Source organism: Carcharhinus amblyrhynchos, chromosome 13 (assembly GCF_965287045.1).
Source record: "Carcharhinus amblyrhynchos chromosome 13, sCarAmb.v2.hapA, whole genome shotgun sequence".
In the NCBI taxonomy this organism is placed as follows: domain Eukaryota; kingdom Metazoa; phylum Chordata; class Chondrichthyes; order Carcharhiniformes; family Carcharhinidae; genus Carcharhinus; species Carcharhinus amblyrhynchos.
Genome location: NC_137336.1, coordinates 15,695,285 through 15,767,373, shown reverse-complemented (window position 1 = coordinate 15,767,373; position 72,089 = coordinate 15,695,285). Strand labels below are relative to the sequence as shown.

Below are 72,089 nucleotides of genomic sequence, written 5' to 3'. Positions count from 1 at the left end.
ACTTTACCAACATTAAGCTGCTGTGTAAGCTGCCAGTTACTGTTGCCGTTGACAAGTAGTGTCCAGCTGAGCAGAGTCCAATGTTTCTGGCCTCAAAAGGTCACACCAGAAGAGGATCGATGAGAGAAGCAGGCAGGCCATATTTGAAACAAGAGAAAGAGGTAATGAATTGGGCAAGAGAAGATAGAAAAATATAAGCTTCCCTGGGAAAGGGCTGTTTGGCAAGAAAAGTGGCTGGGGAATAAAAACAGAATGCATGGGGGAATAGAAATCAAGTGAATCATTCCTAACTTCTAAGTTGAACAGTTTCCCCACTGTTCATTTCAGGTTTATAGGGCTAGAAATATGCAAATGAAACGGCTCTTGGCACTGAGCTGTTTTTTTACTGAGACATTAAGCTTTGTTTTGGCTAAAGTTTCTCCTTAAGCTTCTGGAATTCCACAAGTTAAAGCTATCAGACTGCTTCTTAGAAGAGCCCATTTCTGATGCTGATCGAATATTAAAGCATAAATATCTATCAAACAAACTGAATGTCTGTCAGAACAGAATGCTTTGGCTTTGATCACATGCCATCTAGTGGAGGGAAATCTTCACCAGCAGGGATTGCAGCATTTATTATGCAGAAACTTCCTGATTACCTACAGAAATTCTGGTGTTTACTGAATTTACTTTACGGAGCTGCTAGTCTTTAACGTATCCGGTCGCTGGCAGCTGTCAGAGTTTATTTTACTGAGTGGTGACGATCTCTGATGCCTGTTGTGTTGTTTACATGATCATTTTTCCTTCAACTAATCCAGTTATTAACGGCCAGCCAAAACCAGTGACACTTATGTTGTATCCAGACACAGGAACATAACAATTAGGAGCATAAGTAGGTAAATTCAGCTCTTCGAGCCTGCTCCACCATTCAATTAAATCATGGCTGATCTCTCCCTGGTCTCAAATCCACCTCCCTTCCTGTTCTCCATTTCCCTCTTTCTCTTTTTTTTATTAGAAATATGTCTATCTCTCCCTTGAAACCATCCAACAATTCAGACTCCACCACAAGTTCCACAAATTCATCACCCTCTGTGAGAAGTAATTCCTCCTCATCTCAGTTTTAAATCTACTGCCTATACCTGTGACCTCTTGTCCTCGACTCTTTTGTCCCGTCCATAACCTACCACTCCTATATCAAGTTGTGTAGTTTGGCTTGGATATCTTCCAGAAAGACAGTGGACTTAAATGCTACTTTTTTAAAATTCATTTGTGGGACATGGGCGTTGCTGGCAGGCTGGCCGGCATTTAGTGAACATCCCTAGTTACCTTGTTCAGAGAAAGGCAGTTGAGAGTCAACCACATTGTTGTGGCTATGGAGTCACATGTAGGCCAGGCCAGGTAAGAACAGCAGATTTCCTTCCATAAAATGCATTAGTGAGCTAGATGGGTTTTTCCGACAATGATTTCATGGTCATCATTAGATTAATGATTCCTGATTTATAATTCAAATTCCACCGTCTGCTGTGGCAGGATTCGAACCTGGGTCCCCAGAGCATTAACTGAGTTTCTGAATTGGGAGTCTAGAGATAATACCACTAGGCAATCACCTCCCCACTTCAAACCAACACTACATTGGAGTCTAGATACCATCAGAGGTGAGGTATAAGAAGAGGGAGGAGCTCAGCAAAGGATCAGAACCAGAGGAACCGAGAATTCTTGTGTGGAGGTGATGCCGCTGGGGGAGGTTAGAGTTCAGAAGGGGTGAGGCCATTGAGAAATTTATTCACACAGATGACAATCATAAATTTCAGGTGTTGGAGAACTAAAGACTGAGGTAGACGAGCAAAAAGGCCAATTGATTAGACAAATCATGGAGGTGACAACAGCACAGATGAAGAGTTTAGTGATAAATGGACTAAACTTATCACAGGCAATTGATGTTAGAGATGTGGCGTCAGATGGTTCTTGCAATGGAGAAGATCTGGTGTTGGAAGCTCAGCTCAGTGACAGGTGGGACACCAAGTTCAGAGACAGTTTGTTCAGCTTGAGATGATGAGCAACATGGTGGCATATGGGCAGCACAATGGCACAGTGGTTAGCACTGAGACCTCACAGCGCCAGAGACCCGGGTTCGATTCTTAGCTTGGGTCATTGTCTGTGCAGAGTTTGCATGTTTTCCTCGAACAGGTGCCGGAGTGTGGCAACCAGGAGAACTTCACAGTAACTTCATTGCAGCGTTAATGTAAACCTTACTTGTGACTAAAAAATAAACTTTAGACTTTAGCGATGTGGGGGATGAAATTCATGGCGAGAGTACTGAGTTTGTGAGGGGTGGCCTGAAAGAATTGATTCCACCGCGGCGTTAATGTAAACCTACTTGTGACAATTTAATAAACTTTACCAGTTTGCGTACATTTCGATATAAGTACACATATAAAACTGCACAAGATCATAGTAAACTTGTGACTCTTATTAGACAAATTGTGGACTTCAAAACTGCTCCAAAACTCCATGTGTGGTGCAGCTGTTAACAAGTAGTTGTGATTTAAACACTCAGCCGATTGGTGTTAATTCTTCAACTCACCCCTGGTATTTCAACTAAAATCAGTGATTTGTGAAAAATGTGACTGGAAAGATGCAATAGCAATCTGTAAAATAAATCAGAAGTGGATAGTCGAAGACTGGTGTCAGCTAACACCAGTAGGAATCAAAGGACCAGACATTTGGTTGCAACATAATTTTACAGAGGAAACAAGAAAGGAAAATAACGGTAGGGGAGAAACTTCATAGACGTTGAGTCATGGAGAGCTAAGGTCGTTGGCAAGAATATGTGCTTTCATTATTGCCTAAGGTACATGAAGCGTTTCCTTTCACTCAATTACTACCTACCTCTTTTATCAAGATTTTGGACATCTGCCCTTATGGTGTCTTAAGTGACTCCGAGTTATGTTTCTCTATAACGCTGCTGTAAAGCATCTTGAAATGTTTTATTATGCTGTTCAGATTTGGTGAGGAGTGATGTAATGGTTCCCCTCTTTTCCCACCCCTCACGGGCGGCACGGTAGCACAGTGGTTAGCACTGCTGCTTCACAGCTCCAGGGACCTGTGGAGTTTGCACATTCTCCTCGTGTCTACGTGGGTTTCCTCCAGGTGCTCCGGTTTCCTCCCACAGTCCAAAGATGTGCAGGTTAGGTTGATTGGCCATGCTAAAATTACCCCTTAGTGTCCTGAAATGTGTAGATTAGAGGGATTTGTGGGTAAACTACGTAGGGATATGGGATAGTGGTCAGTGCAGACTTGACGTGTTTCTATGATTCTATGATTTGACTGCACTAGATTTTTGTCAATTCAGTGACTGTTTAAATGATGTGCCTGTAAAGGACACACACAGACAGGTTTCCTGGACTATTTCAAAAACGGGGATGGCATTTATTGTACTTAACCTGGTCTTATAATAAAAATGCTCCGATTTTCAAGAACACACACACTGTTAAGTTAGAGTGTGAAGATGGCTTACATAGATTTTTTTTAACAGTCCAATAAAAGTTATAGACATGTGGATCTTATATATTGATAACTTGGATGGTTTTAGGTTGAATGGTGGCACAGTGGTTAACAGTGCTGCCTCACAGCACCCGGGATCTGGGTTCAATTCCCAGCTTAGATCACTGTCTGTGTGGAGTCTGCACATTCTCTCCGTGTCTGCGTGGGTTTCCTCCAGGTGCTCTGGTTTCCTCCTACAGTCTGAAAGACATAGTTAGGTGCATTGGCCATGCTAAATTTGCCCTCAGTGTACCCAAACATGCGCCAGAGTATGGCGACTAGGGGATTTTCACAGTAACTTCATTGCAGTGTTAATGTAATCCTACTTGTGACACTAAGGGATAAACTTTAAACCTTTGTCGCCAGAATTCTACTGTCCCGCCTGCCATGGGAATCAGAGCGGGCGAGGGGTGGACAATGGGACCTCAGGCGGTATTTTCTGGTCTCAGATCGAGTGAGGCTGTAAAATTCCACGCTGTATCTGGCATCAAGATGATTCAAATGTGTTTTAAAATTTTAAGTTTATTTATTAGTGTCACAAGTAGGCTTACATTAACATTGCAATGAAGTTACTGTGAAAATATTGATGCATTCTTTGTATTTTCCTCCAGAGATAACAACTGCTGGTTGATTTTTTTTTAAAAAGACCTTTGCCTGCCATGCATTGATAATCAAAAATAGACAAGGCTCAAATTTGCAAGTTGGATGGGGACAAAGAGACGGGGGGAGGTTGGGGGGGGGGGGGGGGTGGGGGGTGGGGGCGCTGTATAGGAGTCTTGCATTCTGGCACCTTTTCTGCATCTGTCATATGATGTCTCTTTGAACTGCCCAATGAGCCAAATATGGGCTGGAATTTTATCATTCTGCCCATCACAGGAATCGGAGCAGATGACGGCTGGATGATAGAAAGATCCATTGAACTTGGTGGGGATTTTATGGTTTTGGGGCAAGCAAGGCCCTATAATCCCGCCCATGTGGTGGCAATTGGATTTAAAATGCATGGCTTCGATTTGATTCAATTATCGCTGAGTGCATTCCTCTCTCAGCCAGGGTCTTGTGTCTGAATTAAGGGCACCTAATAGCTTATCCTTCAATTTAATTTGATTTATTTGATTTATTATTGTCACACGTTTCGACATACAGTAAAAAGCATTGTTTCTTGAGCGCTATACAGACAAAACATACTGTTCATAGAGTAGGAAACAAGAAAGTGGAGAATGTAGTGTTACAGTAATAGCTAGGATGTAGAGAAAGATCAACTTAATATGAGGTAGGTCCATTCAAAAGTCTGACAGCAGCAGGGAAGAAGCTGTTCTTGAATCGGTTAGTAAGTCACCTCAGGCTTTTGTATTTTTTTCCCGACAGAAGATGGTGGAAGAGAGAATGTCCGGGGTGCGTGGGGTCCTTAATTTTGCTGGTCGCTTTGCCAAGGCAGCGGGAGGTGTACACAGAGTCAATAGATGGGAGGCTGGTTTGCATGATGGATTGGGCTACATTCATGACCTTTTGTAGTTTCTTGCGGTCTCGGGCAGGGCAGAAGGCATACCAAGCTGTGATACAGCCACAAAGAATGCTTTCCATGGTGCATCTATAAAGGTTAGTGCGAGTCGCCAAATTTCCTTAGTCCTCTGAGGAAATAGAGGTGTTGGTGGGCTTTCTTAACTATAGTGTCGGCATGGAAGGACCGGGATAGGTTGTTGAAAACTTGAAGCTCTCGACCCTTCTAACTTTGTCCTCGTTGTTGTAGACAGGGACATGTTCTCCTTTATGCTACCTGAAGTTGATGACAATCTCCTTCATTTTGTTGACATTGAGGGAGAGATTATTGTTGCCGTACCCGGCCATCCCCAGGCCATCGAGTCTGAAAGTCCTGTGTAGGGCTCAGGAATTGTCCATTCAAATGTCTTCAGGGTAATTATCTCTGATGGAGTTTTACTGGGCTACACTTAATGGTTTTAGACATTGTCATGTGCAGTTATGCAAATGTTCAGCTATCTTCAAACCATGTTTCCTGGCCACTGGAACGTTGCTTTAGTCTCTCAATGTGATTTTCCATCATTTTCCATAAAGCACAGCTTTGCAACAATGTGAAGGTGCCACATAAACACAAGTTAACTTCAACTGCACAGCTGAATCAGTGAAGTTGGGGACCGTTCTCCTTGGAGAAGATTGGAAGATGCATTCAAAATCGTGAAGGATCTGGACAGAGACGGAGAAACCTTTTGCATTGGCAGAAGGATGGAGAACCATAAAGCAAAGATTTAAAGTGATTGGCAAAGGAACCAGAGGTGACAAAAGGGAACACTTTTTTATGCAAGTAGTGGTTAGGATTTAAATAACCTACCCTGGAGCGTGGTGGGAGCAGATTCAATTGGGGCTCGCAAAAAAGTATCGAAAAATTACCTGAAGAGTAAAGTTTTGCTGGACAATGGAGAAGCTGCAGAAGAGTGGAATGAGTTGAGTTGTTCTCACAAAGTGCCAGCACTGATAGGGCTGAATGGCCTCCTTGTGTGCTGTAAGCACTGTATGATTCCTTTCACACCATTTTACGTTCAAGTGATTAATGCTTGCTCTCCTGGTCTTCTGTTTCCTACTGAAGGATACGTGTACAGACACCCCATTTTCATTTAATGGCACACACTATTGAGGCATTTAAATATCAAATTCTATTTATTCTGTTGATTTAATTTGATTTATTATTGTCACGTGTATTAGCATATAGTGAAAAGTATTGTTTCTTGCATGCTATACTGACAAAGCATACCATTCCTAGAGAAGGAAATGAGAGAATGCAGTATTCTGGATAATGAATTTTAAAACAACATGAAAGCGAGTTTAGCCAAAGCTCGGCTGAGAGTCTCAGCTGTTAATTTTCGTTTTTTCAAACTTGAAGTTAGATTTCTAAGGTTGTCTGTAAAGGATTCCTTTGTGACAAACTGATGCATGAGAAACAGTAAAAGTGCAGTGTCTCTGAAGGATGCTATTTGTAAATGTAATACAGCTTCAAATGATAGCTGAAGGTGATTCTAATTAGTTTGAACAGAAGAGGTCAGTCAGCATTCACATTGTGCACAAGCATGATTCCCTGATAATGTTAATGTCAGCATTTCATTAACAGGATTCAAATTAAACTTTGCTGCAAGTAAAGCTTTTAAGCAGCATGTTAACAGATAGGACAAAATATACATTATTTTATTAAATTTCACCTTGAGTCAGTGTAAATACATTCATTAAAGAACTTAAAAATAGAACAGTAATTATTGCATGTACAGAATAGATTATAAGCTAATGTCTATAATATGAAGTAATACGGAGCATGCTGATTAGCAACAGAATTCATGTACACACAAAGTATCAAGCTGGATATAACAAAATGATAAACCAATAATTACCTGATAATTGAGCGGCTCTGACAAAGGCTCCATCCCCAAGAATTTCTTAGCCTCTGAAAGAACCATTATTCCACAAGGCACTGCCTATTTAAATCTAAGTACAACATCTAAAAGAAAACACCAATATGCTCACCACTCACTGTGAGTTCAATAATCCCAAATCAATCAAGAGATATAGATTTTAATCCCAGAAAAGCCCCCAGCTATTATGGTTCAGGTCAGAAACTCCAAGTATTTTGTGGAGTTCATCCAGATCATAAGTTTTGCATCTTGAATTTGTCTCGGATAAGCATGATAGGCTTCACGTCAGGTATGATTCAAATGACCCACTAGGGAGCCTTTATCAATCAAAGTTTATTTAAGAATATGGTCAATATGCACAGTAAGAAAATTATCAAGAACTTTTATCAATTACAAACAAGAAACACAAACAACCATGATAATGTATAACCCTTGACAAAGATATATAATGTATTCCAAGCAACCAACCTCCTTCTACAACCTTTAAACAGGTTGTCTACAGCAAAGTCTACAGCTCACGTGATAATGGAAATTGAGTCCTTTGGCTGAAGTTTACAGTTTTCTGGATTCACTCTGAACAGTTTGAAGACAAGACAGCTTCCCAAAACACAACAGCAACTCTAGTCCAGCCCCCAACAACAGCAGATTTTCACCCTTCAGGAAAAGAACAGAATTTCCAAAGGGAAAAAAACAGGCAGAGACAGAAAGACTTCTCTTCCAGCTTGATGCTGCTAACACACCGACTCCCAAAACTGAAACTGAAAATGAACTCCTGTCTCCTGACCTGCCCACAGTTTTTTTTTCTCCTCCCAACAATGACATCACCAAAGACTGTGAGCATGAGTTAAAAGAAAACACTCTTAAAGGTACACTAACAACACAACTCCTCCCTTAAAGAACAAAATGAACCATCAATTTTCAAAGATGGTTTCATTTTTCAAACCTTTCAGTTTCACAGTACTAGGACTCTACAATAAATATACTTACATCGTTACAAAATCAAAACATGCAAATACTAATATAGACCTTTTCAGTACTTGTCTTCCACCATCAAACACTCCTTTTATCACATTTGTGACAAACTGCCTTCTCTTCAATACTGCAATAATTCTCCAAGACCGCAAGAAAATACAAAAGGTCATGAATGAAGCCCAGTCCTTCATGCAATCCAACCTCACAGCTGCCTCAGAAAAGCAGCCAACATAATTAAGGATGCCACACACCCGGACATTCTTTCTTCCACTTTCTGGTCACCTCACTATAAAAATGATGTGGAAGCACTGGAGAGAGTGCATAAGAGATTTTTCAGGATGCTGCCTGGTTCGGAACATAAGAACATAAGAAGTAGAAGCAGGAGTAGGCCATCTAGCCCTTCGAGCCTGCCCCGCCATTCAATAAGATCATGGCTGATCTGAAGTGGTTCAGTTCCACCTTTCCACTTTCTCCCCATAAACCTTAATTCCCTTGCCTACCAAAAACCTATCTACCCATGACTTAAATATATTTAGCGAGGTAGCCTCCACCACTTCAACGGGCAGAGAATTCCAAAGATTCACCACCCTTTGACTGAAGAAGTTCCTCCTCAACTCCGTTCTAAACAGCATCCCCCCCCCCCTTATCTTGACACTGTGCCCTCTAGTCCTGCTGTCCTTTCTGAGTGGGAAGAATCTCTCCAACTCTACCCTATCCATCCCCTTCATTATCTTATACGTCTCTATAAGATCCCCCCTCATCCTTCTAAACTCCAACGAGTACAGACCCAGTCTATTTAGTCTCTCTTCATAGTCCAACCCCCTCATCTCCGGTATCAGCCTAGTGAACCTCCTCTGCACTCCCTCCAAGGCCAAAATATCCTTGTGCAAGTGGAGGGTAGGTTTTATAAGGAAAGGTTGAGGGAGCTAGGGCTTTTCCCTTTAGAGTGAAAGAGGATGAGAGGTAACTTAATAGAAGTTTATAAGATGATGAGGGGGTTAGATAGAGTGGACATTCAGAGACTATTTCCTCGGGTGGATGTAGCTGTAACTAGGGGCATAACTAAAAGGTTCATGGTGGGAGATATAGGAGGGATGTCCTATATCATCAGAGAGTGGTTGGGGTGTGGAATGGACTGCCTACTGTGATAGTGGAGTTAGACACTTTAGGAACTTTCAAGCGGTTACTGGATAGGCACATGAAGCACACCAGAATGATAGGGAGTGGGATAGCTCGATCTTGGTTTTGGACAAAGCTTGGCACAACATCGAGGACCAAAGGGCCCGTACTATGCTGTACTGTTCAATGTTCTACCGTCGGGAAAACGACACAAAAATCTGAGGTCACGTACCAAATGACTCAAGAACAGCTTCTTCCCTGTTACCATCAGACTTTTGAATGGACCTATCTCACACTAAGTTGATCTTTCTCTACACCCTAACAATGACTGTAACACTACAATCTGCACTCTCTCATTTCTTTCTCTATGAATGGTATGCGTTGTCTGTACAGCGTGCAAGAAGCAATACTTCTCACTGTATCCCAATACATGTGACAATAAATCAAATCAAATTAAATCAAATTAAAATATTCTCCTTCAGTCTTTAATCCTGTTTTGATGCCAAATCCAAACTCAGTTCATTGTAAGTTAGCTCTGTCAATGTCCTCAGAGAACGTATCAGAATTAGCAGGATAATACATTACATGTGTGTAGTCAGGGCCGTTCAGAAAGGTCATTTTATCTTGCTGTTTTCTTGTTCATTGGCCTTAGCGCCTCCTCTGCTAAACAATTTGACTCCTTTATTTGCTCTCGAACTTCACCATCAATTTCTGCACGCTCTTTGGCAAAGACATATAGCAGATTGACTTTCTTGGTGTCGGAACCCATTTCGACCATGGTTACAAATAACACTATGTCAGATACATTGTTGCAAAAACTATCATAATTTATTCAAACACCAGCTGCGTACAGTGCTTTTTCATTGGGCACCCACTTCTTTGTACACTATACAGAATCATTATGTCAGAAGTTCATTTTAGATGATGGTACAATTTTGGCAGTCAGATCTCATGTTGTCCTTTCCTTTGATACACATTAGTACGATACTTCCACTCCTCAAACTCCTTTTTGAGATCACATATGACCATTGCTTCATCCACACTTCGCTTTGCATAGATGATGGTCTGTTTTTGACAGTCCTGCAATTTATGTTCAGGTAATTTGAACAACACGGGAACATGTGCCAAACCAGTCAACTTGACTTGTGTCTGTCTCCACACCTCCTCACTTTCTTTGTTCACATCATTGTCCAGTTACTGGTTTCCCTCTCCACCAGTTTTGTGTGATTGACTGAGACTTTTGGCCGCTGCGTCTCAGACTGAATAAACATCAATTTTTCCACCCGAATCTGTGCCAACTTGAAAAGGGATTATTTGCCAGGATGTTGTTTAATTAGAACAGCATTCTCTGCAACTATCTCACTCCCGATTACCTTAGTATTTCCCAGTGTATTCCCACATGCTTGTCCATGTGGTATTAATAACTCTATCGGGTCAGTTTGATTTTCCTCTGGAAGGTAACTCAGTAATTTATCCCAATTTTTAATAATGCCCTTGTTATCTAATTTAATTTGAAGAATGTCAAGTTCAGTCATCTGAATTTGGTTCTATACTTTGAGGTATTACCACAAAAACATCCTTTCTTTGCTTTCCTTCCCTATCAAAATACCTTTTAAGCATATTCACACATCACACTTTGTGAATTTTCTTTCCATTTGGCATTTTTATCAAATAATTCACCTCACTCAATTTCCTTTCAATTTGGCTGAATAAGCCTTGCTTTTAAAGGTTGCAGTACTAAGATTTTGTCCCCACTGGCAAAACTACAATTTTTTGATTTCTTATCTGCTTTCTGTTTCATCATGTGCTATATTTTTCAATGTTGCCCAGCCAATTCAACTGCCCTATTCAATCTTTCCCTAAACTTTGACACAATCCAATAATGCGGTCTCAGAACGCTCGCTCTCCAATTTCTCCCTCTTACCTCATGACCAAAAATCAATTCAAATAGACTGGATTTGGTTGACTCATTTGGTGCATCCCTAATTGCAAAGGGTAAAAATGGAATTCCTTTATCCCAATTCTCTGGATAATCATGACAATAAGCCCTCAACATTGTCTTTAAAGTTTGATGCCACCGTTCTAAAGCTCCCTGTGATTCTGGATGGTCATGATGTGGAGATGCTGGCGTTGGTCTGGGCTAAACACAGTAAGAAGTTTCACAGCACCAGGTTAAAGTCCAACAAGTTTATTTGGTAGCAAAAGCCACTAGCTTTTGAAGCGCTGCTTCTTCATCAGACTCACCTCTGGAAATTGAGTAGATGCACACAATATATTCAACAGATATTGATTCCCACTTTTTGTTTTAGAGAGGGGTAATACACGAGCAATTAAGAGCCTTGTAAAAGGTTTTTCAAATGTTGGAAGGGGTAATATGATGCTGGTTTTATCACCACTTGAGGTTTTCCTACCACTTGTTACATGTGACATGATCGACAAAATTTAACCACATCATAATGCAGTCCAGGCCAATAAAAATATTACTGTATTTTAGCTTGAGTTTTCCTTACTCCCAAATGATCTTCCATTGGTACTTCATGTCTTACTTACAACCTCCTTTCTACACCCGACCAGCAATACCACTTAGACCACAATACACTCAGGTTCCTCTTCCATGTATGCTTTCTAATACTTTTGTTTTATTTCTATATCTTTCTGTTGTAACTCTGCCAACCTTGCCGAACTAAAAGTATCCACCTCATCTTCCACCTGATCTTGTTCTTTTCCAACCGATCAAAAATCAGATTGCTTCTTGCTTGTAATTAATAAAAATTTGTGCTAATTTTCATACTATACATGTTAACTATACTCTTAAATAAACTTTGTTTGATGAAAGTTCTCTGGTGAGTCACTTGAATCATACCTGAAATGAAACATCTGATGCTTATCCTAGCCAAATTCAAGATACACAAATTATGTTTCAGACAGGCTTCGTAAAACACTTGAGTTTCTGACTGAACCATAACACTGTACATTTTAACTGCTGCTCCCATTTTATGGCCAGTTTCCAAAATCCAAGCTCTCTGAATGTTTCTCTTTCCTTTCTTTTTATTCTGCTAGGCTATCCTTTCTTTCTCTTTTTGTTTTGCTAGGGCTATCCTTTTTTCCCTTCTGATCTGTAGTTCAAGCAGTCGCAGTTCTTTTTTCTCATTGTAATTCAAACCATTTCAATTTATAATTGAATTCTAACCATTTCTAATGATTCTGTGTTTCTAGCTATTTTAAATGCTGAGCTATCACCACAAATATCTTCCCTTTCCATACACAGTCAGGCAATGTCACCTTCACTTTTTGCCAATTCCAGAATCTTTGTTTTGGTCACCTTTTGTAAACTACCTTGCGTGATCTCTTCCACCTCCCAAGAACATCTTAGACTCTGAAAGAACTATTATTCCACAAGGCGCTCCCTACTTACATCTCAATACAACACCTGAAAAGAAAACACCAATATGCTCACTGTCTGAGTTCAATAATCCCAAATCAATCAATAAAAATAGATTTCAATCCTGGAAAAGCCCCCAGTTACTATGGTTCAGGTCAAAAATTCCGAAGTATTTTATGGAGCCCACCCAGATCATAAGTTTTGCATCTTGAATTTGGCTAGGATAAGCATGATAGGCTTCACTTCAGGTATGATTCAAATGACCCACTAGGGAGCTTTTATCAAAGTTTATTTAAGAGTATAGTCAACATGTTTAATAAGTAAGAAAATTAACATGAACTTTTATTAATTACAAACAAGAAATGAAACAACCACCATAATATATAACCCTTAACAAAGATATCTAATGTGTTCCAATTAAACCAACCTCCATAAACAACCCTTTGAACAGATTATCTACAGCAAAGACTACTGCTCACATGATAATAGAAATTGAGTCCTTTGGATGAAGTCTCCAATTCCTGGATTCACTCCAAACAGCTTGAAGGTAGGACAGCCTCCCAAAATACAAGAGAAACTCTGGTCCAGCCCCCAACAGAAGCAGATTTTTACTCTTCAGGAAAAGAACAGAATTTCCAAAGGCAGAAAAAAATCAGGGAGATTTCTCTTCCAGCTCGATGCTAACACACCAACTCCCAAAACTGAAACTGAACTCCTGTCACTTGACCTGCCCAGTATTTTTCTCCTCCCAACAATGACATCACCTAAGGTTGAGAGCATAAACTTAAAAACTCAAAGGTACAGTAACGTCACACTTAAACAGGGTAAACGTTGGACATTTCCACTCATGGGAGAGTGTAGGACCAGAGGACATAGTCACGTAATAAGGACATGCTCACTTAAGATGGATTTGAGTAAGAGTGGTGAATCTTTGGAATTCTTTCCTCCAAGAAGTTTTGGAGACTGAATCTTTTAATATTTCTAATGTTGAGATCAACAAGTTTTTAATCAGTAGGGGAATTAAGGATTATGGAGATAAGGCAGAAAAGTGGACATGGTGTTAGGTCACTAATACTCAGCGTGATCTTATTGAATGCTGGAACAGCCTCAAAGACTATTCCTGTTCCTATTTCTTACGGTCAGTAGAAACCATTCGAAGTTTTCAACTTAAATCATACTTTTGGAAGGTTCCGACTGCACTGGCAACCCTTAACCCGCAGACACTCTAGGTGTGTGCCTCAGGGCATCATTGGGGTTCACCAGATACAACCTGCGGAAGCTTGAAATTTGTAGGCTGTTACATTTCTACAAATTAAGTTATAAAACAGCATTTCTGTATTTGAAACAGCTGCAACAATGTATTTCCATGAGAATGTTTTGAGAAACTCAACCTTCAAGTTTTTAAAGGGATTGCTATTAGCTAAAAAGCCTCACCGGCTGGCATGCTGTAGCTTCCAGAAGAGACTAATTTAATTTTGTTATGGACAGCAAAACTGACCATTCACGAGCATGCCATGAATTGGCTGCTTACAGTCTCAACCGAAATTTACCCAAAACGTAAAAAAATTATTTTGTGAAAAGAATCAGGACAAGGTGAAGCACTTTTCTTTCAGCCAACTTCAAAAGCAAGCGTCTGCCCCTACGACCACAATCTGCAAGTAAAATGATTCAATACAGCTGAAAAGAATAGTGTGTAAAGACACACCAGTAGTGGTCGGACTTGTGGCACCTCAACTCTGATCTGTCACCATTCAATAGATCATATCTGATCTGTTTTAAATCAAATCTTCCATCCAATGATTCTGTTAGTGACCATCAAGCTTAGCCCTCTGGCAGAAAATTCCAAAGAGACACAAGTTGAAGAAGAAATTTTTGACTTGAGTCCTAAATGACTGATCCCTTATTCTGAGACTATGATCCTGGATTCCAGGCTCTCCAATGAAGGGGAAATAGAAACAGCCTTTCTACATGTATCCTGTTAAGCCCTCTAAGCAAGTTATACATTTCAGTGAGATTACCTCACATTCTTCCAAACTCCAGAGAACACAGGCCCATTCTTCTCAAGACTCGGTGGCAATTACTCAAAAGTGGTTCTTCTTATTCTTGCGTATTTTAAATAATATGCTGGCTGCATTTATCTTTTTAAAACACAAATACCAAGAGCATCATAAACTATCACATTCTAGAAAGATTGCTCACATTTGCAGGGATATTCTTAAGAGAGCTGAATTTAAACATTATACTTTTGGTAACTATTACTACAAAAGTATTTGGTAGAGGGAAAATGATGCAAACTATAATTCTTTTCTGATGTTTTATATATTTTTTGATCTTAATCATAAAAACCCACACTATAAACAGTTGGAGAATTACAGTAGTTATTCCTCCACATTACACACAGATTTTACATAATTATACAAGCATGGTCTGCAAGGAAAGCAATTTAGGTTAAAGGAGCCGAGGGCTCAAGAGAGGTTAGTAAAGTTTCCAGACCATGTAATAGAACAGAGTATAGAAGGTGGCAGGGATCTAACCATAAGCAGAACAAAAAAGGTGACAAATATGCAAAGGGAGGTGGCCAATGGAGGACTGAGGGTGTTGTACCTAAATGCGCACAGTATACAGAACAAGGTAAATGAGCTTGTTGCGCACATTGAAATTGGCCAGTGAGATGTGGGCATCACAGAGACATGACTGCAAGGGGATCAGGGCTGGGATCTAAATATCCAAGGATATGTGTCCTGTTAAAAGGACACACAGATTGGCAAAGAGGGTGGGGTTGCATTGTTAGTAAGAAATGAAATTAACTCAATAGCAAGCGATATAGGGTCAGAAGGCATAGAATCTTTGTGGGTAGAGTTGAGAAATTGCAAAGGTAAAAAAATCCTAATGGGATTTTAGCAGTAGTCAGGATGTGGAGCAGAAAAAAATCATGAGATAGAAAAGCACATTAAAAAAGGCAATAATCAGGGAGGACTTCAATATGCAGGTGGACTGGGAAAATAAAGTAGGTAGTGAAAAGGAATTTGTGGAATGTCTGAGATATATTTTTTTGGAGCAGTTTGTGACAGAGCCTACTGGTAGGGAACAAGCAATTCTGGATTGTGATGTATAATGAAGCAGGCTTGATTAGGGAATTTAAGGTGAAGGAACCCTTAGGGAGCAGTGACCACAACATGATATTTACCCTGCAGTTTGAGAGGAAGCTGGAATCAGATGTAACAGTATTACAATTGAATAAAGGTAACTACAAAGACATGAGGGAGGAACTGGCCAGAGTTGATTGGAATGGGAGCCTAGCAGGGAAGAGAGTGGAACAGCAATGGCAAGAGTTTTTGGGAATTATTCAGCAGGCACACCAGAAATTCATCCTAAGGAGGAAACATGCTGAGGGGAGGATGAGACATCCATGGGTGACAAGGGAAGTCAAGGACAGCATAAAAGCAAAAGCATACAAACTGCTGAGGATTAGTGGGAAGCCTTTAAAAGCAAGCAGAGGACAACTATAAAAGCAATAAGGGGAAAGATGAAATATGAGTGTAAGCTAACTAGTAATATTAAAGAAGATAGGAAGTTTTTTTTCAATATACAGAAGGTAAGAGAGACAAAAATAAACATTGGACCACTAGAGAGGCTGGAGAATTAATAATAGGAAACAAAGAAACGGCAGAGGAACTAAATAGTTACTGCAGTCGCTGCTGCTGGTTGTATGAGGAACGGTTGAGGACTCTGGGTCTGTACTCGTTGGAGTTAGAAGGATGAGGAGAGATCTTACAGAAACTTACAGAATACTACGAGGGCCTGGATAGAGTGGACTTGGAGACGATATTTCCACTAGTAGGAAAAACTAGAACCAGAGGGCACAACCTCAGGCTAAAGGGACAATCATTTAAAACAAAGATGAGGAGGAATTTCTTCAGCCGGAGTGTGGTGAATCTGTGGAATTCTTTGCCACAGAAGACTGTGGAGGCCAGGTCACTGAGCATCTTTAAGACAGGGATAGATAGGTTCTTGAGTAATAAGAGGATCAGAGGTGTGGGGAAAAGAATGAGGATGAGAAAAATATCAGCCATGATTGAATGGTGGAGCAGACTCAATGGGCTGAGTGGCCTAATTCTGCCCCGATGTCATACGGTCAATTTATCAGCATGAGGTAAAATATAATGGGGTAGAGAATTCACCAAAATTGTCTAAACCAGACACAACTCAAAGAAGTTGAAGTGCAAGGAATGTTTAATGCAAACTGAGAGAATTTTAGGTACAAAAGTTATGCACACAACTTTCTCTTCCCCAATTTTTTACATCACCATTTGATTGTATCCAGTTTACATGTGCATCTGTGTGCAATTGCAGGGGAAGCTCCAGTTCCCATCGTCTGCAGGAGTGCAGTTTGTGATGACTACATCATCCCAAATACCACACGAGTGCACTCTGTGATCCTTACCCCACCCAGTACAGTTAATAACTCTCCATCAAAGTGAATACACATTTATTCGTTCTCTGCTTCAGCAGTGCTGTTTAGTCAACCCAGAGGATTCTAGTGAGTTTTCTAGGCATTATCAAATTTGTAGTGTACACTATCCTAGTCAATTTTAAAACAAAAATAGAAAATTTATCTGAAACCAAAATACACAGTTCAGTCAGCATCCGTAAAGAGTTTTACAGGTCATCAAAACCAATTTCAAGTATAAACTTGTTAATCAGGTCATCGGGTGGGCAACACAATCAACACATTGCCATGTCTCTAGTTACAGAGCACTCAGAACTGCAGCAATGTTACTAATTAAATATATAACTAATGCAAGGAGGGAAGGGCTGAAAGCAACTGCTGACGAAGTTATTAAGACAGACATTTATTTATTGTGTAAATGCATATAATTATAGATACACTCTAAACATTTATAAATGAAGGCATTTGCATGGAGGCAGCCATCCAAACAATGACATGAAAAGCACTTGTGCTCCCCATTCAAAGAGTGGTTAATAATTATTGGAGTTAAAAGTTTTCATTATCTTCACAAAAAAATCCAGCTGTTAGTGCTCTGTAATTTGGTTCCATTGATTCGAATGTCAAAATAGCTCTTTGAATTCACCCATCAGGTTGCTGATTCTGAAAGGGAAGGAAATTTCATTGGTATTACAAAGTATATTTAAACACTGCGATTTAAAACGACTAAGAAAGCAGCAAGTGAGCAGAAGCACCTTACTGTTGTGCAGTCAGGCACCTTGATCTGAAAAGGGATCCAGATGGCATTACTGTCCTTTAACGTGGGGCTGAATTCAGCAGAATTTCAGCACGGGAGATGCTTCAGCCAGTTCTGCCAAGCCCATTGCAAATTCACACATAGCTATTTGTCCTGATTCAAATCTTTGCTTTTCATAGAATCCCTACAGTGCAGAAAGAGACCATATTTCCCATTGAGACTTCACATTTCCACCCAGTCCTTATCCCCATAACCCCAAATATTTACCCTGCTAGTCCTCTTGACAATAAGGGGCAATTTAGCATGGCCAATCCATCTAACCTGCACATCTTTGCAGTGTGGGAGGAAACTGGGGCAGCTGGATGAAACCTACACAGACACATGTGTAAACTGCATACAGACAGTGACCCAAGGCTGAAACTGAACCTGGCTCCCTGGCATTGTGAGGCAGCTGTGCTCACCATTGTGCTACTTCTGCTCCACCTCTTGTAATATTTTTCTTTAATTACTCATCTAACTCCCTCTGAAATGTTATGTTTGAGTTGCTTTCAATAGCATGTGTGGCACTGCAGCGAGTTAGCATCTAAGTTACAAGCTCAAACTTTGCCAAGGGAAACCGTGAAACTAAATTTATGAAATCCAGTAAATAGGCAGACTAACAACAAAAACAAAAGAGAACATTAAAGTTGCCAGAGTGCCTTCAAAAATACCTCGCTGGTTAATTATTACCCTTCAGGAAGGAAACCCAACCAGTCCTGCTCACACTATGCAACCTAGCAAGATTTTCAGGCATCCAACAAATCACAATGATGGCCTATTGCTTTCCCATGGCAACAGGGAATAAACAAAAAGTGCTCTACCTAGCACTGTGCATCCAGCTGATTAATTAAAAAATACCATACTCTTGTATGAAATAATTACCCACACATGATGATAGCTAGCTCCACCACACCACAACCACTCCTGATCAATTCAACATCTCAGATTTGTCATGCTGCTTTTCTCACATTTGCTCTAACTAAATACTGAAGCCACTGTCCTCAGTCCCTGTTACCAACTCTGCCACTGACTTGGCAACGTTGGGACTATTTTCCGAGGAGAGGTGGTTTGATGGAGAAATTCAAAACCATGAGGGGTTGGGACAGAGTAGTCAGCGAAAGAAGTGGTGGAAGGATTGAGAACGAGAGGACACAGATTTAAGATAATTGGCAAAAGAAGCAATGAAGTCAAGAGAATGAATTGTTTCACGCAAAGAATGATTAGAATCTGGAATGCGCTGCCAGAGTGTATGGAGAAAGCAAAGTCAATTGAGGCATTCGAGGTGAAGTTGGATTATTATTTGAAAATGTTTATGGAGAGAAAGGCAGTAGATGGGTTGCTCATCTGAAAACCAGGGCAGACACAACAGGTTGAAACAATTCTGTGGTCCCTCTCTCTTGCAACTGTCTGAAATTGAACAAAGCCATTTGCAACTTTGGCTGCTTAAGCTCAAAACTCTGGAACTCCCTCCCCAAGCCTCTCTCTTTGTTTCTTATGATGGTCATTAAAAACTAGCACTGGCCAAGCTTTGGTCACTTGTCTTGATTAATGCTTATGTGTTTTAGTGTCAAATTGTATTTGGTAACAGTATGAAGTGCATTGGACATTTTGCTGTGGCAGAGATGCTATATAAATGCAAGTTATTGTTGTTTCTTGGAATTCACCAATGAAAATAATCTTTCACCACTTACATTTGCGAACGCTTTCACCTTGGATGTCAGCTTCTGATGGGTGTTTGAGAGTGTGGTGGTGGGGGGGCTGCAGGAATGGATTGTGGGGAACAAAGATGGTGCACTCTATCTGAGGCTGCAATTAAATACCTTGCCACAGCAATGCAGAAGCTGTATTTGACCTGGAAACATCAACATTGAGTTCAAAATTTAGCTTCCTATATGGCATTCTCAAGCACAAACAGTTTGTGATCTATCCAATGCCTGACAAAGTTGCATAACTTGATGTTACAGGGTTAGATGTCCTCATGGTGTCCCACCTCTATAACTTCCAAAAGAATGAGAAATTGAGAAATTCTCAATGTAACACGCAGTATAACGTGTCTTAATCTTTCTGAAAGAGAGAGATAAATCTGCAGGGGAACCAGACCTTTAAAACCTCAATTATGTTTACATGATTTGCAACAATATTTCCTGCCCTTATCTTTCAAAAAACCTTATTTAGCAGGAGCTCATTTCGTGGCACAGATTTCCTTACCAGGTAACAGTAATGAAGGCCCAGAGGCAAAAGAAAATCAGAAATGGACTTTCAGTTCTTCATTCTGCTGTGCCTCCTGGCAGTGAATTTAAGCCTGCAATGGCTTTTTGGTTGGAGAATGGTTTGGGAGTGCAGAGTTAATGGGTGGAAGGAAATTAAAGCGAGAAGAATAATGCGATGAATTGGGGAAGGAGCAGTCATAGCCACAGACTGGTTGGGTTCCATAGTATTCTATTCCCCTCCTGCACTACAAGGACCATTTATTTTTCCAAGACTGGTGCCTAATATAAGAAATACTTGTGCAAGAAAACACGTACAAGTCAAAAACATACACCGGCAATAATTAGCAAAAGTTTGCATAAGGCGAAGCACTTAACATTTCTCGGTTTGTTGGGCTAAAAGTATCAGTTGTGGCCTTCTGACTACATGCAATGCCTTGCCTGATAATATCTTTATATCATTTGATTTCACGAACCAGATACAGCTCCTTATCAAAGAACACATTAATTGACACTCTGCTAAATGTCATGGGCTCAGTCATCATGGAACGTGGTAGTGCTATCTACGATTAAGTGATTTAGTTTAGTTCAGCTGTTTTGAATTTGACATACAGTGTCAGGCACGTGATCACCCGCAGGGTCTTTCCACAGAAGGGAAGCCTCCATTTGTTCACTCCTTCTGAGCGCCCAAGTAGAACTGCACTGTGACAGATTGTCCTGAACTTCATCCCTAAAGTCAAACACAATGTGTAACAGATCCAAGACAAATAAACAAAAAACTCCAGGCTATTAACGTAATGCAACAATTTATAGCAATTAATAAACTTGGAATTAGCCACTTGTGATAAGAGTCTGTCTTAAGCACTTACTGGGGAAAAAAGATTCTTATAATCTCTAACCTTGCTTTAGCTAAGCTAATTTAGCAACAAGCCCTCCCTTCACTACCAGTTAAATAACCAGGTAACATCCACATTACACTGGCCTTGAACAACCACAAGCTTGAGTTTTAAAATGAAAAGAAGTAGAAATCTCAACTCTTTTCACATTTAAAAAAAATCACTTGCTGCTAAGTTAGGGGAGCAGTACAAAATTAGGGGAGCAGTATTCTCCCTAGCCCTAGGCTAGGGAGAATAAGAAATGATAAACACCACGGACAAGACTGAGCTGAGCCGGGAAACTGCACAATATTAAACAAGCTTCTAAACTTCACCAACAAGATTGACTCTTAAACAATAGTTACCTTTATGCAGAATGGTAGGCTAAAAAAAAAGAGCGAAAGCAGTCATCAGCAACAGCAGCACTATCATTCGAAATGTGGCCTACAGTTTACATAAGCAAGTCGAGATAACAGAGGCTTTTGTGAGTGAACATTACCTGAAAACATTACATGATGTATGCCCTTGATAGTGATGCTGATTTGAGCAAGTGTCTCACCTCACAAAGTTCTACCCTTGAGTTAATCATACAAGATAAATAACTCCTTATAGATGCTTGAAAGCTAGAAACTCACACTGCTTTAAGCCTCCTTCTACCTTCTTTTAAAATGTTATTCCTTTCTCAGAATTACAAAACCAATGCAGAATGGACAGGGCAAGCTCTTGAATTCATATTCAAATTGAATCCAATTCACAGTCCCTGCAAGAAACATACTAGATCCCAGCTGACAAAAGCTAGTATTACACCTGATCCAAGTCACTTTTATTTTGCAAAGGTATACATCATTTTATTTACTTATCAATGAATCCAATTCTGCTTTCCCCACTTCTGATGCTTCACTGAAGAACTCCTATAAGAGGCATGGAATTATAATTATAAGGTTTGTAAGATTATATTTTGGGACTGTAACTTTAAGTTTAGGTTAAATGAAGGTTTAATGTTACCGGTTCTGAAGTATGCCTGACAGAAAGGCTGGGTGGTTTGATTGTAAACGATCAAAGGAAGGATTAGATTGTTTTACTGAGATGATGATGCAAGGTATTTATGCTTGGAGAAAATGACAGCAGTCCGATTTTGCAATGAGTCTTCCAAAGTCCAAGAAAAATGTTATAGGTCAGGCTGTAAATCATCCATTTACTTCCAAGATAAGAGGGAGTTTGGGGGTCAAAGACAGCTAATTACCATTTTACCTAGATATAAGCAAAGTTAATGTGTTTCACGTTGCCATGGGGTGGGTGGCCATTTTTGAGATCAGTTTACTGGCTACCCTACAAATTAATGAATATCATAGACAGAGAAAGACTGCTTGGCTTTGCGAGCTACCACAGCTGAATGTGGTAGGGAGCTGTCCCTAGTTGAAGAGATGTATCCTTCAGCTTTCTAAAGATTCCCTAAGATTTGTTCTAGCATGATTGAGAGAGGAAGAATCATTGGACCAGGTTTTATGCTGGAGGTGGATTTAAGAAAAACTGAAAACTGAGAGAAGTGCCTGGAGACTGTCACTTTAAGCTACTACTCAACAAAACCACAGGAACCCATTGGAAGCTCAGGGGAACTGTGGGCTGCTTGCTTTAAGGATTGTAATTTGGTTGAGTGTGTGATGCGTGAAACATATAAAATGGAATTGCTCTGCTCTGTTGTTTAAAGCATAAATAATGTTTAGTTGATAGCGCTTTTAATCATTTGTTTTACTGGAAGTTCTGATTTATTTTTAAATCTTATCGATCTCTTCTTGGAGATTGTAGCTTTTAAAGACACAGATGTGAAAATACTGGTTTCAAAGTCCAAAGACAGCTGGATAGATATTCTAAGCACTGTGTATTTGTGCAGAAACATTAGCAGAGCATAGGTTCTGTGCGTTGCAGAATTCTTCATGTGACATGTAGTTACCTTTTCTGTTTAAGCCGATTACCAGGTACGTTCTACTTTTCTCCAACGTATTGTACATTTTTTCCAGTCTTTTTAAGGCATTCTGTAAGCGTCTCCACACTGTGCTTACATTCAATTAAAATTTTTTTGTTCGGAAGGTCAATATCAAACTGCACATCTGCAAATAAAAACAGGGCAGATCATTTTATATTACCGATATGACGATCAAAAAGGCAGAAATCAGCACTGCGTAAGTGGTATGTACTAATTTTCCTACTGGCTTGGGGGGCAAGTGAACCATAATTACTCTACAATGATATATAGACCAAGGACGTCAATTACTGGCCTATGTTAAACCTTGAGTAAAGAAGGAGAAATTCCTGCTCTTGTGACTCTGTGTGTTTCATCTTTGTATGAAGATTGTGCCCAATGACTGGATGGTAGTCAATGTGTGGATTCACATGTGAAGACTGATCCATTAGAGGCTCAAATACTCACCCCACCTCCCACTGACCCACTTTTTAAAAAATTAATACACACTGGTAATGACACCGCACTATAGTCAGGCTCCATCACGTGACTGAGCCTTGTACCTGATAAATGCAAACAGTTCTGCGGCTTAAATCTGAGATAATTATTTTTATAACTGACTGCCTTCAGCATTTTTTACATTAAAGAGCAATGAAGAACTTAAACTGTCCGAAAGGATATTGAAAGAATTAAGCACAAGACAAGCACAACAGCAAAAGTAAAATGAATTGCTATTTAGTAGAAATCCATTTGGGTTTTCTTAAAGGCTCTAGGATAATTGTATTTTTCAGTGTGACACTCCACTATAGCCTGTCTAAGCTGAGTAAATAACTTGCATTTACAAAGCATTGCATTGAAGTGTCATCAAACAAACAGTGACAATGATCCGCAAGAGAAAAGGTTGATTCAAACAGTAAGTTTTAAAAAGTGTCTTAAAGCGAGAGGAGCAAAGGGGCTTAGAGAAGGAACTCAAGAGACCAGATCCAAGGCAATGGTGGCAGAAACGCCCGTACGTGATAAACATCAGGGATGAACAAGTAGTCAGAATTGGAGAAACAGAAAAATCTTGGAACATAAATGGAAATAAAGAGGGACAAGATCAAGAAAGATTGAAAATTTTTAAATCTAGGCATTGCCACATTGAGAGCTAATGTAGGTCAGCAAGTGAGGGGTGACAGATGAACAACACTTGCTGTGAGTTACAATACAGGCAGCAGAATTTTTGATGATGATGACGAAAGGCAAACTCAATGAGGCTGACAATGAAGGCACTGCAATCGACTTCTGCACCCTTGGCTGCTGAAAAAGGGCAAGGCTCTTAAATCCAGACTCTCTCAGAGGGAGGACTGTTATCACTGAACCAAAATGAAATTAGCTAACAAAAGGTCAATCTTTCAGTTCAACACAATCCCCAGTGTCATTCTTGATGGTGGGACCAAAGTCATCCATTTCCCAGCTACATCCTACACTTGCCTCCCACACAACATTCAAGGACAACGGATGTCAGAGCTAATAAAGCTTTCTTCAACCATCAAATCACTTGCAGTTAGCAATTAGTAGCTGGAAACAAAGGTCTGCTTGTGAGATTTTTTTCAAACCAGGCGCTTAGCCAGAAACACACACATACATTTATCCACACAGATAATTTTGCGTAACGCTTTTGTCAATGTTTTCATATTCTCTGACCCTACACATCAGTGCAACCATGCTCTTTGACTTCCAGTTCAATCAATAGTCCAGTTAGTCCACTGACACTTTGCCCTTTGACACTTTGGCCTACTACCCTGCCTATGGAAGCGAACAAAAGCTTAATGTTTATTTCGCTCACCTTTGTCACAATATTTTAGGTACCAAGACATTGTTTTAGATGAAGAGAGGTTATTTCCTTTCTAGCGATCTTGAACTAGGGATCATGCTATTATGATGAAGAAACAGCCATTTAAGAACGAGTAGAAATGTCTTATCTCAAAGTATTGTGAATCTTTGGTATTTGCTACACCAGAGGGCTATGGTTACTCAGTTACTGTCTTAATTCAAGACAGTGGCTGATAGATCTTTGGCCATCAGGGAAGCAAGGAACAGGGAGATAGGATGTGAAAGAGAAACTGAGATAAAACATGAAGCATTCGATGCCTGGAGGCAGTGCAGAAGCTAACCCTCATCCCTATTGTTAAGAGGCTTGAATTATAAAAACATTGTTTCTTCCAGCCCTGAAAAGAAACATCTCAAGAGGCAACTGCACAAACAGTAAAAAGTAAATCTGGAAACTTAAATTCCAAGAATGGAACTGGGGGCTACAGACTCAAACTGGTAAAAGATCATTCTGATATTATGATATCATCGTCATGTTACTGATTAAATTGGAAGCAAAAACATTGGAATCTTTAAAAAAAATGGTTGCTATAGTTGGACAGACTTTGAAGTCAAGCAGGATAGATGAACTAAAATGAGTCAAATGGCCTTCCTCATATCTTGACTATAAAGAAGACCAGAAAATAAAGTTAAAATGTGCAGCAATTTTGAACACCTGTTTAATTTCCTATTAGTTTATTGAGTAAAACATGGGAAAGGGATCAAAATCAGAGCAACTCTCATACAAAACTTTAAAACTCACCTCCGAGCTTGTTCAGCACCCTGGCCACAGCGTTAGAGCAGCCTTCACAGGTCATATCAACAAAGAACTCGTATTTCTGCAGAAGATACTTAAAATTATTGAAAAATTCTCATTTTAAAATCATTATCTTATTTTCAAATGTAGCGATGGCCGTGTCCCTCGTTCTCACTATAATTTCCTCCAACCCTACAATGCTCAAGGTATATGTGCGTTCTTCCAATTCGGTCGGGTCCCTTGAATAGCCCCAATTTTAATTGCCCTGCTGTTGCTGGCCTAGACCCTAAATTCTGGAATTCCTCAACTTACTAACTCTGCATCTCGATTCCTCTTCCTCCATTAAAACATTTATTACAACATCTGTCTCTAACTAAGCTTCTGGCCATCTGTCCTAATATGTGGTTCCATGTCAAATTTCGTACTACAAAGCTCCTGTCGATCACCTTGGGATGTTAAAGACACTATGGGAATACAAATTGTTGTTGGAATCTTTTTGCCTCATTAACTCTCAAATTATGCACGAGACAAGAACATTAAACAAAATATGTAGTTTCATGCACACAAAACATTAGCGAGCCTGAAGGGGACCAACATTGAATTGTAGTACAATACAAAAGAAGGCCATTTGTCACATGCAGTTTGCAGTTCTTTAAAAGAGTCCCTCTTTCCCCATACTTACACAATTTCATTTTTCCTTCAAGTATCCATTCAGTTCCCTACTGGAAGATTACAATCAAATCTGTAACCATTATCCCTATAAGAAGTCTCACAACATCAGGTTAAAGTCCAACAGGTTTATCTGATAGTAAACGCCACAAGCTTTTGGAGCACTGTTCCTTCATCAGGTTAGTGGACCCACTCTCCACTCACCTGATGAAGGAACCTGGTGTTGTGAGATTTCTTACTGTGTTTACCCCAGTCCAACGCCAGCACCTCCACATCATGTCCATTATTCCTATCAGGCAATGCATTCCAAACCTGTAAAACACTTTCCCTGGTTCTTTTACACAATGACTACAAAGGTGTGTCCTCTCATCATCAATCCCTTAACCACTGAAAACCATTTCTCCATTTACTCTATCCAGATAAACCCTCCATGATTTTAAACATCTCTAATAAAACACACCTTCGCCTTCTCTGCTCCGAGGAGAACACCACCAGCATCTCAGTCTCGCCATAGAATTATAATCCCTCTTTCTGGGAACTGTTCTATTTGGTATCTCCTGTACCCCTCACAACCTTTGGGTCCCTCCATAAATATGGTATCTAAATTTGGACATAATGTACCAGCCGGAGTCAAATGATGCTTCTGTTTAAATATAGGTTTTGCACAACCTTTGTATCCAATGTCTCTATTTATAAAGACAATATATATTAACTGCTTTGTGAACCCGTGCTGCACCTTCAAAGATTGTACACTTGTGACCCCAGATCTGTCTCTTCTTGCATCCCCTTTAAAATTGAACCATTTAGTATTCTCCCTACCAAAATCTATTTCAACACACTTCCTTGCATTGAATTTCATCTGCTATGTGTGTGTATTCCACTAATTGTCAATGTCCTCATAAAACACATGACTATCTTCCTGGTTACTATACTTCCAAGTTGCACGTCATCCAACAATTTCAAAATAATGATGTCTGCCTCCAAGTCACTAAGCTACATCAAAAACAGCAGTGAGCTGAGTCTTGAACCCTGGGGAACACCATTGTTTACTGTCTCCAGACCAAAACAAAAAAAATGCAATTCATCTATCCTTTATTCAATTTTGTGTCCATGCTGCTACAGCCCCATCTATCCAATGGGCTTCAATTTTGTTAAACATCTTTCACATGCAATGTTATCAAATACCTTTCCTAAGTCTATGTACACATTATCAACTCCATTGCCCTCGTCCACCCTGTTACCTCATTTAAAAAACTCAAGATAGTCCAACGCAATTTGCCCTTCAGAAATCTGTACTGTCTCTCATTTAATAGTCTATATGCCAAGCAATTATTAATTTTCTCACGGATCACTGTTCTAAAGGCTTCCGCACTGCTGACATTAATCTGACTGGCCTGTAATTGCTCGCTTTATTTTGAACAAGGGTGTAACTTTTGCAATGCTCCAGTCCTTTCACATAAACAGAATTGGAAGATGGTGCCCACCACACTCTACCTTTACATTCCTCACTTAACTAAGGGGTATCCCATCCAGACTTTACGGTTGATCCACTTTAAACACCAACAGTCTTTTTGGTACTACCTCTACCTTTCTGTGTGTTTTCTTTTACCTGGTATTCTGGCAACTTCCTCATTTATTGCAGCTTTGGCAAAAGTCCTCTTCTTTGGGAAACACTGATACAACGTACACATCAAGTGCCTCAATCATGCCTTCTGCCACTCCCAATAAATCTCCTTTTTGATTCTTAATCTGCCACAATGTCTCTGGCAACTCTTTTACTGTTAGTATGCCAAAAATATATAATGTGCCTATAGATGACTTTGGGATTCCCCTCTTATGTTAGCCTGCAATCTAATCTTGTGCTGGCTCTCTTTGCCATACACCCACGTTTTATATTCATCCCACTCTCTAGGCAGGACTTTGTGGCTTCACTTGTCCTGAAACCATAAAATCTACCCAAGGTCAATGGACTTTCTCATTGTCTGCCCCACACCCACACCAATTCTTGTGGTGAGTGGGGCAGTAAAATTCCAGCCTCTAACTCCTTTGCTATCCAGAGAACTCTACTTCTAGTGCCCTCCTTTTCACCCTTGAATATATCTAGACAATAACTGAACCATTTCCTCTTTAAAATCCTGATCATTGCTTCATCACAATCCTATCTGCTAATCTTCAACTCCAACATATCCAGACTAGAAACTAGCCCTCCCCTGGATAAGGACTTCTGTTTTAGATTCTCTTTTACAGATGCACAATAGAAAACACTCTTTCTGATTTTATCACAGCTTGGTATGGCTCCTGCTCTGCCCAAGACCACAAGAAACCAGAAAAGGTCATGAATGTCACCCAATCCATCATGCACACCAGCCTCCCATCCACTGACTCTAGCTACACTTCCTGCTGTCTCGGCAAAGCAGCCGGCATAATTATGGACCCTATGCACCTCGAACATTCTCTCTTCCATCTTCTTCTTTCGGGTAAAAGAGGTCACGTACCAAACAACTCAAGAACAGTTTCTTCCCTTCTACCATCAGACTTTTGAGTGGACTTACCTTGCGCTAAACTGATCTTTCTCTATATCCTAGCTATGACTGTAACACTACATTCTGCACTTTCTCGTGGGGCTGCGCGATGGCACAATGGTTAGCACTGCTGCCTCACCATGCCAAGAACCCGAGTTCAATTCTGGCCTCAGGTCACTGTCTGCGTGGAGTTTGCATATTCTTCCCATGTTTGTGTGGGTTTCCTCCAGGTGCTCCAGTTTCCTCCCTCTGTCCAAAGATGTGCAGGTTACGTTGACTGGCCATGCTAAATTGACCCTCGTGTCAGGGGATTAGTAGGGTAAATATGTGGGGTTACGGGAATAGGGACTGGGTCAGATTATGATCGGCGCAGAGTCGACAGGCCAAATGGCCTCCTTCTGCACTGTAGGGATTCTATGAAATCTGTGTGTCCTTCTTTATGCTTTGTCTGCATAGCTTGCAAAAAACAAACCTCTTCTACACTAATATGTATACTAATACATGTGGCAATAATAAATCAAATCCTTTTGTGCTTCGCATAATTCTGTCCTGAATACAGTCTTCCCTATTGGGACAATAGTTTTGCATGGTTATTATTCCAGTTCTTGCACCTCTCAATCTTTGTTACTTGGTGAACTATAAAACAGAACATGTAGCATAACAGCTCCTTCATTGTTCATTACTCCAACTAGATAAATTTGATCTCTGACTTTTTTTTTAGCACTGCAGTATTGTCCCTATTCAAATCTGCTGCTTCTCCTGTTATCCTTTCTTTTCATTCCTGTATAACTTAATACTCAGGAATATTAAATCTCCAATCCTCCCCATTTTGTGCCAACTATCCGTTTCTGCTGCTGCATCATTCCTTGTGAAATCGATTCTGAAATTAAATTTTAGAAGGCGAATTACATTCTCCTCTTAATTCTAAATTACATAATTTGGATCATCTAATCAACCGTAAGAATATAAGAAGATTGTAAGAAATAGGAGCTGGTCAGATAGCCTCTTTAGCCAGCTCCACTATTCAATCAGACCGTAGTTAAACTCGTACTTTAATCCCACTTTCCGCAAGAGTACACTTTCACGCCCCACTAACCCTCAACTTAATCTCTTCCTGTCTCCCAAAGATCCCCATTCCCCAGCAGATCAAAACTCTCTTTCTAAAATGAAATACCAAACTTGTCCAACCTGAAAATCTCTGCATCTCCTCTGAGCTAACATTCTGTCACACAGCAACTATTCTTCAGGTGCAGCACACAATCTACTTTTAATTCAAAAGGTTTTTCGTTCAAAAAAAAATTAGAGTAATTTAAATTAAACCTTTTTGCTCAAAAGATTGAATGAGTTAATTCAAATTAGACAATTTAGAATAAAGAGCAGATGTTGCTCATTTTATTCAAAAAATTGATGATTTCAGAATCAATTTCAAAATCAATTTGCACACAGGGTTCGACTGTCATCGTAGCTGCTTTTTTTTAAATCCCATAATGTCACATGAATAGTATAATTGAATCAGAGATACAGTTCATAAAATCATTCCATGGTCTCACATGATATCACATCCTCTAGTTGTATAACACTCCAAGATCTCACCAGTCCTCCAATTCTGCCCCCTTGTACATTGCCATGTTAATTACCCATCATTGCTGACTGCACTTTCAGCTGCCCCAGCAGTAAGCTCTGGAAATCCTTTCCTAAACTTCATCACCTCTAAAAGCAAATTATTGCGGATGCTGGAGTTTGAAACCAAGTTTTGACTAGCAACTAGTTTTGACAAAGGGTCATCTGGACTCAAAACATCAGCTCCTTTCTCTCCTTACTGATGCTGCCAGACCTGCTGAGATTTTACAGTATTTTCTCTGTTGGTTCCACCACCTCTCCCGCATTCTTCCTTTAAAAAGTGTCTTAAAACCTGTTCACTTTGACAAAGCTTTGGATTGTTTGCCTTTATATATCCTTATGTGAATCAGTGTTAAAATTTTAATGAATAATGCTCCAGTTTCACTATATTAAAATGTGCAATATAAACACATGGGATTGAAAATGCCATCACCTTCTTGAGACATTAAATTGAGGCCTCCTCTGCCTTCTCAGCTCAGTATAAAAGATCCCATGCCACTATTACTAAGAATTATATATCCCCTGGTCGACAGCACAAAAGCTGATCATCTGGTCACAACTACCTTGCTGTTTATAAGGCAAAACTGAAATTAAATTGACCAAATCAGTGCTTTAAGATGTTGGTGATTGACCTGAATAATGAGAGAAACGAATCTCCTCTTTTTCAAATAGTGCCAGGGAAGCCAAGTACACTTGGGTTTAACCTCATCTGAAAGTCAGCACCACCAATAGTGCAGCCCCTCCCTCATCATTGCCTCAATTCCAGCCCCTCCCTCACATTCCCGTGCCCCCTCCTCCTCCCCCTCAGTGCCCCCTCCCCGTCAGCGCCCCCTCCTCTTCCTCTCCCCCTCCCCGTCAGCGCCCCCTCCTCCTCCTCTCCCCCTCCCCGTCAGCGCCCCCTCCTCCTCCTCCCCCCTCCCCGTCAGCGCCCCCTCCTCCTCCTCCCCCCCTCCCCGTCAGCGCCCCCTCCTCCTCCTCCCCCCCTCCCCGTCAGCGCCCCCTCCTCCTCCCCTCCCCCCTCCCCGTCAGCGCCCCCTCCTCCCCCTCCCCCCTCCCCGTCAGCGCCCCCTCCTCCTCCTCCCCCCTCCCCGTCAGCGCCCCCTCCTCCTCCTCCCCGTCAGCGCCCCCTCCTCCTCCTCCCCGTCAGCGCCCCCTCCTCCTCCTCCCCGTCAGCGCCCCCTCCTCCTCCTCCCCGTCAGCGCCCCCTCCTCCTCCTCCCCGTCAGCGCCCCCTCCTCCTCCTCCCCGTCAGCGCCCCCTCCTCCTCCCCCTCCCCTCCCCGTCAGCGCCCCCCCTCCTCCCCCCTCCCCGTCAGCGCCCCCTCCTCCTCCTCCTCCCCTCCCCGTCAGCGCCCCCCCTCCTCCCCCCTCCCCGTCAGCGCCCCCTCCTCCTCCTCCTCCCCTCCCCGTCAGCGCCCCCCCTCCTCCCCCCTCCCCGTCAGCGCCCCCTCCTCCTCCTCCTCCCCCCTCCCCGTCAGCGCCCCCTCCTCCTCCTCCTCCCCCCTCCCCGTCAGCGCCCCCTCCTCCTCCTCCTCCTCCCCGTCAGCGCCCCCTCCTCCTCCCCCTCCCCGTCAGCGCCCCCTCCTCCTCCTCCCCCCCTCCCCGTCAGCGCCCCCTCCTCCTCCTCCCCCCCTCCCCGTCAGCGCCCCCTCCTCCTCCTCCCCCCCTCCCCGTCAGCGCCCCCCCTCCTCCTCCCCCCTCCCCGTCAGCGCCCCCCCTCCTCCTCCTCCCCCCTCCCCGTCAGCGCCCCCTCCTCCTCCCCCTCCCCGTCAGCGCCCCCTCCTCCTCCTCCCCCCTCCCCGTCAGCGCCCCCCCTCCTCCTCCTCCCCCCTCCCCGTCAGCGCCCCCTCCTCCTCCCCCCTCCCCGTCAGCGCCCCCTCCCCCTCCTCCCCCCCTCCCCCCTCCCCGTCAGCGCCCCCTCCTCCTCCTCCCCCCTCAGTGCCCCCCTCCTCCTCCTCCCCCCTCAGTGCCCCCCTCCCTCCTCCGTGCCCCCCTCCCTCCCTCCTCCGTGTCCCCTCCCTCTGTGCCCCCCTCCTCTCCTCCTCCTACCCCCAGATGCTGTCTCTGTGGTGGGGCTGGAAAGCACCGGCAGCTCCGAGGGAGCTGGGGCCCAGGCTGCAGCGATCCCTGAGCCTCAGTCTCTGTGGTACAGAAAGCTGCCTCTGTTTACTGTGGGCCTCACAGAGGGGATTCTGACCCTGAAACATCCCCTGAAATACCGACAGCTCCGGCTGCGCCTTTTCCAGGCCTTTCTGTACCGGTGGGGGGGGGGAGGCCGGAGTCAATGCTGCCTACTGTGGCCGAATAGCCAGTCCCGAGGGGTCTTACTACGATCCAGACCCCCGGGGTATGATGTTGGGAAGCCCGCTTCCGCCTCTGCACCCTCCCGAGCGGCTCCTCGCCGCCCGCGCGGTTCCCCCAGGCCCTGCCTTACCGTCATGCTGCCTGCCCCCGCTCCGCCACAACAACACGGCCCAAGCCCACCACTCCGCGCGTGCGCCGAGCTCCCTCACACTGATCTGCCCGGCCGCAGGGGGAGCCCGCGGACCGCCCACAGGCTGTAATTCACCATCCGGCCACAGGGGGAGCCCGCGAACCGCCCGCAGGCTGTAATTCACCATCCAGCCACAGGGGGAGCCCGCGGACCGCCCACAGGCTGTAATTCACCATCCAGCGTGATGTGGAGATGCCGGCGTTGGACTGGCGTAAAACAGAAAGAAATCCCACAACACCAGTTTAAAGTCCGGACAGGTTTATTTGCAGCAAAAGCCGCAAGCTTTCGGGACAGGCTGTCCACTGTTTGGACTTTAAACTGGTATTGTGGGATTTCTTTCTGTTTCACCATCCGGCCATGATGTGGATATGCTGGCGTTGGACTGCGGTAAACACAGTAAAAAGTCTGACAACACCAGGTTTCAGACCAACCGATTGGACTGAAACCTGGTGTTGTCAGACTTTTTACTGTGTTCACCATCCGGCCACAGGGGGAGCTCGCGGACCGCACCCAAGCTGTCATTCACCATCCGGCCACAGGGGAAGCCCGCGGACCGCACCCAAGATGTCATTCGTCATCCGGCCACAGGGGGAGCCCGCGGACCGAGCCCAAGCTGTCATTCGTCATCCGGCCACAGGGGGAGCCCGCGGACCGAGCCCAAGCTGTCATTCAGCGTAAGTGATGTGGAGATGCCGGTGTTTGGTCGGGGGTAAACTCAGTAAGAAGTCTCACAACACCAAGTTAAAGTTCAACAGGTTTGTTCGGTAATAAACGCCTCTAACTTTCGGGGTTTGCCTGTCACTCACCTGACGAAGGGACAAACCCCGAAAGTTAGTGGCGTTTACTACCAAATAAACCTGTTGGACTTCGACTTGGTGTTGTGAGACTTCTCACTGTATTCAGCATCTGGCCATAGCGGGAGCCAGCGGGCTGCAGCCAGCCTGTAATTCACCATCCGACCACAGGGGAAGCCCGCGGGCCGCACACAGGCTGTAATTCATTAATCAGTCGCAAGCGGAGCCCGCGGGCTGTACCCGGGCTGTGATTCAGAACCCGGCCGCTAGAGGAGCCCGCGGGTTGCACTAATGCTGTAATTCACCATCCGGGCACAGGGGAGTCCACGAGCTATACTCGGTCTGCCGTACTTGGAGCGGCCGCTAGGAGAGCCATTGATACAGGTCAGAGGCTGTGAAGTTGGCAGCATTTTTACCCAGTATCATCTGATGCCAAGTGAGCAATAAACTGCTTTAATGAGCTGTTAATGTTTCATGATCCTTTGAATTAGAAACTGCAAAGTAAGCACGCTATTTAATTCTAGTTTCTGAATCCAAAGTAATACCAATTTTTTCCTACTACAGGTGGTCTTGTTGCATCAGAACCTTTCAGTCCTATTCTACCAAAACCTGAGCTTGACTCCATATTATCTCCATCACCAAGACCCATTGATATCCAGCTCAATAACATCATCCCATTTTCACCACTCCCTCAGCTCATTTGCTGTTGAAATCCTCAATCCATGCTAACACTTTCAAATACCTAACTCACACTAAGTTCCACTGAGCAGTGCAGTTCTTGGTGAACTACACCAGTTCCCGCTCCAGGAATTTAAGATTCTTATTTGCAAATCCCTCCATGACCTCACCTTCTTTAACTCTGTAACCTCCACCAGCCTACATGCTCCTTTAGTTACAGCCATTTGCAAATTCCCATCTTACATCACTCCTCCACTGGTAGCTGTGCCTTCAGCTGCCAGGGCCCAGAGCTCTGGAATTCCTTCCCAACATCTCTCCACTTCTCTTTAAGATGTGTCTTGAATCCTCCCATTTGGTGAACCTTTTATTTAGTGAATATCTCCTTATGTGACTTGGTTTCAAATGCTGATGATAATGTCCCTGTGAATCACCGTGGGATGTTTTACTATGCTAAAGTTGCTACATAGATGCAAATGAACAATGGCTAGCATTGCTACTTCACAGCGCCAGGGATCCGTGTTCGATTCCTGGCTTGGGTCTGTGTGGCGTCTGCACGTTCTCCTTGTGTCTGCATGGGTTTCCTCTGGGTGCTCAGGTTTCCTCCCACAGTCCCAAGGTTGTGCTGGTTAGGGTGTATTGGCCATGCTAAATTCTCCCTCAGTGTACCCCAAAGGCACCGGAATGTGGTGACTCAGAGATTTTCACCGTAACTTCATTGCAGTATTCATGTAAGCCTTACTTGTGACTAATGAATAAACTTTAAACTTTAAAAACAAAAAAAGTTGAAAAAACTCTGGCAGCATCTGTGCAGAGAGAAGCAGAGTTAATGTTTTGAGTCCATAAGACTGCTTCAGAGCAAATTGTTGTTGTTCTTGATCCTCCTGTGCCAGTGTGTGCCTCTGATCCTGACTGCCCTTCACTCAATGATGTGTTGCATTTTTCCCCTCAGTGATGCAGTACTGCATGCATTCTGCCAATTCTTCCAAGCTGATCAAGACTGCAAAACTTCAAAAACCTCTCGCTCAAGAGGTCCCAATGAATCACTGTGATCTCAAGAACTTCTTAAATTTATTCAAGGGATGCGGGCCAGCATTTATTGCCCATCACTAATTCCCCTTCAGAAAATGATGGTGAGTGGCTTTCTTGAACCGTTGCAGTCCCTGTGGTGTAGGTACACCCACAGTGCTGTTAGGGGGCAGTTTTAGGATTTTGACCCAGCGACAGTGAAGGAACAGCGATATATTTCCAAGTCAGGATGGGGAGTGGCTTGGAGAGGAACATCCAGGTGATGGTATTCCCATGTATCTGCTACCCTTGAACTTCTAGATAATAGTGTCATGGGTTTGAAAGGTGCTGCCTAGAGAATCTTGCTTAGTTCTTGCGGTACATCTTGGAAATGGTGCACAGAGCTGCCAATGTGCATTGATGATTGGAAGAGATGCCAATCTAATGGGCTGCTTTGACCTGGATGGTTTTGAGCTTCTTGAGTGTTGTTGGAGCTGCACTCATCTGTACAAATGGAGAGTATTCCATCACATTCTGACTTAGAGTCATAGAGATTTAAAGCATGGAAACAGGCCCTTTGGCCCAATGTGTCAATGTTGCCCTTTTTATTTAAACCCCAAAGCTAGGCCCAATTGCCCGCATTTGGCCCATATCTCTCTATACCCATCCTACCCATGTAACTGTCTAAATGCTTTTTAAAAGACAAAATTGTAATTTGTAGATGATAGGCAGGTTTTGGAGCATCAGGAATTAAGTTAATCACTGCAGGATTCCTAGCCTCTGACCTGCTCTTGTAGCCACAGTATTTACATGGCTAGTCCTTGGGCAGTGCGGTGGCACAGTGGTTAGCACTGTTGCAGCACAGCGCCAGGGACCCAGGTTCAATTCCAGCCTCGGGTCTGTGTGAAGTTTGCATGATCTCCCCGTGTCTACATTGTTTTCCTCTGGATGTTCTGGTTTCCTCCCACAGCCCAAAGATGTGTGGGTTTGGTTGATTGGGCATACTAAATTGACCCGAGTGTCACGGGAATTAGCAGGGTAATTAGTGACTAGTTGGGTTATGGGAATAGGGCCTGGGTGGGATTGTGGTTGGTGTATGGGCCAAATGGCCTCCTTCTGCACTGTAGGGATTCTATAATTTCCTCAATGTTGGCACAGGATTTTATTTCCATTGGTGGTTTTGCATTACAAATCTGAAGCTGTCTGGTTTGGATAATTAATTATAATGAGAAAACCACATCGAATTAAAAAAATGTAATCCAACAAGAAGGTTTTTTTGTATAGTTAGCAAAATAAATGACATGTAGATGAATAAAATTTCCCTCAGTAGTCTCAACAATTATTTCATCTTATTTCATCCCCATATTCCCAGCATGATCCTCAGTGCAAAGTTGGAGCACCAGCCGCTTCCTACACCACAACTTCATGGTCCATTAAGAGAGTGCAGAGCAGAAAAGCTGAAGGCTGGCAGTGAATGTACCTCCTACTGCTCCAGGAAAACACGTGAGCCAGAGTGAAGGCATTCATCTGTTGGTGGAGAAAGCCACAGATATCAGCGGCAATGGCTGCAAACATTCTTACTAAACAGCAACTGTCTGATATGCAATGGGATTCTTTCTGATGCAGTCTCGAGGTTGTACCTGTTGTAATAAGTAGAGATATGTTTGGTGCAACTTGTGGGCCAAAGGGCCTGTTTGTGCTGTAGTTTTTCTATGCTCTATGTTCTATGTAATAGGGCAAACCCAGGGAGTGTGGGCTGCAGCAGGAGAGGAATGAATGGAAAGGGTTAAACAGATAGCCTGACTGTGGCATTCACACTCACTGTGGACAGACATGACAAATGACCACATCCTAGGTAGCACTAACACAATTGCACCCCAGGTGAGATCTTTCCAAGGTTATAGCAACAGTAAGGGAATCGCTACAGCTTAATGAGACTCCACAATGTCTAGAGGAGCCATCGTGCCTCTGAAAACTAATCAGGGAGATGGGGACAATTAAGACACCATCGAAATCAACTTGATAAACACAACGCTTTGATATTTTAAAAAGGATATGTCCAGAAAATGATTAAAGTTAAAGCACACAGGACAATGGATCTGCATAATGTGATCAAAACAGAACTGTAATAAATTCAAAGTAACAACATGATGACCTAATGTAAATATAATGCTTTGTAACACTAAAAATGGTAGAATGATGTGTAAGAACCTTTGAGGAGCAGGGTAGTTTGTAAGCAAGCTGGAATTACAGCTCTGAGTTCTGCCCTCCCTCATGCATGTTGAATAAAAGTTATTTTTGTTGAAGTTTGATACAGTCTCAAAACACTTAGTTTGTTTATTCCCTGTCATGAGAAGTGTATCTGGGCAACATTTCTATCGGCCAATCCATACTGACCTCTGACTCCTTCGCAAATCTCAAAATCAGGTCCAGTGATATCGAGGAGGCATCACTGTGGTATAAAGGGCAAACAAGATGGGTTATGCTCAAAGATGCCAGGGATGATGACGAGGCACTGAGGCCTGTGAGTCATGTGTTAGGGAGAGAGGTTGGAATCGTGCCTAAGAACAATTTGCCTGCCCTGTGCCATGCTCGCCCACCCTCCCCAAGTTCAGTCGAAGGATCATACAGACCCAAGATGTTAACTCTGTTTCTCAGTTCAAAGATGCTGCCAGAGCTGCTGCATTTATCCAGCATTTTCTGCTTTTACTTTGCTCTGTTGGAGAGTCAGTGCAGTCTCGATGGGCTGAATGGCCTCCTCCTGCACTGTAGGGATTCTATACATCAGATTTCCAGCATTTGCAGTACTTTGCTTTTATTTGACTCTGTAACCTGTTTAGATGTAGTGCTAATAAGCAAGTGTTCAACAGATGCCAGAGCATGTCTGAAGTCTAAAACCTAAATCCCACAGCAAGAGTCCAAAACAGAAGGACCTGAATCTCAGAACAAGCACTGGATTATTTTCCTGTCAATCATTCCTTTGACTCTTATCTGACCTTGCAGGAAATGACACGTTGAACTTCACTCTTCATGTGCGTACAGATTTAAGTGGGAGATTCATTGTTGTAATGTTAAAACCATACAGCAGTAAATAATAAGATTAGATTGTCAACAGAACAAATTTGGAGGCATGGCTGATAATATTTACCAACGATCTTGGAGATGAAATGCGTTCCAAATGTCTGATCGGTTTATTGGATGAGGACTTATTGGATTAAATGATCTGTTTTACGTTGTGGTTGCTTTGTGCCTCTCACATGTCTCAAAGTGTTCCAAGATGGAGTTCCAGAGTAACCTAACATGGGGAATGTGATCAGTTATGAAGAATCCAGGCAAGGGCATCTTGGTGGCACAGTGGTTAGCATTGCTGCCTCACAGGAAACCGGAGTCACCCAGAGGAAACTCATGCAGACAGGGGGAGAGTGTGCAAACTCCACACAGACCAAGCCGGGAATTGAATCCAGGTCCCTGGTACTTGAGGCAGCAGCGCTAATAATAATGATCCCTGGGATGAAGAGCTTGTCGTATGAAGAAAGGTTAAAGACTTTTGGTCTCTGCTTATTGGAGGTTAGAAGGATGAGGGGGGATCTTAACAGGCCTGAATAGAGTGGACGTGGAGAGGATATTTCCACCGGAAGGAAAAACTAGAACCAGAGGGCACAATCTCAGGCTAAAGGGACGATCCTTTAAAACAGAGATGAGGAGGAATTTCTTCAGCCAGAGAGTGGTGAAACTGAGGAACTCTTTACTTCAGAGGGCTGTGGAGGACAGGTCATTGGGTGTCTTTAAGACAGAGATAGATAGATGCTTGATTAATAAGGGGATCAGGGGTTATGGGGAAAAGGCAGGAGAATGGAAGATGCAAAAAGTATCAGCCATGATTGAAAGGCGGAGCAGACTCGATGGGCTGAGTGGCCTCATTCTGCTCCTATGTCTTATGGTCTTATGACTAACCACTGTGAAACTGCACCACCCAGGGGCACAAGGCATCTCACAGCAGGGTCCCAACATTCCTGGATCTCTCAATCAGGCACTGAGTGCCTGACAACATGTGACCTTCCCTTGTCCCCTACCCCTCAGAAGCAAGCAATCCCGACAGAATTGTGAGAAGGCTGTCCACAAACCTTCTTATCCCAGATTTAATGGAGGGAGATATGGTTAAAAGCGGGGAAGTAGTAGTGGGGCAATGGGAGGGGGGGAGCCCCACCTGATTAAATGTTCCTCCCATTTCCGAATTCACCTTGGGGGAGGGTATTAGGTTATTTTTAATCGTTGGTTGGGTCAGAACTTATTGCCCCTCCCTAATTAATGGACAGACCATTTCAAAGGGCATTTAAGAGTCAACTAAGAGTCAACTGGAGTCACGTGTAGGCCAGGGTAAGGCGGATTTCCTTCCCGAAAGGACATTACTGAACCAAATGGGTTTTTACAACACTCGACAATGGTCTCATGGTAATCATTAGACTTTTAATTCCAGGTTTCTATTGATTTCGAAGCCAGGTTCCTGAAGCATTACCATTGGGCTCTGGATTACTAGTCCAGCGACAACACCACTACATCATCGCCTCCTCCTTCTGTCAATTGTCACAGGTTAGTTTCTTCATGCTTAATATATTCTGACTTCTGTTGATCCAGATCAAGAGCAAAACAATTCTTCTCCACAAGGAATCTGTGCTTCCTGACATTGAAATGGGGCCACACTGATTTAATTCGATTGTACAAAGCGGATTCCTGTCCACACTCATGAGAAATACACTGAAATTTGAAATGAACAGAAGCTTTTTCTACCTTTCAGTTGCTGAGTATTCTTTGCTTTAGCTTTTCCATTATTGTGCCTCTCCTTGTTAACGTTCCCCCAGGAAATGGTGGGGAGGGAAGGATTAGGATATCAGGAAAGAATTGCTCAGATTGCTTCCTGCTGTCATCTTCATCGACACTCCCTTGAAACGGGGAATACGCCTGCCAAGCTTCCTTTGTTTTAACTTTGTTTTCTGTACTGAGTTGATGAACAGTAAGAGTTTTTGTCTGCTATTGATTGGCTCAGTGACAGAACATACACTTGGAATGGAATCGTACAATCCCTACAGTGCAGCAGGAGGTCATTCAGCCCATCAAGCCTGCATCGACAACAATCCCACTGAGGCCCTATCCCCATAACCCCATGTATTTACCTTGCTAATCCCCCTCACACTAAGGATCAATTTAGCATGGCCAATCCACCTAACCAGCACACATCTTTGGGCTTGTTTAAGTACCAGAAGTTCAGGTCCCACTGAGTTCAAGCACACAGTGCAGGTTGATGAGGCATGGTGATAAGGTATCAGCCCAAGGACCTGTTTGCATGTTCTGACTGATGTAAATAAATCCATTGGCATCACTCAAAGAAACCAGAGGATTTCTCCTGGTGTGTCCCAGCCAATATCTATCCCTTAATCCTCACCCAAAGCAGATTAACTGGAAATTTATCCCACTACTGTTTGTGGGATCTTGTTGTGCACAGATTGACTGGCACGTTTGTCTACGTAACAACAGCAATTATCAATTTATTGCTTTTGAAATGCTTGTGGACATCCTGGAGATATGAAAGACACTATATGAATGCAAATTGTTACTTTCGTTTCCCCACTGGATATGACCCAAGCAATTCAGCCCCTGAGGTTTGTGTCAGTACAAGGAATGAATGAGGTGACAGATTTATGAAGGTTATTAAATCTGAGTCACAAAAAGACAGGTCACGTTAATAAAGTCTCCATTCAACGATCTCAACGGAATGTTTGCCATAAATCAGAACAAATATCTGACAATTCGCAACAGCATAAAACATGACGAGTTTAACTCTCTGGGCACGCACTGACAGGCAGATATTTTTAAATAATAATTTATACCCTTAACAGGGTAGAAATAATGAAGGTGCTACTCCTTGTTGGGGCAAGTCTAAAACTACGGAATGTAAGACTAATCAATTCGATAAAGAATTCAGAGAAACATTTTTGTCCGGAGGATAGTTAGGAAGTTGAACTTGCTGCCACATGGAGGTAGTTAGTTTTTATTTGTTCATGGGATGTCTGCAAGGCCAGCATCCATTGCCTATCCCTGTATATCTGAGTGGCTAGCTGGGCTACTTCAGCAGATAGTTAAGAATCAGCCACATTGCTGTGGGTCTGGAATCACTTATAATCCAAACTGCTCAAAGACAGCAGGTTTCCTTCCCTAAAGGGCATTTAGTAAAACAACAACAGCAATAACTTGTCTTCATAAAGTAACTTTAATGTCATAAAATGTCCCAAGAAGCTTCACAGAGGGTATTTGGAAATTAAGTTTCAACAACAAGGCAACTCTGTCAGTAAAAATGGAAACAAGGCCTCATTGAGGTCAGTGACCGTATATTCAGGAAAGAGACTAATCTAGCTTTCCATCAGTTTCATAAACACTGCATTCCCAGCCTTGGCCACAGGATGAAGCAAAGACAAGTTACCACAACGAATACCAAAAAACAAGTTATGTTGACATATTATGCTAATGAAGGAGACGGTTTTCTATTGGATAGAAAAGCTATCTTGTGATTGATGGACTATGTGAGCAAATAAAGGATAAGAAAGTTGCTCGTTTCTCATTTGCTATAATTAACTACAACTGCTAATTATCTGTATGAATCAACAAGAGCAATATAATCTCCACTTAATGCAGCAGGTAAAATGGAACAATATACCTTACTTGGCTTTTGGTTCAGAGATTGGATTCTAAGGAGTCCAGCACAAGACAATGGAACAAAACAAGCTCCAACATGAAGTAAATGATTCAATCAGATGAGGAATGGGTGAAAAACAAAGGACAGGTGTGGGATTAGCAGAGAAATTCCCCAAAACCTCAGTGTCAAAAAGAGTTTGTTTTTGTTTGGGATTGTCAAAATCAAAAGTATAAACCTTGATATTAGCAAAGTAAAAGGTACATGTTTCCAGGTGTGCTCTCTCTCTCTCTCTCCAAGTGCAAACCAAACGATAGTGCTGCTAAACTGCTGGAACTCTGATTGGGTTGGCTGCTCCTTGGGGTAGGAGGATATCTTTAAGAGGCCCAGCCACTTAACAGGTAGCTGTCCCGCGAACGTGGCCCTGGTTCCAATGCGGATTGCACTACAGCAGCCCCCCTTCCTCTCACCGCACACCCCCCCCTCAACACACACACACACACACACACACACACACACACACACACACAGACACGCAGACACACACACATACACCCGCTTCCCCCACCTTCCTTCGCTTTCATTGATGTGGAGATGCCAGCGTTGGACTGGGGTAAAACAGAAAGAAATCCCACAACACCAGTTTAAAGTCCAAACAAAAAGTCCTGTTTGGACTTTAAACTGGTGTTGTGGGATTTCTTTCTGTTTGAGCTTTCATTCACAACGATAGAACCAAGAAAATTCTGGCTGTTGCAAATACTTCGGTGATGCTGACAGACTGGTTTGTTCAGCTTAGGGCTGAGAACATTCTTTTGTTCTCGATATAATTGTCACAGTTGTCAACACATCGCTAGACGAGTTCAGACAAATGTTCAGTGGGTAATGACCATTCGTGTACATTCATTTTTGCAGCTGTTCACCTCTGCTGTCATTGAGACATTCTATTTGTGATTTATGAAGTTTTAAGGTTTATTTATTAGTGTCAGTTTACATCAACACTGCAATGAGGTTACTGTGAAAATCCCCGAGTCGCCACACTCCGGCGCCTGTTCGGGTACATTGAGGGAGAGCTTAGCACGGCCAATGCACCTAACCAGCACATCCCTCAGATTAGCATTAGCCATTGAGCCCAACATGGTTAGTAATGTAGCTTAGCTATATTCTCAATCATCACCCTTTATGTTACCTCTTATGAATTAGGAAAATGAAAAAGGGAAATGAAATAATATTTTCTCTTTTGGCCACATGATGCTTACTGAACCAGATACAGAAGTGCCTCCAGCTACAGTGACTTGGACATGTCTGCTCCCATCCCACCCTGAAGCTAAGAGAGATGAAATCTGTGCAATTCTTTAATGGGAGACTTTAATCCTTTCACTAACATTACCGGCACCTTGTGTTGGGAACTGTTTGAAGTAGATGGACTCATTGATGAAGCAGGCAATCGATCACAGCTTGCCACTTTTAATTTCCATTTTACTTACCACTGGGGGTCTCTACAATAAAGAAACTCACTCACCCCCGTGGAACCTATAGAGATCTGGGGTGCTGCTGATCCTAGTAGATCAGGGATGTCCTATGGTCCACATTGAGTTCATTTAGCTTTGTCAAATCTGCAGACAGAACTCAATTTCCCTGCTACCAGCTGCAATAAAAATTTACCAAATTCCTTCCTGTTGATCAATTCCTGTTGGAAAATGAGTCATTCGTGGATCCTGAGTGAGGAAAGGATCTGGCCCTGCAGAGTGCTCCTACCCCACTCCCCAACCTCATTCCCTCTCACCCCCACTCATACCTATACACACACACACACACACACACACACACACATACTCAATGTCAATTTGCCTGTTTAAGAGGCAAATCCAAAGCAGGAAGTAACAGAGATTAGGTATAATGCCAAAGCAAAGGGATATAAGCATGCAAGCAATGACAGACAGGAATAGGCCCTCTGATAATCCGATCTGTTCCATCCAAGTTTAGTTCACGTTCATAGAATCATAGAACCCTACAGAGCAGAAAGAGGCCCTTCAGCCCATTGAGTCTGCACTGACCACAATCCCGCCCTGGCCCTACCCCTACATATTATACCCACTAATCCACGCATCCTGGACACTAAGGGGCAATTTCTTGGCATGGCCAATCAATCTAACCCACACACCTGCGGAGGGTGTGGAGAGTCTGCAGAAGGATCTAGATAGGCTGGGCGAATGGGCCAGGAACTGGCAAATGGAATTTAATGTTGGCAAGTGCGAGGTGGTCCACTTTGGTAGGAATAATGGTAGGAAGGACTATTACTTACCTGGCGAAAAACTGCAGCAGGCGACGGTGCAGAGGGACCTCGGGGTCCTTGCGCATGAGTCGCAAAAACCCAGCTTGCAGGTGCAGCAGGTGGTCAGGAAGGCTAATGGGATGCTGGCCTTCATAGCGAGGGGGATTGAATATAAAAGTAGGGAGGTCTTGCTGCGGCTGTATAGGGCATTGGTGAGGCCGCAGCTGGAGTACTGTGTGCAGTTTTGGTCACCGTACTTACGCAAGGATATTTTGGCCTTGGAGGGAGTGCAGAGGAGGTTTACTAGGCTGATGCCGGAGTTGAGGGGGTTGAGCTATGAGGAGAGGCTGAATAAACTGGGCTTGTACTCGTTAGAGTTTAGAAGAATGAGGGGGGATCTCATTGAGACATATAAGATGATGAATGGGATGGATAGGATAGAGGTGGAGAGACTCTTCCCACTCAAAAAAGACAGTAGGACTAGGGGGCACAGCCTCAAGATAAAGGGGGGCGCGGTTTAGAATGGAGTTGAGGAGGAACTTCTTCACTCAAAGGGTGGTGAATCTCTGGAATTCTTTACCCGTTGAGGTGGTGGAGGCTGCCTCGCTAAATATTTTTAAGACGCGGGTTGATGGGTTTTTGATAAGCGAGGGGATTAAGGGTTATGGGGAGAGGGCGGGAATGTGGAACTGAGCCACGACAGATCAGCCATGATCTTATTGAATGGCGGGACAGGCTCGAAGGGTTAGATGGCCTACTCCTGCTCCTATTTCTTATGACTGTGGGAGGAAACTGGAGTACCCGGAGGAAACCCATGCAAACACGAGGAGAATGTGCAAACTCCACACAGACAGTGACCCGAGCCAGGAATCGAACCCAGGACCCTGGAGCTGTGAAGCAGCAGTGCTAACCACTGTGCTACCGTACTGTTCTCTCATCTTATTGGCATACCTAGGGAAACGTTTGCAATCTGTTTTTATATCTCTTGCTACTCAATTCTCTTTTACAAGAAACACACATAGAAAATAGAAACAGGAGTAGGCCATTCAGCCCTTCAAGCCTACAGCCCATTCATTATGATCATGGCTGATCATCAAATTCAACATCCTGATCCCACTTTCCTCCTCCATATCCCGTGACCCCTTTAGCTCCAAGACCTGTATCTAATTCCTTCTTGAAATCACACAACGTTTTGGCCTCAACTTCTTTTTATTGCAGTGAATTACACAGATTGACCATTCTCAGAATGAAGACATTTCTCCTCACCTCAGTTCGAAAAGTTTTATGCCTTAATGTTTTTGTCTTTTTATTCCGCAGGTGGAGGTCCACCTCGTGTCAAACGAGGGGCATGCACACGGTGGGTCATGCGTGGGCTGCTCTTGGAAGTTCCGGGAGTGGCCTAGTACTCCGTGTCGGTGTGTGTGCTTGATCCTGGACCGGTAGACGGGCGCCGCAACAGCTCGGTGACTAGCACTGCTAGCTGTGCAGATACATGGATTTGGGCCTGTGTCTGTGGGAGTTTGCGCATTCTCCCTGTGGTTGCATGGGTTTCCTCCGGGCGCTCCGGTTTCCTCCCACACCCCAAAGATGTGCTCTTAGGCTGATTGGTTTTACCAAATTGACACTATTCTCCCCTGAATCTGGCTAAGTTAGGGGTTCCATTCGTAGACACGCAGGGTAGAATAGGTGTAGGGTGATGCGGCGGCGCGGGGTCGTTGGGCCGAAGGGCCTGTTTCCCGTGCTGGGTTGTTCTTTGTTCTTTTCCTCAAGTTATGACCCCTGGTTATGGCTTTCCCCACCATTGGGAATATTTTTTCTGAATTTACTCTGTCTAACACTGTTAGAATTTTATAAGTTTCTATGAGATTCTCTCTCACTCTTCTAAACTCTGGTGAATATAATCCTAATCGACTTAGTCTCTCCTTATATGACAGATCTGCCATCCCAGGAATCAGCCTGTAAACCTTTGCTGCTCTCCCTTGAGAGAAAAAACATCCTTCCTCAGATAAGGACACCAAAACTGCACACAATGCTCCAAGTGTGGCCTCACCAAAACCCTATACAATTGCAGTAAAACACTCAATGGCACAGTGGTTCACACTGCTGCCTCACAGTGCCAGGGACCCTGGTTCGATTTCTGGCTTGGGTCACTGTCTTTGTGGAGTTTGCACATTCTCCCCATGTATGCATGGGTTTCCTCCGGGTGCTCTGGTAGGTTAAGTGAATTGGCCATGCCAAATTCTCCCTCGGTGTACCTGAACTGGCGCCAGAGTGTGGCGACTAGGGGATTTTCAAAGAAACTTCATTGCAGTGTTAATGTAAGACTACTTGTGACTAATAAGTAAATAAACTTTAATTTTATTCCAATACTCAAATCCTCTTGTTATGAAGGCTAACGCACCATTTGCTTTCTTTATTCCCTGCTGTACTTGCGCACTTACTTTCAGTGATTGATGATTGATGCATACTCGTTGGAGTTTAGAAGGGTGAGGGGGGATCTTATAGAGATGTATAATATAATGAAGGGGATGGATAGGGTAGAGGTAGAGAGATTCTTCCCGCTCAGAAAGGACAGCAGGACTAGAGGGCACAGCCTCAAGATAAGGGGGGGCAGTTTAGAACGGAGTTGAGGAGGAACTTCTTCACTCAAAGGGTGGTGAATCTCTGGAATTCTCTGCCCGTTGAAGTGGTGGAGGCTGCCTCGCTGAATATATTTAAGTCACGGGTAGATAGGTTTTTGACAGACAAGGGAATTAAGGGTTATGGGGAGAGAGCAGGAAAGTGGAACTGATCCACTTCAGATCAGCCCTGATCTTATTGAATGGCGGGGCAGGCTCAAAGGGCTAGATGGCCTACTCCTGCTCCTATTTCTTATGTTCTTATTTCTTATGAGAACTCCAAGGTCTCACTGAGTATCCATCCCTCTCAATTTACACCCATTGAAATAATAATCTGCCTTTCTATTTTTACTACCCAAGTGGATAATCTTACATTTATCTACATGATACTGCATCTGCCATGCAGATGAACACTCACTCAGCCTGTCCTAATCATCCTGAAGCATCACTACATTCTCCTCACAGCTCACCTTCCCACCCAACTTTGTATCATCTGTAAATAATTTGCCAAGAGACATAGCAGCGGCCGATCTGCGGGATTCGCACTGGGCGTTTGGGCCTCTGTGTGTCCCTTAGCCAAAACTTTTTCACGTCAATTGATCCATGCTGAAAATCAGTGTAACAGCGATTTGTATTCATTAACATACCGCAGCATGCAGTGAGCAGGTCCGCGAAAAGAATCTCCACCCCCTCTAGCGTCTCTCACCCCTATGGCATGATGTCGTGCTGGTGGGGTTTACACCTGCTCTATAAAACTCGGGACCTGGCATGGCAGCGTTGAACAGGAGTACGGAGGGAAGTGTTATGGAGCTGCAGCCCCTGGACTAAAGGGGAAGTCGGAGGCAGGGCCTGGAAAATTTCTGTGGTGAGGGACTGGGCTGAGTGCTCAGATTTTAGGGGGAGTGCACCAAGTGCTGCTTGGAAGTTAATTGGTCCAAGCAGCTGGTGCTCCAAGCAGGGGAGCTCAGATTAACGCAGACACTCATACCACATGTACTCTGCAGTGAATGGGAACCATATTGTGATAATAAGGAGCCTGTCCCTGTCCTGTGCGCCTGACCTGCAACGCATGCCTGGAAGGGAATGCTGGAAGGCAATAGCTCAAGGGATTGCATGCTCTCCCTGCCTGCCGTGTTCATGATGCGTGGCACCACAGATTGTGTTGTATTGCCGGCAACCTCAAGTGAGGGATGGGATTGAGGGGAGGGGGTCGGAGGGTGGCGCAGTGTTGGAGTAGTTGCAAGCAAAGACATGTATCTATCAATCTCTCTCTCTCTGTCTAACCCCCCCCCACCATGCAGAATGGATCTCGGTCTCATTAATTTGGAGCTGTAGGTAGACCGCTCCAGGAGCAGCCAGCACATGTATAGGTTTCAGAATGGGATGCACATTCACCCTGACAGCCCGAAGAAGGTCGTTCATTTTCTTGTTGTACTAATTTCCAGACCGAGGGGTCAGAGACTTGGCATTCACTGTAGCTGTCACTGCCTCCTATAATACACTTGTTACATGACCCCTTGGCCGTGAGTGGGGTCCAGAAGGTGGCGCCTCTCCTCCACTGTGATCAGCAAGCCTACCTGCTCAGTCTCTGAAAATCTGGGAGCACTTTTCTTCCCATTTTCCTGACGTGACTGCCTGTGTGTCCAACATTGCAGCTTATGTACAGCTCTGGCTTGTTAAAGAAGTCCAGGTGCAGTCAGTTTGGGCCAGGCATGGGCCCGTTAGTTAAATTTCATTGTGAATAATGTACAGGCAACCTGGTTTCAATAGAGGGCGAGTCATCTCCAAATGTGCTGATTGAACTCAACAAAGTATTATGTCCAAGCGGTGCAATGCTCAAGACTCTCACCCAATGCAGGTGAATGTTCAGGCTGGGACATGTAGATGGCAGCACAGGGCTGTGTGTGAGAAAGGAGAAGGGGGAGGGACAGGGAGGCCAGGAGACCAGTGATGTCCGGGTCAGTAGGGGATGGGGAGGCCAGAGATGTGTCTGGGTCAGTGAGCTGTGGGGAGATAGCGATGTCCAGATCATTGGGTTTGGGGAGGCTGGGAGGCCAGCAGTTTTCTTGTAGAGGGTAGTGGGGGGTGGGGGTGGTGAGAGGCCAGTGATGAGGCCAGCAATGTCTGTGGGGGTTGAGGCCAGCGATGTCTATGCTGGGAGGACTTGTTCAGCGATTGCCCAGAGATCACACATGCACGGGGACTTGCTCAGCACACTGATTTCAGCCTCTTCAGCAGGAAAAGGCCCCACCCCTGGATTTTTCACTGATTTACAGTGCACGTAGTGTGGGAGATTCATTTTGAAAATCCCACTGATAAAAGCGGTGTAATTTACTGCAGTTTTTACATGAATTAGACCCTTAGAATTTTTTGGGAGAATCGCACCCAATAAATACATTTAGTTCCCTCATCCAGATCATTAATACATAGTGTGAACAGTTGGGCTCCTAGCACAGATCCCTACGGAACCCCTGCCTGCCAATTGGAAAAAGACCCATTTACTCTAACTCTATTTCCTTGTGAATTTCTGAGGTGCCCCTTTGCTGAATTCTAAATCTTTCCCAACCCTCGGGGTTATTACGTTCTTTAACTAATACCATTGTTCATTTCTCTCGCTGGCAACAGTTGGGCCATTTTGTCTGTCTGTGGCTTCAGGACATACAGGTTTGGTGTAAATTATGTATTAATTCTTTAATGCAAGCCATTGCTTGTCCATCATTGTTTCTTTTAATATAGTTTCCCAATCTACCTCGGCCAAGTTGCCTCTTGTCATGTGTTGTAAAAACAATGCATGGCTGTGTGATTAGTCACATGACATGATCTCACCAGAGGTATTCGCGGGCTTTTACTTCTCTTCCATGTTGGATTTCACTCAGGCAGCACATTGTAAATAGAGTTGCACTTGGTTTGTTTAAGTAACCCATGGTGCGGCACCTCAAAAATCCCTTTTCCTTGTTGTCAAATTGGTCTGAAATAATTAAACAACAAGGAAAACCTCGGGATAAGATTGGTTTTAAGCTGAAACTGACCGGATTCTGAAGTTATTCTTTTTCAACTGTGACTTTGGGTGTGAATTGGAGCCTCGTCAAAAGGATGATGAAAGAAATGAAAATTCAGCTCCTTAACTCTGAAGCAGGTTGAAATACCCTTCGCTGCAAGAAAAATTGCGATTAACCTTGGGAAAGGAGAGTTCACCTTCTGTAAAAGCTGGACAGACTTCCGAATGGTGGGACCTCACACATGGGAACTGCAGCAATGCAATCATCACATTCAGAGATAGAGAGAGCCTGTACATTATAAAAGCAAAGAACAGTACAGCACAGGAATCACATTGTCCTATCTAGACCAACCACCTGTATCCCTCTAGTCTATGCTTGTTTATGTGTCTATCCAGATTAGTCTTGAATGTCACTAACATGTCAACCACCTTACTTGACAGTGCATTCCAGGCCCCCACCACTCTCTGTGTAAAAACTGTCCCCCGCACATCTCTATTGAACCCTTACCCACTTATCTTGAACTTGTGTCACCTTGTATTTGTCATTTCTGCCCTGGGGGAAAAAAAATCCACTTTTCACTTTATCTATGCACTTAATAATTTTATAAACATCTATCAAGTTGCCTCTCAGCTTTTGTCTTGCCAGGGAGAACAATCACAGTTTATTCAACCTCTCCTCATAGTTAATACCCTCCATATCAAGCAACATCCTGGTAAACCTTGCCTGTACTCCTTCCAAAGCCTCTACATCATTCTGGTAGTGTGGTGACCAGAATTGGACACAGTATTCCAAATGTGGCCTAATCGATGTTTTATACAGCTGTAACATAATTTGCCAACTTTTATACTCAGTGCCCCGGCCGGTGAAGTCAAGCATGCCAAATGCTTTCTTCACCACCTTTTCCACCTGTGTTGCCACTTGTAAGGATCTGTGGACCTGTGCTGCCAGATCTCTCTGTGTGTCTATGTTCCTGATGGTTCTGCCATTTAGTTTATAGCTTAATTGGAAATGGAAAAGGGGAAGTTACTACTCCAATTTAAAGAAACAAGAGGGAATTCTTGTTTAGGGAATAAAAGTGTGAATGCCTACCAAGAAGTAGTTTGAATTTTTTTTTCCAAAACTACAGATCCAATGGAAACAAAGCAGAACAATAAATAATACAAATTAATGAAGAGAAAAAGGAATAAGAGGGGAGGAAAAGTTAAAGGAAGTACTATAATTTAATAATCGATAACTGCAATGTCAGGCAAAGGTGGCACTGTAGAGGCGTTCGAAGAAAATGTGGAAACATGGCGTACTTACAAAGGAAGATTTCAATGTTATTTGGCTACGAATAAGGTAGGGGTGGCACAGTGGCTAGCATTGTTGTCTCACAGCACCAGGGACTTGGGTTCAATTCTCATCTTGGGTCACAGTCTGTGTGGAGTTTGCACATTCTCCCCATATCTGAGTGGGTTTCCTCCAGGTGCTCCAGTTTCCTCCCACAGCCCAAAGATGTGCAGGTTAGGTGGATTGGCCATGCTAGATTGCCCCTTAGTGTTGGGGGAGGGGTAAAGACTAGCTAGGATAAAATGCATAGGATTATGGGTTGGGGCCTGGGTGGGATTGTGGTGGGTGCTGACTCAATGGGCCAAATGGCCTCTTTTGTACTGTAGGATTCTATGAACATATTGTTGTCGCTTTCCTAAGAATAATAAGGTGTAAAACTTTTGCACTGCAGCAGAACCTTATCCATCTTGATACATGCCATGAAAAAACCTATGAGGAACTGATCAAGATACTCAAAATTCATTTCTCCCTCAGCCAGTAATAATGGCTGAGAGATTCCAAGTCTATCATCGGAATGGAGAAGAGGGCAAAAATATAACGCAGTTCATTGAAATGCTGAGAAGATTAGCAAAGAACTGTGAGTTTGGCTCAATCCTCAAAGATAGTCTGCGAGACAGATATGTTTGTGGACTTCGAAATTAAGCAATTCAAAGATGATTGCTCACTGAACACTCTTTAACACTAAAACTTGCTGTTGAAAACTTGGTATCTCAGAATTGGCCTCAAAAGAAGCTTCCCAAATTGGAGTTGAAGCCAAAATACACAAGATGGGAATTAACAGGAAGAAATCTATTAAGACTCAAGCAAACCAAAGCTGTGCCCAGGTGGGGCACTCTCTACAAGAAGTTGAAGTGGAGGAAATAAATATAGAAACGAGAGGCAAGAACATATTAGATAAGAGAGGCATTTGTGTCAGCATAGACTCAGTGGGCCGAAGGGCCTGTTCCTCTGCAGTACTGTTCTTTGTTTTATAGATTGTAAATAGTTAGGGCCCAAGGACTGAACTATGTGGCATGCCACTAGTTACATCTTGCCACCCCAGAAAGGGAAGAAAGGCCATACAATTAAGGTGTGTTGGACACGACAGACTTCTCAAATGCCGAAGGTGCATAGATGCAAGAACACATCAAGATCTAAGAAAAGGGATCTAGAAAACATGTGATGAGGACAATAAAATTTCAAGATGATACTGGACTAGCAAAGATCTAAGAGAAGTTGGAACTAGTTTCCTTGGAGAAAAGGAGACTGAGAATGGAAATGATAGGGAGAAACTGATCCCCCTCACAAGGATGGCTCAGTGGCATTATGGTTAACACTGCTGCCTCATAGCACCAGGGACCTGGGTTTGATTTCTTGTTTTGGTCTCTATCCATGTGGAGTCTGCATGTTCTCCCTGTGTCTGTGTGTGTTTCCTCCAGACGCTCTGGTTTCCTTCCACATCCCGAAAGATGTGCTGGTTAGGTGCATTGGCCATGTTAAATTCTCCCTCAGTGTACCCAAACAGGTGCCATGGTATGGCAACAAGCTGATTTTCACAGTAACTTCAATGCAGTGTTAATGTAAACCTACTTGTGACACTGATAAATAAAGTTGAAAAACTTAAAACTGGAACCAGAGGACACAATCTCAGGCTAAAGGGATGATCCTTTAAAACAGAGATGAGGAGGAATTTCTTCAGCCAGAGAGTGGTGCATCTGTGGAACTCTTTGCTGCAGAAGGTGTGGAGGCCAGGTCATTGAGTGTCTTTAGGACAGAGATAGATAGGTTTTTAATTAATAGGGGATCAGGGGTTGTGGGGAAAAGGCAGGAGAATGGGGTTGAGAAAAATATCAGCCATGATTGAATGGCGGAGCAGACTCGATGGGCCACGTGGCCTAATTCTGCTCCGATGTCTTATGGTCTTAAAGGATCGAGAACAAGGGGAGTGAGGAGCGGGGGGGGCGGGCGGGGGGAGCGCAAGTTAATGTAAGAAGCAAAAGAGATTTGAGAAAAATATTATTTCACAGAGCAAGTGGTTATTGGCTGGATCGTACTGATGAGAGTGTGGTGGAGGTAAGTTCAGGAGAGAATTAGGCTGTTATTTGCAAAGGAACAGTTTGCAGGGTTATGAGGAGCCGGTGGGAGAATGACACTAAGTATATTGCTCATTCAGAAAGCCAGTTCAGACAAGATGGGCTGAAAGGCCTCCTACTGTGCTGGAACAATTTTGTGATTCTGTGAATTCTGAGAAGTTCAACTTTTTCTTTTGAAACCAGTGCTGTCAGAACTCTGAAAGTAAATTCCAATTCTCACCCCTTTTGTCTTCATTTTTAAAACCGGCAAGACAAATTGGCAAAACTGTCACAGCACTGGCATTCCACATAGAATCCGATAGCACAGAACGAGGCCATTCGCCCCATCGAGTCTGCACTGACCACAATCCCAATGCCCTATCCCCATAATCCCATGCATTTAATTTCGCATGGCCAATCCCCTTACTTGCACACATTATATTACAAATAAATGCGTCAGTGAATTACCAAAGTTTAACTCTTTTATTATTTGGAACTTCTTTGACACTTCTCCATTCTACTGCAAAGGAACAAATTTCTCTAATTTTCCTTCACAAATAAAATCTCTCAGCCCTGGCATCATCTTCTCTGTACACCCCCTATGACCGTGGCACCCTTCTTAAATTTAGGGACCCTGAACTGTGCCCAACATTTTAATGAGGGCCTTGCGTAGGATTGCACAAAGCTTTAGCACTTGCTCATCCTGATGTCTCAGTTCCCATCGTTATAATTTGCCAATCCCATGTGCATTTTTACAGCTCCAAACACGTTTCTGACCATCAGTTGCTGTTTTTATATGTAGCCTGAAGGGGGCAGTGCAGACCTGCTGTTCCAGCTGCTGCGAAACCATCGGTTTAAAAACTCAGAATTTTTCAGAATAGAATTTCTACGTCTGTCACTTTCAGAATATCTTTCTGAGCTCTTCCAAGGCACGGTGATTAGACAAACAATATGAGTTCCATGTTTTCATCAGTTCGAAGGTTTATCAGGATGATTCCAGGGACGGCAGGACTGTTGTATAAGGAGAGATTGATTGGTTAGGATTGTTTTCGCTGGAATTCAAACAAATGAGGGGGGATCTCGTAGAGACTTATAAAATTCTAACAGGACAAGGGAGGGTAGATGCAGGGAGGATGTCCCTGATTGTGGCGGTGTCCAAAACCAGGGGTCACAGTCTGAGGATTCGGGGTACACCATTTAGGACGGAGATGGGGAGACATTTCTTCACCCAAAGAGTGGTGAGCCTGTGGAATTCATTACCACAGGGAGTAGCTGATGCCAAAACATTGAATGTATTCAAGAGGCGGCTGGATATAGCACTGGGGTGAATGGGGTCAAAGGTTATGGGGAGGAAGCAGGATTAGGCTATTGAGATGAAACAGTGTTTCAGGTGATTTTACTTGTGGGAAGTGTGTTAGAGTGCAGTTTCTGGAGGAGCGTGTAAAGGAGCTGGAAGGGGAATTAGAGGAGCTCCGTATAATTCGGGAAGTGGAGCAGGACATAGAAAGGAGTTATAAGGAGATAGTCACTCCTAGGAATAAGTCTTGGGTCACTGCCAGGAAGAGGGGCAAAAAGCAGTTGGGGGGACAATCCCCTGGGGCTGTTCCCCTCCAAAATAGGTTTTCGGTCCTGGAGGCTACAGTTGAGGAGAAATCAACTGGGGATAGCCAAAGGGAGCAGGTCTCTGGGGGTGAGCCTATTGGCAAGCCTCAGGTGGTTAGGGGTAAGAGATTGGGCCTCGTGATTGGGGACTCCACAGTTATGGGGACGGATAGGAGAGTTGGAGGTAAGGGTAGGGACTCTGGGCTGGTGTGTTGCCTACCAGGGGCTGGGGTCCAGGATGTATCGGACAGAGTATTCAGGACTCTTAGGGGAGAGGGAGATCAACCCCAAGTTATAGTTCATGTGGGGACACATGACATAGGGAGATTAAGGGAAGGGGATATTAAGCAAAGATTTATGGAGTTGGGGTGGAAACTAAAGGCGAAGTCAGAAAGAGTAGTTATATCTGGACTCTTGCCTGTGCCACGGGATAGTTTAGAGAGGAATAGGGAGAGGGAAAGTTTGAACTCGTGGCTGAGGGGATGGTGCAGGAGGGAGGGGTTCAGGTACTTGAGCAATTGGGGCTCATTCTGGGGAAGGTGGGACCTCTATAAGAGGGATGGTCTACACCTGAACCAGAGGGGAATCAATATCCTGGGGGGTGAATTTGCAAAAGCGATGCAGGAAGGTTTAAACTGATTCGGAGGGGGGGAGGGATAGTGAGGAAAGGGGGTGAAAGTGAGGGGGGCATAGTTGGGGAATGCAAGGCACGGCATAGTGGGGGTGGGGCGGAGCAGGGTTTGAAATGCGTGTACTTTAATGCGAGGAGTATTCGCAATAAAGTGGATGAACTTGCAGCGTGGATCAGTACCTGGGACTTTGATGTTGTGGCCATTTCTGAGACATGGATAGAGCAGGGTCAGGAATGGATGTTGCAGGTTCCGGGGTACAAATGCTTTAGTCGGAGTAGAGAAGAAGGTAGAAGGGGGGGTGGGGTAGCATTGCTAGTCAAGGACTGTATCACAGTGTCGGAGAGAAAGTTTGATGAGGACTTGTCAGTTGAGGTAGTATGGGCGGAGATTAGAAATAGGAGAGGAGAGGTCACCCTGTTGGGAGTCTTTTATAGACCTCCTAAAAGTTCTAGAGAGGTTGAGGAAAGGATTGCGGAGACAATCCTGGTTAGGAGTGAAAGTAATAGGGTAATTGTTATGGGGGACTTTAACTTTACGAATATTGATTGGAGTTGCTATAGTTCTAGCTCGCTAGAGGGGTCAGTGTTTGTACAAAGCGTGCAGGAAGGTTTTTTGTCTCAGTATGTAGACAGGCCAACTAGAGGTGAGGCTATATTGGATTTGGTGCTGGGAAATGAGCCAGACCAGGTGCTAGACTTGGAAGTTGGTGTGCATTTTGGTGATAGTGACCACAATTCGGTTACGTTCACCTTAGTGATGGGAAGAGATAGGCATGAACCTCGGGTCAGCAATTTTAGCTGGGGTAAGGGCGATTATGAGGCTATCAGGAGTGAATTAGGAAGCATGGATTGGATTAGGGGATTACAGGGACTGGGAACGTCTGAAATGTGGAGTTTTTTCAAGGAGCAGCTACTGCGAGTCCTTGATAGGTATGTCCCTGTCAGGCATGGTGGATTTGGTAGATCTAGGGAACCGTGGTGCACTAAAAGAGTTGAGTCGATGGTTAAAAAGAAAAAGGAGGCTTATGTTCGGATGAGATTGGAGGGCTCAGATAGTGCACTAGAAAGCTTTAGATTGGCTAGGAGGGAGTTGAAGAGTGAGTTGAGAAGGGCTAAAAGAGGACATGAGAAGAATTTGGCTGATAGGATTAAGGAGAATCCTAAGGCGTTCTATAGGTATGTCAAGAACAGAAGGTTGGTCAGGGCAAGATTAGGGCCAGTTACAGACAGCAGGGGGAAGTTGTGTGTGGAACCGGAGGAGATTGGAGAAGTATTGAACCAATATTCCTCTTCGGTGTTCACGCAGGGGGACATGAATATAGCTGAGGAGGACATTGGGTTGCAGGGGTGTAAAATAGACAGTATTACGGTTGATAAAGGGGATGTGCTGGAAATTCTTGAGGGGCTGAAAATAGATAAGTCCCCTGGTCTGGATGGGATCTACCCTAGGATTCTCTGGGAGGCTAGAGAGGTGATTGCAGAGCCTCTGGCTCAGATCTTCAGGTCGTCATTGGTCTCTGGTGTAGTCCCGGAGGATTGGAGGATAGCGAATGTTGTCCCATTGTTTAAGAAGGGGAACAGAGACTTTGCCGGGAATTATAGACCGGTGAGTCTTACTTCTGTTGTGGGCAAGGTTTTAGAAAAAATTATTAGGGATAGGATTTATAGTTATTTGGAGTGTAATGAATTGATTAGAAATAGTCAGCATGGTTTTGTAGCGGGTAGGTCGTGCCTTACTAACCTTATTGAGTTTTTTGAGAAGGTGACCAAAGAGGTGGATGGGGGCAAGGCAGTTGACGTGGTATACATGGATTTTAGTAAGGCGTTCGATAAGGTTCACCATGGTAGGCTTCTGCAGAAAATGCAGATGTATGGGATTGTGGGTAATCTAGGAAGTTGGATCAGGAATTGGCTATCAGATAGGAGACAGAGGGTGGTGGTGGATGGTAAATATTCATCATGGAGTACAGTTACGAGTGGTGTGCCTCAGGGATCTGTTTTGGGGCCACTGTTGTTTGTAATTTTTATTAATGATCTGGATGAGGGTATAGTTGGGTGGATTAGTAAATTTGCTGATGACACCAAAGTTGGAGGTGTGGTAGATTGTGAGGAAGGGTGTCATAGTCTGCAGGGAGACTTAGATAGGTTGCAGAGCTGGGCCGAGAGGTGGCGGATGGAATTTAATGCGGAGAAGTGTGAGGTAATTCACTTTGGTAGGAGCAACAGATGTGTCGAGTATAGGGCTAACGGGAGGACTTTGAATAGTGTGGATGAACAGAGGGATCTAGGTGTGTGTGTACATAGATCCCTGAAAGTTGGGAATCAAGTAGATAAGGTTGTTAAGAAGGCGTACGGTGTCTTGGCGTTTATTGGTAGGGGGATTGAATTTAGGAGTCGCAGTGTAATGTTGCAACTGTACACTACTCTAGTGCGGCCGCACTTGGAGTACTGTGTGCAGTTCTGGTCCCCGCATTACAAGAAGGATGTGGAGGCGTTGGAGAGGGTGCAGAGGAGGTTTACTAGGATGTTGCCTGGTATGGTGGGGAGGTCCTATGAGGAGAGACTGAGGGATTTAGGGTTGTTTTCGTTGGAAAGAAGGCGGCTAAGAGGGGATCTTATTGAAACATATAAGATGATTAGAGGTTTAGATAGGGTGGATAGTGATAGCCTTTTTCCTCGGATGGAGAAAGCTAGCACGAGGGGGCATGGCTTTAAATTAAGGAGGGGTAGCTACAGGACGGATGTCAGGGGTAGGTTCTTTACCCAGCGGGTGGTGAGGGATTGGAATGCCCTGCCTGCTGCAGTTGTAAATGCGTCTAGTTTGGGGGCGTTTAAGAGATCTCTGGATAGGTTTATGGACGAAAAGGGATTGGTATAGGCTAGTGGGTCATTGTTTTTGTAACTGGTCGGCGCAACATCGTGGGCCGAAGGGCCTGTTCTGCGCTGTAATGTTCTATGTTCTATGTTCTATGATCAGCCATGATGGTGATGATTGGCGGAGCAGGCTCGAAGGGCCAAATGGCCTCCTCCTGCTCCTATCTTCTATGTTTCTATGTATCCAGAGTTCAATTCTAAATCTATGAAAAGTAAATGATTCTCAGCAAGGGTGCCACAGTGAAAAAGCTGCAATTAGTTATAGTGATCCTGGGTGGGAGAGTAATGCAGGGGAAAGATTTCATTATAAACATCCACACTTTGTCAGTGGGATTTCCCCTGGAGAGAAATATCTTATACTCGCATTTATGCCAAAAAATGTTGTAGTCAAATTTTCGTTCCTAACGTAACTTGGAGTTCTGATTCAACGTCCTAACAGTCACATCAGACAGTCTGCAGTGTGCGCTGGCGGTACAGTGGCAGAGTGGTTAGCACTGCTGCCTCACATGTTCCAGGGACCTGGGTTAATTCTGGCTTTGGATGACTGTGTAGAGTTTGCACGTTGTCTGTGTGGGTTTCCTCCGCGTGCTCTGGTTTCCTCCCACAGTCCAAAGATGTGCAGGTTAGGTGGATTGGTCATGCTAAATTACATGGGGTTACGGGAATGGGGCCGAGGGGAGGGCTTGGGTAAGATGCTCTGATGGAGAGTTGGTGCAGATTTGATGGGCTGATTGGCCTCCTCCTGCACTGTGCTCCAGTTTCCTCCCAGAGTCACATTCGTGGTTTGTCCACAAATAGTGGACACTTGGGTAAGATAGCGGAGGTTGGCTGGGCCCTACAAGTTGTGAATCTCTAGTGTCTAAACTGCTCTCATTTCCATAATAGGTACGAGGAATCCCTGGGGTAAGTGGGGTTATGGGGATAGGGCCTGGATAGGATTGTTCTTGTTGCAGGCTCAATGGGCCAAATGGCCTCTTTCTGCACTGTAGCGATTCTATGTGTTCCTTTGTCACTAAGCTTGAGCTATTTCTGCCACTTCCCTCTCTTCTGTAGCTCACTGGGCCAAGCATCCTCTCAGATTTTCCCCGTCCTAGCTCTGATTCTCTCCTTTGTCCCCTTGCATCCTCTCCAGGCTATCTCGTCCCTGAGACCCATCTCCTGCAGCCTTCTCAATCCCATTGCCGTCAAGCTGCTTGTCGCAGTGTTTCCCTACCTGACTCTGCACATCTCCTTCCAACCCTCTATCTTCAATCCTCTCCTCCAAATCTTGAACCCTCCAACCTTGCAAAAAACTGGCCCATCCAAAACCTCCATTTCCTCTCCAGCAACCTTGAAATGTCCCACATGGGGCCCGTTATCCTTAGAATTTCGCAACTGAATCCCTCCAAACATACTGCTGCCCTTGTGACATCACTGAAATCTATTTTAGCAAAGTCATGAATATTATCCCTGGTGAGTGTGAGAGTGGTAAACTACTCCTCCTCATTCTTTTTGGGCTGTCCATAGTCTTTGGCGTGGTGGTTTCACCACATCATCCTCCTGCAACATCTCTCCATCATTGTGGGACTGCCCTCTCCTGGTTCCATTCCTATCCTTCCAATCATTGCTAGAGAACCGCCTACCTCTGATTTTGCTTTCTGTTTCTGCACCACTCTGGAGTCCCCCAAGGGTCAATCCTTATCGTTCTCCTATTTCTTATCCACAGGTTGCCCCTCAGCAACATCACTGCAAGCAAAGCTTCGGTGTCCACACGTACACTGATGTAGTGCTCTATTTCAGCACTGCCTCTGTGCACTCCTTCACTATCACTCAACTGTCAGGTTGCTTATCCAAAATCCAGCACAGGATGAGCTAAATATTGGGAAGCCATTATATTTGGACTGCTTCACAAATTCTGTTTCCTGGACACTTGCTCCATTGGGGAGGTTTTCCAGCCCCGACACCAGTGAGAATTGTCACAGGCAGCCACTGAAAGTCAACGGCTCTCCAAGTCTTCCCATTCTGCCCTCAAAAATACCCACTACTGTGGGGGTTGGAAAATCCCACCCCATTTTTCTTCCTGGCAGCTTAAACTTCAATAAAGGCATTTATGAGGGCATGAAATTAGAGCCAGCTAATCTGAACTGCCAAATAAAGATACAGTAGCGGACATTGAAAAGGATATTTCAGAACACAGAGAACAGACACATTCCAATGAGAATGAAAAATTCCAAGGAGAGGGCCCAGCCTCCGTGGTTAACAAAAAAAAATGTTAGAGACAGCGGGTGGGATTTTCCGCCCATGTTTTACGATGCCCTGCCACTGGCCAGCGGTGGGTTCTTGTCAGAGAATCTAGAAGTAATGGTCACTGTTTAAAAGCAAAGGGTCATTTCTTTAAGACAGAGATGAGGAGAAATGTTTTCTGAGTGTCGCGAGCCTCTGAACTCTCTTCCGCAAAAGTGGAGATGTGTGAGGGAAGTTTTTTACACAGAGGGTGGTTGGGGGCTGGAATGTGCTGCCAGATAAGGTGGTTGAGGCAGACACATTAGCAACATTTAAGAATTACCTGGATAGGCACATAGAACAGGTGCTGAACCTAAGCTTTCACCATAATGGTATTGTATTTGACCCTGTGATAAGATCCTGACCTCTTTGCCATTACCAAGTTCCACTTCTATAACATTGCCCAACCCCTGCCTCAGCTCATCTGTTGCTGCAAACCTTATTCATGCCTTTGATTTTGTTCTTACATGATGTGGGCATCATTGGTCACCCTTAATTGCCTTTGAACTGAATGGTTTGCTAGGCCATTTCAGAGGTCAGTTAAAAATTATCCACTGGTAGGCCAAACCAGGTAAGGATGGCAATTTTCCTTCCCAAAAGAGATATTATTGAACCAAATGCATTTTAACATAGGAACATTTGAATTAGGACATGAGTAGGCCATTCAGCTCCTCAAACCTGTTCTGCCAATTTCATAAGATCATGGCTGATCAACTCCAACTCCACATTCCTGCCTATTCCAGATAACCTTTCACTCTCTTGTTAATCAAGAATCTTTCTAGAATAAAGAACAGGACAGCAAAAGAAGAGGCTCTTCGGCCCACTAAGCCTTCGCCGATCATGATGTCCTACCTAGACCAACTGAAGACCTCAAGAGGTCTTTAGACCACTAAACCCCACCTGTTCTATGTGCCTATCCAGGTAATTCTTAAATGTCGCTAATGTGTCTGCCTCAACCACCTTATTTGGCAGCACATTCCAGGCCCCCTCCACCCTCTGTGTAAAAAACTTCCCTCGCACATGTCCACTGACAGCCTTAAAAATATTCAAACTTTCTGCTTCCACTGCCTTTTGCGGAAGAGAGTTCAGAGGCTCGCGACACTCAGAAAACATTTCTTCTCATCTCTGTCTTAAAGAAATGACCCTTTGCTTTTAAACAGTGACCATTACTTCTAGATTCTCTGACAAGAACCCACCGCTGGCCAGTGGCAGGGCATCGTAAAACATGGGTGGAAAATCCCACCCGCTGTCTCTAACTTTTTTTTTGTTAACCACGGAGGCTGGACCCTCTCCTTGGAATTTTTCATTCTCATTGGAATGTGTCTGTTCTCTGTGTTCTGAAATATCCCTTTCAATGTCCGCCACTGAATCTTTATTTGGCAGTTCAGATTAGCTGGCTCTAATTTCATGCCCCCATAAATGCCTTTATTGAAGTTTAAAACACTCGTTTTGGATGCAGTCTGCCTCTGTAAAGTTATATCATATGATTGCTGCAACCCAGAGCCTTCACGATGAGGTTATCGCTTGTCTCATTGCACAATAGCAGGTCGAGTATAGCCTGGTCTCCGGCTGGCTTGGGAACATGCTGTTCCAAGAAAATATCTGGGAAACATTCACGTAACAATTGATGGTAGTTTTATGGCACAGTTACTTAAACTAACTTGCAATTCTAGATTTAATTTGCTTACTAATTAATGTCATTTAAATTCCGACAACAGCTGTGGAAGGGTTTGAACCTGTGCCTCGGGGGCTGTTGGATTATTAGTCCCAGCGATGTTACGACATCTCCCATTGTTACCTTGAGATTTCGCAATTGCATTGATCAACTGGCCTCCTCACGTCCACTCTCCCCTCACCTTCCATCAACTTGAGGTCATCTAAAACCCTGCGGCTCGAATCCTTACACACACCAAGTTCCATTCATCCATGTAATATAATTTGACAAAGGGTCACTTGGACTCAAAATACCAGCTCTTTTCTCTCCTTACAGATGCTGCCGGACCTGCTGAGATTTTCCAGCGTTTTCTCTTTCGGTTTCCATTCACCCATCATCCCTGTGCTCTCTGCCCTCCATTGGCTCTTGGTTAAGCAATAGCTTGATTCAAAAATCCTCATCCTTGCTTTTACATCCGATCCCCTCCCATCCCCACCCCCCTCGCCTCCCCACGGTCCCGCTGCTCATTGTTCCTTTATTCTCCTCAGGTACCAAAATTCACCAAGATATCTGATTTCCTCCACATCAGAGCTCATGAGCATCCTCCGATTATAATTACTCCACTAGTGGTAGCTCTGCCTTCAGCAGAATTCCTTCCTTAAGCCTGTCCACCTCGGTACCTCCCTCTCCACCTTTAGGACACTCCTTAAATGCTACTTCTTTGACCCAACTTTTGGTCCTCTGCCCCAAAATCACCTCTTGTGACTCAGTGTCAAGTTTTGTTTGATTATACTCCTGTGAGCTGCCTTGAAACATTTTACAGCATTAAAGGCATTGGTGGCTATTCTCCCAGAGCGCTGCACTGCTTTTGCAGCACAGTAGGCCAGGAGACTCAAGCGGAGGCCACCTTGTGAGTTCCCCGCTGGGTGCCACAGTCCTCGTGTGCCTCTGGAAACCGGATTTCCGACACCGTCAGCTCTGTGCCAGAACTTGGCATGGAGCTGCCTAAATCATTTAAATTCTGATTTCAATCTATTTTAAATATCATTAGCGGGCTCGGGACTGAAATCTCCAGGCCTGCTAGTGCCTCCCCCACTGCCAGGAGTGTTTCACTCCAGCGGGATTCAGCATAGCGCTCCACTTGCTGGGAGCTGGAGTGAAGGGGGGCTATCGAGGGCCCCCAGAGGGTCAAGCGCCAGGGGGTGTTGCCTCCTGGACATTACCTTGGCAGTGCCAGCCTGGGTCCCCGGCATTGCCCAAGGAGCAAAGTGGCAATGCCCATGGGGCATCGGGCACTACCAAGGGAGTGTGGCCTAATTGGGGCAGAACCTCTGGGGAGTGGGGGTAGATCAATGGGGTGAGGGGTCCCACCTCCACTCTGCATTTGGGCTGAGTGACAGAGGCCAGTGATTGGGGCTGGCCATTGGGGTGAGGAGAGGGTCAATCTGCTGGGGTGGGGGAGAGGGGCCAGGGCTGTGGTGGGCGGGGGGGGGGGGGGGGGGGAGGAGGAGGTTGATGGGATTGCCTTGGGGGGGTGGTCAGGGCTGCCAGTGGGGGGGTGACTGGGAGATCGGGGCTGCGGGGGTAGGGGGGAACATCGAGGTGGGTTGGGTACAGGAGTGGGTCGAGGCTGGCCCAGACATGTTTGGTTGGGGGGGGGGGGGGGGGGGAAGGTGGTGTGGGGGGGACAGCTTTTGGCCCTTGGGGGACAGAGAGCTAGCAATGAGGGGTCACTGGCCAGCGATCGGGAAACCACTGCGCGTGCACCAATCTCGGTGCCAACTGACCAGCACAATGTGCAGTGGCCCCCTCAGGGCTACGCTCCCGGCCTCTCCAGCAGGAATAGGCCCCGCTCCCTGAATTTCAGTGTGATTCACTCTGAGGCACTCTGATGTGCACGGAATGTGGGAGATTCATTTTGAAACTCCTGCTAAAAAAAACATCAGCGGGATTTACTCCAATTCTGATGTGAATTCGACACTTACAATTTTTGGGGAGAATTGCCCCCACTATATAAATGTAGGTTGTTGCTGTTGAGATAACTGCTTCAGGCGAGGAGAGGCGGGGACAAAAATTCTCAAAGAAATATGGGGAAAAATGAAAAAAATGTGTCGCAATCTTTAAGACTCAAGCAAATAATGCATTTGTAAGATGTTTAAACAGTATCAGCAGCAGGGGGAAAGGACCAAGGGATCTAAATGGCTGCCTCAATGCTCCCCGTGCCTACACTTTGAGAAGTACAGCTTTATGGTGGCCCTGCTGTTCGAGAGAATGGAAAGGAATACACCAGTCATGCTGACTGAAGTATCAACTACAAGTTCAATAATTGTGTGGGCAGAACATTGGCTCACACTGCAGAAGACCCCTATTGTGCCCTGTGGTGACCTTGACAGCCCCAGTGGTGCCTGTGGTGCAGGTTTGCCACAGGTTGCCTCGTGGCAGATGGCAAGCCTTGGCAACAAGAACATTTGTTCTCAACTATCACCAGGTACGTGCGTCAGAACCACAGTTGGTGGCGTAATCGTGGGTACAAAAAAAAAGAGACTAGCATCATGAAGAAATATTTTGCGACCAATGAAGTGCTTTTGAAGTGTTGTAAGGTAGTCAGCTGTACTGTATTCAGCAAAATTCCCACAAGCGACAATGTGACTAGAAAACCTGCTTTGGTGATGTTGATTGATAAATCGTGGCCAGGACATGAGGGATAACTGCACCACTCTTGGTGGTTGACATAGTGCCTTGGGTACAGCTGCGTGTGAGAGCAGACAGAACCTTGGTTTAATGTCTCATCTGAAAGGCAGCATTCCAACAGTGCGGTAACACCCTCCCACTACGATTGCACTGGAATGTCATCCCAAGTTTTTGTGCTTATGTCTCAGTTTGGAACTTAAATCACTGCCTTCAGACTCAGAGACTTGTGCCAGAAACTGGATTGCAGTCAGCTATGGCTCAGTTGGTAGCACTGTCATTTCTGAGTCGGATGTATGGGTTCACATCTCACTCCAGCCAAAAATACATTAAGGCTTGCACTTGGGTGTAGTATTGAGATAGTTCTGCACTGTTGGAGTGAAACATAGCCATCGTTTGTCCTCTTGGTGGACTGTAAATTTTGCACCCACTCAAGTCCCGTTGCCACTGCCAGCGAGTATGGAGAATTTGGTGTTCAGCCCAAACTCCGTTCAGTGCAGTGGGACCAGAAAAATCCCGCTGGCGTCAACAACATGAAAATTCCGGCCCTCATGTCCCATGGCACCATTTTGGCCAAGAGGAGGGGAGTTAACCTCAGCGATCTGGGCCAATATTTATCCCTCAGCTGACATCATAAAAACAGATTCTCTGGTCGTTGTCACTTTGTTGTTTCTTGGAGATTGCCGTATGCAAATTGGCTGCTGTGTTTCCTACATCACAACTGTGACTACACCCCGGTGGCCGTGAAGTGCTTTGGGCTGTCCTGAGGTTGTGAAAAGCACTATGTAAATGCAAACATAACATAAGAACATAAGAAATAGGAGCAGGAGTAGGCCATCCAGCCCTTCGAGCCTGCCCCGCCATTCAATAAGATCATGGCTGATCTGTCGTGGCTCAGTTCCACATTCCCGCCCTCTCCCCATAACCCTTAATCCCCTCTCTTATCAAAAACCCATCAACCCATGTCTTAAAAATATTTAGCGAGGCAGCCTCCACCACTTCAACGGGCAGAGAATTCTAGAGATTCACTACCCTTTGAGTGAAGAAGTTCCTCCTCAACTCCGTTCTAAACCGCCCCCCCTTTATCTTGAGGCTGTGCCCCCTAGTCCTACTGTCCTTTCTGAGCGGGAAGAGTCTCTCCACCTCTATCTTATCCATCCCATTCATCATCTTATACGTCTCAATGAGATCTCCCCTCATTCTTCTAAACTCTAACGAGTACAAGCCTCGTTTATTCAGCCTCTCCTCATAGCTCAACCCCCTCAACTCCGGCATCAGCCTAGTAAACCTCCTCTGCACTCCCTCCAAGGCCAAAATATCCTTGCGTAAGTACAGCGCCCAAAACTGCACACAGTACTCCAGCTGCGGCCTCACCAATGCCCTATACAGCTGCAGCAAGACCTCCCTACTTTTATATTCAATCCCCCTCGCTATGAAGGCCAGCATCCCATTCGCCTTCCTGACCACCTGCTGCACCTGCAAGCTGGGTTTTTGCGACTCATGCACAAGGACCCCGAGGTCCCTCTGCACCGTCGCCTGCTGCAGTTTTTCGCCACGTAAGTAATAGTCCTTCCTACCATTATTCCTACCAAAGTGGACCACCTCGCATTTGCCAACATTAAATTCCATTTGCCAGTTCCTGGCCCATTCACCCAGCCTATCTAGATCCTTCTGTAGACTCTCCACACCCTCCGCACAATTTGCCGTTCCACCAATCTTGGTGTCATCAGCAAATTTTGACACCATACACTCGGTTCCCTCCTCCAGATCATCTATATAAATGGTAAATAGCTGAGGCCCCAGCACCGACCCCTGGGGCACTCCACTAGCCACCAACGGCCAATCCGAATAGCACCCATTGACCCCCACTCTCTGCCTCCTATTTGACAACCAATCCTCTATCCACGCTAACACCCTACCCCCAACTCCATGTCCCCTGACCTTCTGCAATAACCTCTAGTGAGGTACCTTGTCAAACGCCTTCTGAAAATCCAGAAAGACCACATCCACCGGCTCTCCTCTATCCACCGCCCTAGACACATCCTCATAGAACTCCAGTAAATTTGTCAGACACGACTTCCCTTTAACGAAACCGTGCTGCGTCTGCTCTATCAAGCAATTCCCCTCAAGATGCCTCGCTATTTCCTCCTTGATGACGGATTCTAAGTTTACCTACAACAGACGTTAAACTAACCGGCCTATAATTCCCTGCCTTTTGCCTGGCACCCTTCTTAAACAACGGCGTAACATTAGCCGTTTTCCAATCTTCTGGCACTTCCCCGGAATCCAGCGACGTCTGGAAAATAACCACCAAGGCATCCACTATCACCTCCGCCATTTCTTTCAGAACCCTCGGATGCATTCCATCCGGTCCTGGGGACTTGTCCACAATCAGTCCCTCCAGTCTGTCGAGCACCGCCTCTCTAGTAACAGTAATGTCATTAAGACCCTCCAGTCCTACCACCTTTCCATCGCTAACACCCGGCAAATTATTCACGTCCTCCTCCGTGAAGACCGAAACAAAAAAGTTATTCAAGACCTCAGCCATATCCCCATCCCCTACCACTAAGTCCCCCTTCTCATCCTCTAAGGGACCAACGTTCACCCTAGCCAGCCTCTTCCTTTTTATATACAGAATTGGCATCTTTTATAAACAGAAACAGAAAATGTTAGAAAATCTCAGCAGGTCTGACCACATCTGCGGAGAGAGAATAGAGCCAGCAATTCGAGTCTGGATGACCCTTCATCAGACTTCTGGCAAAGGGTCATCCAGATTCCAAACATTGGCTCTATTCTCTCTCCACAGATGTTATCAGACCTGCTGAGATTTTCCTGCATTTTCTGTTTTTATTTCAGATTCCAGCATCTGCAGTATTTAGCTTTTAACTATATAAATGCAGGTCATACTTTCATATAAATGCTAATTGGCATCTTTTATCTTGTATCACTTCAATCAAAAAAAATTGCTTTGAAACACTTTAAAATCAAATCCCATCAAAAATGCTGATGTAACTGAGTGAGTATAAGTTGCACTGAGATGGCCCTGCCTCGAGCTCCTGTGGAAGTTTGCCAGAAGAGGACCCACAATAATTCTTTGCTATTCCTATCCTGGTACAATCTTGCAAATACCTCAACTGCAGTCAGCTTTCCAATCTTTTCATAAACAATCCGTTACCACTATTTTAACATAAACATTCCTCACATGACCCTAAAAAAATCCAAAGTTTTTTTTTAAATCCTGGTAATATTTCACCAATTCAATTGCGCATTGAGAGTACTCAGTCGCCTGTTTGATTGTCAGCCTCTGTCATTGGAAACAGTTTCCTCTTACTTACTCAATCGAAACCAGTCATTCTTTGAGCATCTTAATCAAATCTCCTCTTAAACATCTCTGTTCTAAGGAAGACAACCTCGCCTCTTCCACATTCTCCTTATATTTAACATTCCTCATCCTTGGTATCATTCCGGTACACCATCTCTCAGGCATTTTACGTGTGGGTTGGGTTGATTGGCCATACTAAATTGACTCTAATGTCAGGGAGGGTTAGCAAGGTAAATATATGGGGTTACGGGAATAGGGCCTGTGTGGGATTGTGGTGGTGCAGACTCGATGGGCCGAATGGTCTCCTTTTGTACTGTGGGTATTCTATGATTCTATATCCTTCCTCATGTATGGCAGTTAGAACAAATACTTCTACGAGGCCTAAGCAATGTTTGATAAAGATTTTGCATAATTTTCTTGTTCCTGTACTCTATTTTCTCTGTTAGCACTGTGAAGGATTCCATGGGCAGAATTCTACAGCCTTGCTCGACCCTAGACCGGAAAATCCCTCCCGAGGCCAACGAACATTTCCATAGTCCGCCCTCGCTCGCTCCCATTCCCATGACGGGCGGGACAGTAGAATTCCAGCACTGCAACTCTGCCGGAGATCAGTGGGGTGGGAAGGGGGAAGTGGGGAGGTCTGCTACCACTCTGCCTGAGATCAGTGGAGAGGAAGTGGGGGGGGTGGGGGGGGCGGGGCTCAGCTGCCACTCTGCCTGAGATCAGTGGGGGAGGAAGGGGCCTATTGTGGGCGGGGCCTAGGGCTGATCAGTGGGGTTGGGGGGGTCCGGCTGCCACTCTGCATGGCGATCGATCTAGAATGGAGGGAGGGCAGTGTTTGGGGTGGGCTGGGTTTGGGGGGGGCTCGTCTGCTGTGGTGGGGGGGTGATCTGACCTGGGGGGAGGGGTCAGCATGAGGAGGGGTTGTCTGCTGGGGTGAGGGAGGTTGGGGGATTGCTACTGCTGAGGGAGGGGGAGGTGAGCTGGACATCTGGGTAGTCCAGGGCAAGGGGGGGAGCTCAGGGCTGGCCCAGGAATTGCTGTGGGGGCCACGATCAGGCCTTGGGGAGAGGGGCCGGAGGGCAGAACTGCGGGGGGGGTCCCCGACTGGCCAGTGCTCGAGCTGGCCAGCAAACGGGGAGACTGACAGGTCAGGATCATTACACGGAGTTCCAGAATTCTGGCACAATGGGCCCTGCCTCCCCCCCTCCCCCAGGTTTTTAATGAGATTCACAATTGGGACCTCTGCAATGCACAGAGTGGGGAGATTCGGGTGGGAAGCTGAACTGAGAAAACAGCTGTGATCTAGAACAGTTTCCCCCAAATTTTTGGGAGAATAGTCCCCACTATTGCCCCCTGAAATGAACACTCTTACCTTTAGGTTTGCATATCTCTTTAAATCAGAGTTACTAACAGTCAGTAGGTTAATTGCCGAGAGGTGATGCTGATGTTGTACTTTGGGCTCCTGCTGATTTTTCGAATGAAGTCACGCTGCAAAAATGGGTGGGGAGTCACACCAGTATGGCATGGGCGAGCTGTGGCCAGGCTGTCATCAATCTCAAATCTCACAAAACTGTATAAAAACAAACCCAGTAATTATTTATTTGAAAATGAAAAGTCATAGAAGACATGGAGAAAGGACAGAGAAATGGGATTAGCCAGGTTAGCTCTAAGAGGTAACACCAATAGGAACATAGGAGTTAAAAGCAGAAATAGGCAAATTCAACTCTTCAAGCCTGCTCTGACATTCGATCAGATCATGGCTGATCTCTCCTTGGTCTCAAATCCACTTCCCTACCTGTTCTCCATATCTCTTTAACCGGTTTTTTTATCAGAAGTATATCCATCTCCTTAAAACCATTTAATGATTCAGACACGCTTTGGGGCAGCAAGTTTCACAAATTTATCATCCTCTGCAAATAGTTTCTCCTCATCTCAGTTTTAAATCTACCGTCTCTCAACCTATATCTGTGACCTCTTGTTCTAGATTGCTCCATAAGAAAAAATATCAGGTCTATGTTACTCTACCAATCCAGTTTAGAATTTTATACACCTCAATCAGATCCCCTCTCATCCTTCTAAATTCTAGTGAGTGTAAGCCCCAACTGTTTAATCTCCCCTCATACGACAACCTTTCAGCCCTGGAAGCAATCTGGTGATCCTCCTCTGAACTGCCTCCAAAGCCATTGCATCCTTCCTCAAGAGACCAAAACTGGACACAATACTCTAGATGCGGTCCCACAAACACTCTATATAATTGCAACAACACCTTTCTACTTTTATACTCCAGTTCTTTTGCAATAAATGTCATAGTAGATTGAATCATTTTCTTCTGCGCTGTAAATTCTGTAATGATCTAATGTTGCTTTTTAATAATTGCACCAGCTAAAGAAAATAGGAATGATTTGACATGCAGGTTCTGTAAATCTTCAATGGATATATTTTGAGTAGGTGCAAGAGAATCAAAACCCAGGATGTTTTCTGCCATTGCTGGAAGATTTGAAGTGACAGATTTATTCATTCCACTGTGATCAGACACTGATGGAGGGGCACACATGCACACACAAACACACATTCACATGCACACACACATGAACACACCGCACACACACACATATACACACGCACATGCATGCAGACACACACATGCACACACACATGCATACATCCACGCATATGAACATACACATACACATGCAACACACACTTGTGCGCACACATGCATGCATGCACACACATGTGTGCACACATGCACATACACACATACATGCAGATTCACACAGGCACACACACATGTGCACACATACACACACTGGCACACATATACAAAATGAACACACATACAAGCAACACATACACACATATTCACGCACACACACACACACGCACATGCATACACATACACACACATGCACATGTATGCATGCATATACACACAAGCACATACTACATGCATGCATGTGCATATGCACACACACATGCACACATGCACACACACACCCACACATATGCACACACACACTTGCACACAGATACACACACATGCAGACACATAAATGCCAATACACGTATGCATGCATGTACACACAAAGACACACATGCATATGCAGGCATGCACACACGCACGCACACACACACATACAGACACACATGCACACACACACGTGCATGCACACATGCACAAACACACATACATACATACGCGCGCACACACACATACGCGTGGCACACACATGTATAACCATATACACAGACACATATATACATACATACGCACACACGAATGTGCACCAGAATAGCTACAACTTGTAAGCCTGAGTTGAGTGTGGTTGTAATAATTGCTCACATTAATGAATAAATGCTGGATCAGCGGGGTTTGTCACTACGTTGGGTTGTACCAACAGCAGTTTGATTCATTTTCTGAGCCTGCCCACTTTTGCTGACACAACGACTCTCATTGTCTCACCTGAAGGCCTCTTGTCTTTCTGCCATTGCTTAGTATTTCACAAATGAAGTATGGTCTGATAGAGAGATACTTCCTGTGTTTTTTTATTCCTTGTTGGAGAGATTATTTTTAGTCTGCAGTAACAATTGCTTTAGTGTGTGACCAGGGTGAGAAAACCAAAATGCTTATTGTTCTTTTTCTACTTAATCTTTTCCACCTTGGTATGTTGCAACCTGTTCCCCCGATACAAATTCTAAATCAGATTTAAGACAACCATAAGGACCTCAGCATTAATAGAAACCAAGCTGCAGATATGCCTGCATTTTGGGTCAGTCCTTGAGATTAAATATGAAGATTTTATATTTCCTATGAAAAAAGTTAGAAATAGTATTATTATGCAAAGATCACCATTGCCATATAAATTGCCTTTATCATTTGGCGAAGCTGGGATGTGTGACACAAGGACGCTCAAACCTATTCAAAGGCAGGGATGAACTATGGGGTTCGGAGTGATCTGGTGGTGGAATTGGATTAGATTTTCTCGGGGGGGGTCACAGATGAAGGGCAAAATTTTGT

At 44.2% G+C, this 72,089-nt stretch overlaps 1 protein-coding gene and 1 long non-coding RNA gene across 5 annotated transcripts; one reads left to right on the top strand and one right to left on the bottom strand.

Annotated features, from left to right (window-relative positions):
- Nucleotides 1-16,623: 16,623 nt before the first annotated feature.
- Nucleotides 16,624-32,566, bottom strand: atox1 (antioxidant 1 copper chaperone). 4 transcript variants are annotated; one of them, XR_013888447.1, is made up of 6 exons: nt 32,545-32,566; nt 25,308-25,383; nt 22,685-22,841; nt 21,099-21,117; nt 20,471-20,588; nt 16,624-17,518 (listed from the first exon to the last, which is right to left on the bottom strand). XR_013888447.1 is itself a non-coding variant. In XM_080201332.1 (4 exons), exons 1-3 carry the CDS (start codon nt 32,548-32,550, stop codon nt 22,717-22,719), a joined length of 207 nt encoding a protein of 68 aa, XP_080057458.1. In that variant the 5' UTR covers nt 32,551-32,565; the 3' UTR covers nt 16,624-17,518; nt 22,685-22,716. The 4 variants fall into 4 exon arrangements, 2 of the variants coding, with proteins under 2 accessions (XP_080057458.1, XP_080057459.1); XR_013888446.1 differs by lacking the exon at nt 21,099-21,117; XM_080201332.1 differs by lacking the exons at nt 20,471-20,588; nt 21,099-21,117 and having other exon boundaries at nt 32,545-32,565.
- Nucleotides 32,567-33,090: 524 nt separating this feature from the next.
- LOC145351465 (uncharacterized) lies at nt 33,091-37,346 on the top strand. Its single transcript, XR_013888405.1, has 3 exons — nt 33,091-33,278; nt 35,026-35,206; nt 36,454-37,346. It is a non-coding gene; the product is annotated as an uncharacterized LOC145351465 (long non-coding RNA).
- Nucleotides 37,347-72,089: the final 34,743 nt, after the last annotated feature.

Coding starts and splice junctions, on each gene's coding strand:
- atox1 (XM_080201332.1), bottom strand. Junction 22,842..25,307: donor GGTGCTGAACAAGCTCGGAG/GTGAGTTTTAAA, acceptor TTTTATTTGCAG/ATGTGCAGTTTGATATTGAC.